This window comes from Anarhichas minor, unplaced genomic scaffold (assembly GCF_050575085.1).
Source record: "Anarhichas minor isolate MPS153535 unplaced genomic scaffold, ASM5057508v1 ptg000052l, whole genome shotgun sequence".
In the NCBI taxonomy this organism is placed as follows: Eukaryota; Metazoa; Chordata; class Actinopteri; order Perciformes; family Anarhichadidae; genus Anarhichas; species Anarhichas minor.
The window spans coordinates 3,819,677-3,890,526 of record NW_027466498.1 but is presented as its reverse complement, the minus strand read 5'-3'; the positions used below and the strand labels follow the sequence as shown (position 1 = coordinate 3,890,526).

General features: G+C 39.6%; 17 non-coding genes and 1 pseudogene across 17 annotated transcripts; all 18 read right to left on the bottom strand.

Annotated features, from left to right (window-relative positions):
• Window positions 1-37,130: 37,130 nt before the first annotated feature.
• LOC142931536 (5S ribosomal RNA) lies at window positions 37,131-37,249 on the bottom strand. Its single transcript, XR_012947365.1, has one exon. It is a non-coding gene; the product is annotated as a 5S ribosomal RNA (ribosomal RNA).
• A 254-nt stretch (window positions 37,250-37,503) lies between these two features.
• LOC142931535 (5S ribosomal RNA) lies at window positions 37,504-37,622 on the bottom strand. Its single transcript, XR_012947364.1, has one exon. It is a non-coding gene; the product is annotated as a 5S ribosomal RNA (ribosomal RNA).
• A 263-nt stretch (window positions 37,623-37,885) lies between these two features.
• Window positions 37,886-38,004, bottom strand: LOC142931546 (5S ribosomal RNA). Its single transcript, XR_012947375.1, has one exon. It is a non-coding gene; the product is annotated as a 5S ribosomal RNA (ribosomal RNA).
• Window positions 38,005-38,255: 251 nt separating this feature from the next.
• Window positions 38,256-38,374, bottom strand: LOC142931542 (5S ribosomal RNA). The gene has a single exon (XR_012947371.1). It is a non-coding gene; the product is annotated as a 5S ribosomal RNA (ribosomal RNA).
• Window positions 38,375-38,628: 254 nt separating this feature from the next.
• On the bottom strand, window positions 38,629-38,747 carry LOC142931553 (5S ribosomal RNA). Its single transcript, XR_012947380.1, has one exon. It is a non-coding gene; the product is annotated as a 5S ribosomal RNA (ribosomal RNA).
• A 263-nt stretch (window positions 38,748-39,010) lies between these two features.
• On the bottom strand, window positions 39,011-39,129 carry LOC142931544 (5S ribosomal RNA). The gene has a single exon (XR_012947373.1). It is a non-coding gene; the product is annotated as a 5S ribosomal RNA (ribosomal RNA).
• A 251-nt stretch (window positions 39,130-39,380) lies between these two features.
• Window positions 39,381-39,499, bottom strand: LOC142931541 (5S ribosomal RNA). Its single transcript, XR_012947370.1, has one exon. It is a non-coding gene; the product is annotated as a 5S ribosomal RNA (ribosomal RNA).
• Window positions 39,500-39,752: 253 nt separating this feature from the next.
• On the bottom strand, window positions 39,753-39,871 carry LOC142931552 (5S ribosomal RNA). Its single transcript, XR_012947379.1, has one exon. It is a non-coding gene; the product is annotated as a 5S ribosomal RNA (ribosomal RNA).
• A 251-nt stretch (window positions 39,872-40,122) lies between these two features.
• On the bottom strand, window positions 40,123-40,241 carry LOC142931551 (5S ribosomal RNA). The gene has a single exon (XR_012947378.1). It is a non-coding gene; the product is annotated as a 5S ribosomal RNA (ribosomal RNA).
• Window positions 40,242-40,504: 263 nt separating this feature from the next.
• On the bottom strand, window positions 40,505-40,623 carry LOC142931543 (5S ribosomal RNA). The gene has a single exon (XR_012947372.1). It is a non-coding gene; the product is annotated as a 5S ribosomal RNA (ribosomal RNA).
• A 251-nt stretch (window positions 40,624-40,874) lies between these two features.
• LOC142931540 (5S ribosomal RNA) lies at window positions 40,875-40,993 on the bottom strand. The gene has a single exon (XR_012947369.1). It is a non-coding gene; the product is annotated as a 5S ribosomal RNA (ribosomal RNA).
• Window positions 40,994-41,247: 254 nt separating this feature from the next.
• Window positions 41,248-41,366, bottom strand: LOC142931545 (5S ribosomal RNA). The gene has a single exon (XR_012947374.1). It is a non-coding gene; the product is annotated as a 5S ribosomal RNA (ribosomal RNA).
• Window positions 41,367-41,617: 251 nt separating this feature from the next.
• Window positions 41,618-41,736, bottom strand: LOC142931538 (5S ribosomal RNA). The gene has a single exon (XR_012947367.1). It is a non-coding gene; the product is annotated as a 5S ribosomal RNA (ribosomal RNA).
• A 6,838-nt stretch (window positions 41,737-48,574) lies between these two features.
• On the bottom strand, window positions 48,575-48,693 carry LOC142931537 (5S ribosomal RNA). The gene has a single exon (XR_012947366.1). It is a non-coding gene; the product is annotated as a 5S ribosomal RNA (ribosomal RNA).
• Window positions 48,694-48,944: 251 nt separating this feature from the next.
• On the bottom strand, window positions 48,945-49,063 carry LOC142931550 (5S ribosomal RNA; annotated as a pseudogene).
• Window positions 49,064-49,317: 254 nt separating this feature from the next.
• Window positions 49,318-49,436, bottom strand: LOC142931547 (5S ribosomal RNA). Its single transcript, XR_012947376.1, has one exon. It is a non-coding gene; the product is annotated as a 5S ribosomal RNA (ribosomal RNA).
• Window positions 49,437-49,699: 263 nt separating this feature from the next.
• On the bottom strand, window positions 49,700-49,818 carry LOC142931539 (5S ribosomal RNA). Its single transcript, XR_012947368.1, has one exon. It is a non-coding gene; the product is annotated as a 5S ribosomal RNA (ribosomal RNA).
• A 254-nt stretch (window positions 49,819-50,072) lies between these two features.
• On the bottom strand, window positions 50,073-50,191 carry LOC142931534 (5S ribosomal RNA). Its single transcript, XR_012947363.1, has one exon. It is a non-coding gene; the product is annotated as a 5S ribosomal RNA (ribosomal RNA).
• Window positions 50,192-70,850: the final 20,659 nt, after the last annotated feature.

The window sequence follows — 70,850 nt, the reverse complement described above, 5'->3', positions numbered from 1 at the left end:
TAAAGGTGGGTAATCATCAGGTTCTAATGAAAACATCATGAAACTGAACTGCCCTGAGCCAGTTTTTTGAAGAACACCTTTGAAACTATATTGACTGTCACAAAATCCACTTTTTTTCTTTTCTTCCAAGCCTGAAACGTATTTTAAGAGCATAAAAGGCTGATATTGTACCGTAAACCAGTAAAGGTGGGTAAGCAGGTTGTAACGAAAACATCATGAAACAGTGAAATCAACTGCCCTAAGCCAGTTTTTTGAAACTATGTTTACTTTCACAAAATCCACTTTTGGCCTCTTACAAGCCTGAAACGTATTTTAAGAACATAAAAGGCTACATTAAACCAGTAAAGGTGGGTACGCATCAGGTTCGAATGAAAACATCATGAAACAATGAAATCAACTGCCCTGAGCCAGTTTTTTGAAGAACATCCTTGAAACTATGTTGACTTTCAGAAAATCCACTTTTGGCCTCTTCCAAGCCTGAAACGTATTTTAAGAGCATAAAAGGCTGAGAATGTACCGTAAACCAGTAAAGGTGGGTAAGCAGGTTGTAACGAAAACATCATGAAACAGTGAAATCAACTGCCCTAAGCCAGTTTTTTGAAACTATGTTTACTTTCACAAAATCCACTTTTTTGAAGAAAATCTTTGAAACTGTGTTGACTTTCAGAAAATCCACTTTTGGCCTCTTCCAAGCCTGAAACGTATTTTAAGAGCATAAAAGGCTGAGAATGTACCGTAAACCAGTAAAGGTGGGTAAGCAGGTTGTAACGAAAACATCATGAAACAGTGAAATCAACTGCCCTAAGCCAGTTTTTTGAAACTATGTTTACTTTCACAAAATCCACTTTTTTGAAGAAAATCGTTGAAACTGTGTTGACTTTCAGAAAATCCACTTTTGGCCTCTTCCAAGCCTGAAACGTATTTTAAGAGCATAAAAGGCTGATATTGTACCGTAAACCAGTAAAGGTGGGTAAGCAGGTTGTAACGAAAACATCATGAAACAGTGAAATCAACTGCCCTAAGCCAGTTTTTTGAAACTGTTTACTTTCACAAAATCCACTTTTTTGAAGAAAATCGTTGAAACTGTGTTGACTTTCAGAAAATCCACTTTTGGCCTCTTCCAAGCCTGAAACGTATTTTAAGAGCATAAAAGGCTGATATTGTACCGTAAACCAGTAAAGATGGGTAAGCAGGTTGTAACGAAAACATCATGAAACAGTGAAATCAACTGCCCTAAGCCAGTTTTTTGAAACTATGTTTACTTTCACAAAATCCACTTTTGGCCTCTTACAAGCCTGAAACGTATTTTAAGAACATAAAAGGCTACATTAAACCAGTAAAGGTGGGTACGCATCAGGTTCTAATGAAAACATCATGAAACAATGAAATCAACTGCCCTGAGCCAGTTTTTTGAAGAACATCCTTGAAACTATGTTGACTTTCAGAAAATCCACTTTTGGCCTCTTCCAAGCCTGAAACGTATTTTAAGAGCATAAAAGGCTGATATTGTACCGTAAACCAGTAAAGGTGGGTAAGCAGGTTGTAACGAAAACATCATGAAACAGTGAAATCAACTGCCCTAAACCAGTTTTTTGAAACTATGTTTACTTTCACAAAATCCACTTTTTTGAAGAAAATCTTTGAAACTGTTGACTTTCAGAAAATCCACTTTTGGCCTCTTCCAAGCCTGAAACGTATTTTAAGAGCATAAAAGGCTGAGAATGTACCGTAAACCAGTAAAGGTGGGTAAGCAGGTTGTAACGAAAACATCATGAAACAGTGAAATCAACTGCCCTAAGCCAGTTTTTTGAAACTATGTTTACTTTCACAAAATCCACTTTTTTGAAGAAAATCGTTGAAACTGTGTTGACTTTCAGAAAATCCACTTTTGGCCTCTTCCAAGCCTGAAACGTATTTTAAGAGCATAAAAGGCTGATATTGTACCGTAAACCAGTAAAGATGGGTAAGCAGGTTGTAACGAAAACATCATGAAACAGTGAAATCAACTGCCCTAAGCCAGTTTTTTGAAACTATGTTTACTTTCACAAAATCCACTTTTGGCCTCTTACAAGCCTGAAACGTATTTTAAGAGCATAAAAGGCTGAGAATGTACCGTAAACCAGTAAAGGTGGGTAAGCAGGTTGTAACGAAAACATCATGAAACAGTGAAATCAACTGCCCTAAGCCAGTTTTTTGAAACTATGTTTACTTTCACAAAATCCACTTTTGGCCTCTTACAAGCCTGAAACGTATTTTAAGAACATAAAAGGCTACATTAAACCAGTAAAGGTGGGTACGCATCAGGTTCGAATGAAAACATCATGAAACAATGAAATCAACTGCCCTGAGCCAGTTTTTTGAAGAACATCCTTGAAACTATGTTGACTTTCAGAAAATCCACTTTTGGCCTCTTCCAAGCCTGAAACGTATTTTAAGGGCATAAAAGGCTGAGAATGTACCGTAAACCAGTAAAGGTGGGTAAGCAGGTTGTAACGAAAACATCATGAAACAGTGAAATCAACTGCCCTAAGCCAGTTTTTTGAAACTATGTTTACTTTCACAAAATCCACTTTTTTGAAGAAAATCTTGGAAACTGTGTTGACTTTCAGAAAATCCACTTTTGGCCTCTTCCAAGCCTGAAACGTATTTTAAGAGCATAAAAGGCTGAGAATGTACCGTAAACCAGTAAAGGTGGGTAAGCAGGTTGTAACGAAAACATCATGAAACAGTGAAATCAACTGCCCTAAGCCAGTTTTTTGAAACTATGTTTACTTTCACAAAATCCACTTTTTTGAAGAAAATCGTTGAAACTGTGTTGACTTTCAGAAAATCCACTTTTGGCCTCTTCCAAGCCTGAAACGTATTTTAAGAGCATAAAAGGCTGATATTGTACCGTAAACCAGTAAAGGTGGGTAAGCAGGTTGTAACGAAAACATCATGAAAAAGTGAAATCAACTGCCCTAAGCCAGTTTTTTGAAACTGTTTACTTTCACAAAATCCACTTTTTTGAAGAAAATCGTTGAAACTGTGTTGACTTTCAGAAAATCCACTTTTGGCCTCTTCCAAGCCTGAAACGTATTTTAAGAGCATAAAAGGCTGATATTGTACCGTAAACCAGTAAAGGTGGGTAAGCAGGTTGTAACGAAAACATCATGAAACAGTGAAATCAACTGCCCTAAGCCAGTTTTTTGAAACTGTTTACTTTCACAAAATCCACTTTTTTGAAGAAAATCGTTGAAACTGTGTTGACTTTCAGAAAATCCACTTTTGGCCTCTTCCAAGCCTGAAACGTATTTTAAGAGCATAAAAGGCTGATATTGTACCGTAAACCAGTAAAGGTGGGTAAGCAGGTTGTAACGAAAACATCATGAAACAGTGAAATCAACTGCCCTAAGCCAGTTTTTTGAAACTGTTTACTTTCACAAAATCCACTTTTTTGAAGAAAATCGTTGAAACTGTGTTGACTTTCAGAAAATCCACTTTTGGCCTCTTCCAAGCCTGAAACGTATTTTAAGAGCATAAAAGGCTGATATTGTACCGTAAACCAGTAAAGGTGGGTAAGCAGGTTGTAACGAAAACATCATGAAACGGTGAAATCAACTGCCCTAAGCCAGTTTTTTGAAACTGTTTACTTTCACAAAATCCACTTTTTTGAAGAAAATCGTTGAAACTGTGTTGACTTTCAGAAAATCCACTTTTGGCCTCTTCCAAGCCTGAAACGTATTTTAAGAGCATAAAAGGCTGATATTGTACCGTAAACCAGTAAAGATGGGTAAGCAGGTTGTAACGAAAACATCATGAAACAGTGAAATCAACTGCCCTAAGCCAGTTTTTTGAAACTATGTTTACTTTCACAAAATCCACTTTTGGCCTCTTACAAGCCTGAAACGTATTTTAAGAACATAAAAGGCTACATTAAACCAGTAAAGGTGGGTACGCATCAGGTTCTAATGAAAACATCATGAAACAATGAAATCAACTGCCCTGAGCCAGTTTTTTGAAGAACATCCTTGAAACTATGTTGACTTTCAGAAAATCCACTTTTGGCCTCTTCCAAGCCTGAAACGTATTTTAAGAGCATAAAAGGCTGATATTGTACCGTAAACCAGTAAAGGTGGGTAAGCAGGTTGTAACGAAAACATCATGAAACAGTGAAATCAACTGCCCTAAACCAGTTTTTTGAAACTATGTTTACTTTCACAAAATCCACTTTTTTGAAGAAAATCTTTGAAACTGTTGACTTTCAGAAAATCCACTTTTGGCCTCTTCCAAGCCTGAAACGTATTTTAAGAGCATAAAAGGCTGAGAATGTACCGTAAACCAGTAAAGGTGGGTAAGCAGGTTGTAACGAAAACATCATGAAACAGTGAAATCAACTGCCCTAAGCCAGTTTTTTGAAACTATGTTTACTTTCACAAAATCCACTTTTGGCCTCTTCCAAGCCTGAAACGTATTTTAAGAGCATAAAAGGCTGAGAATCCAGCGTTCTCTCCACAATAAATTGGTCGTCATACTGTGAAATATTTAATTATTAATTTTAATTATACTGTAATACCCACCTTTACCCACCAGTAAAGGTGGGTAAGCAGGTTGTAATGAAAACATCATGAAAAAGTGAAATCAACTGCCCTGAGCCAGTTTTCTGAAACTATGTTTACTTTCACAAAATCCACTTTTGGCCTCTTTAAAGCCTGAAATGTATTTTAAGAACATAAAAGGCTACCTTAAACCAGTAAAGGTGGGTAAGCAGGTTGTAACGAAAACATCATGAAACAGTGAAATCAACTGCCCTAAGCCAGTTTTTTGAAACTATGTTTACTTTCACAAAATCCACTTTTGGCCTCTTACAAGCCTGAAACGTATTTTAAGATAATAAAAGGCTACATTAAACCAGTAAAGGTGGGTACGCATCAGGTTCTAATGAAAACATCATGAAACAATGAAATCAACTGCCCTGAGCCAGTTTTTTGAAGAACATCCTTGAAACTATGTTGACTTTCAGAAAATCCACTTTTGGCCTCTTCCAAGCCTGAAACATATTTTAAGAGCATAAAAGGCTGATATTGTACCGTAAACCAGTAAAGGTGGGTAAGCAGGTTGTAACGAAAACATCATGAAACAGTGAAATCAACTGCCCTAAACCAGTTTTTTGAAACTATGTTTACTTTCACAAAATCCACTTTTGGCCTCTTCCAAGCCTGAAACGTATTTTAAGAGCATAAAAGGCTGAGAATGTACCGTAAACCAGTAAAGGTGGGTAAGCAGGTTGTAACGAAAACATCATGAAACAGTGAAATCAACTGCCCTAAGCCAGTTTTTTGAAACTATGTTTACTTTCACAAAATCCACTTTTGGCCTCTTCCAAGCCTGAAACGTATTTTAAGAGCATAAAAGGCTGAGAATCCAGCGTTCTCTCCACAATAAATTGGTCGTCATACTGTGAAATATTTAATTATTAATTTTAATTATACTGTAATACCCACCTTTACCCACCAGTAAAGGTGGGTAAGCAGGTTGTAATGAAAACATCATGAAAAAGTGAAATCAACTGCCCTGAGCCAGTTTTCTGAAACTATGTTTACTTTCACAAAATCCACTTTTGGCCTCTTTAAAGCCTGAAATGTATTTTAAGAACATAAAAGGCTACCTTAAACCAGTAAAGGTGGGTAAGCAGGTTGTAACGAAAACATCATGAAACAGTGAAATCAACTGCCCTAAGCCAGTTTTTTGAAACTATGTTTACTTTCACAAAATCCACTTTTGGCCTCTTACAAGCCTGAAACGTATTTTAAGATCATAAAAGGCTACATTAAACCAGTAAAGGTGGGTACGCATCAGGTTCTAATGAAAACATCATGAAACAATGAAATCAACTGCCCTGAGCCAGTTTTTTGAAGAACATCCTTGAAACTATGTTGACTTTCAGAAAATCCACTTTTGGCCTCTTCCAAGCCTGAAACATATTTTAAGAGCATAAAAGGCTGATATTGTACCGTAAACCAGTAAAGGTGGGTAAGCAGGTTGTAACGAAAACATCATGAAACAGTGAAATCAACTGCCCTAAACCAGTTTTTTGAAACTATGTTTACTTTCACAAAATCCACTTTTTTGAAGAAAATCTTTGAAACTGTGTTGACTTTCAGAAAATCCACTTTTGGCCTCTTCCAAGCCTGAAACGTATTTTAAGAGCATAAAAGGCTGAGAATGTACCGTAAACCAGTAAAGGTGGGTAATCATCAGGTTCTAATGAAAACATCATGAAACTGAACTGCCCTGAGCCAGTTTTTTGAAGAACACCTTTGAAACTATATTGACTGTCACAAAATCCACTTTTTTTCTTTTCTTCCAAGCCTGAAACGTATTTTAAGAGCATAAAAGGCTGATATTGTACCGTAAACCAGTAAAGGTGGGTAAGCAGGTTGTAACGAAAACATCATGAAACAGTGAAATCAACTGCCCTAAGCCAGTTTTTTGAAACTATGTTTACTTTCACAAAATCCACTTTTTTGAAGAAAATCGTTGAAACTGTGTTGACTTTCAGAAAATCCACTTTTGGCCTCTTCCAAGCCTGAAACGTATTTTAAGAGCATAAAAGGCTGAGAATGTACCGTAAACCAGTAAAGGTGGGTAAGCAGGTTGTAACGAAAACATCATGAAACAGTGAAATCAACTGCCCTAAACCAGTTTTTTGAAACTATGTTTACTTTCACAAAATCCACTTTTTTGAAGAAAATCTTTGAAACTGTGTTGACTTTCAGAAAATCCACTTTTGGCCTCTTCCAAGCCTGAAACGTATTTTAAGAGCATAAAAGGCTGAGAATGTACCGTAAACCAGTAAAGGTGGGTAAGCAGGTTGTAACGAAAACATCATGAAACAGTGAAATCAACTGCCCTAAGCCAGTTTTTTGAAACTATGTTTACTTTCACAAAATCCACTTTTTTGAAGAAAATCGTTGAAACTGTGTTGACTTTCAGAAAATCCACTTTTGGCCTCTTCCAAGCCTGAAACGTATTTTAAGAGCATAAAAGGCTGATATTGTACCGTAAACCAGTAAAGGTGGGTAAGCAGGTTGTAACGAAAACATCATGAAACAGTGAAATCAACTGCCCTAAGCCAGTTTTTTGAAACTATGTTTACTTTCACAAAATCCACTTTTTTGAAGAAAATCGTTGAAACTGTGTTGACTTTCAGAAAATCCACTTTTGGCCTCTTCCAAGCCTGAAACGTATTTTAAGAGCATAAAAGGCTGAGAATGTACCGTAAACCAGTAAAGGTGGGTAATCATCAGGTTCTAATGAAAACATCATGAAACTGAACTGCCCTGAGCCAGTTTTTTGAAGAACACCTTTGAAACTATATTGACTGTCACAAAATCCACTTTTTTTCTTTTCTTCCAAGCCTGAAACGTATTTTAAGAGCATAAAAGGCTGATATTGTACCGTAAACCAGTAAAGGTGGGTAAGCAGGTTGTAACGAAAACATCATGAAACAGTGAAATCAACTGCCCTAAGCCAGTTTTTTGAAACTATGTTTACTTTCACAAAATCCACTTTTTTGAAGAAAATCGTTGAAACTGTGTTGACTTTCAGAAAATCCACTTTTGGCCTCTTCCAAGCCTGAAACGTATTTTAAGAGCATAAAAGGCTGAGAATGTACCGTAAACCAGTAAAGGTGGGTAAGCAGGTTGTAACGAAAACATCATGAAACAGTGAAATCAACTGCCCTAAACCAGTTTTTTGAAACTATGTTTACTTTCACAAAATCCACTTTTTTGAAGAAAATCTTTGAAACTGTGTTGACTTTCAGAAAATCCACTTTTGGCCTCTTCCAAGCCTGAAACGTATTTTAAGAGCATAAAAGGCTGAGAATGTACCGTAAACCAGTAAAGGTGGGTAAGCAGGTTGTAACGAAAACATCATGAAACAGTGAAATCAACTGCCCTAAGCCAGTTTTTTGAAACTATGTTTACTTTCACAAAATCCACTTTTTTGAAGAAAATCGTTGAAACTGTGTTGACTTTCAGAAAATCCACTTTTGGCCTCTTCCAAGCCTGAAACGTATTTTAAGAGCATAAAAGGCTGATATTGTACCGTAAACCAGTAAAGGTGGGTAAGCAGGTTGTAACGAAAACATCATGAAACAGTGAAATCAACTGCCCTAAGCCAGTTTTTTGAAACTATGTTTACTTTCACAAAATCCACTTTTTTGAAGAAAATCGTTGAAACTGTGTTGACTTTCAGAAAATCCACTTTTGGCCTCTTCCAAGCCTGAAACGTATTTTAAGAGCATAAAAGGCTGAGAATGTACCGTAAACCAGTAAAGGTGGGTAATCATCAGGTTCTAATGAAAACATCATGAAACTGAACTGCCCTGAGCCAGTTTTTTGAAGAACACCTTTGAAACTATATTGACTGTCACAAAATCCACTTTTTTTCTTTTCTTCCAAGCCTGAAACGTATTTTAAGAGCATAAAAGGCTGATATTGTACCGTAAACCAGTAAAGGTGGGTAAGCAGGTTGTAACGAAAACATCATGAAACAGTGAAATCAACTGCCCTAAGCCAGTTTTTTGAAACTATGTTTACTTTCACAAAATCCACTTTTGGCCTCTTACAAGCCTGAAACGTATTTTAAGAACATAAAAGGCTACATTAAACCAGTAAAGGTGGGTACGCATCAGGTTCTAATGAAAACATCATGAAACAATGAAATCAACTGCCCTGAGCCAGTTTTTTGAAGAACATCCTTGAAACTATGTTGACTTTCAGAAAATCCACTTTTGGCCTCTTCCAAGCCTGAAACGTATTTTAAGAGCATAAAAGGCTGATATTGTACCGTAAACCAGTAAAGGTGGGTAAGCAGGTTGTAACGAAAACATCATGAAACAGTGAAATCAACTGCCCTAAACCAGTTTTTTGAAACTATGTTTACTTTCACAAAATCCACTTTTTTGAAGAAAATCTTTGAAACTGTTGACTTTCAGAAAATCCACTTTTGGCCTCTTCCAAGCCTGAAACGTATTTTAAGAGCATAAAAGGCTGAGAATGTACCGTAAACCAGTAAAGGTGGGTAAGCAGGTTGTAACGAAAACATCATGAAACAGTGAAATCAACTGCCCTAAGCCAGTTTTTTGAAACTATGTTTACTTTCACAAAATCCACTTTTGGCCTCTTCCAAGCCTGAAACGTATTTTAAGAGCATAAAAGGCTGAGAATCCAGCGTTCTCTCCACAATAAATTGGTCGTCATACTGTGAAATATTTAATTATTAATTTTAATTATACTGTAATACCCACCTTTACCCACCAGTAAAGGTGGGTAAGCAGGTTGTAATGAAAACATCATGAAAAAGTGAAATCAACTGCCCTGAGCCAGTTTTCTGAAACTATGTTTACTTTCACAAAATCCACTTTTGGCCTCTTTAAAGCCTGAAATGTATTTTAAGAACATAAAAGGCTACCTTAAACCAGTAAAGGTGGGTAAGCAGGTTGTAACGAAAACATCATGAAACAGTGAAATCAACTGCCCTAAGCCAGTTTTTTGAAACTATGTTTACTTTCACAAAATCCACTTTTGGCCTCTTACAAGCCTGAAACGTATTTTAAGATAATAAAAGGCTACATTAAACCAGTAAAGGTGGGTACGCATCAGGTTCTAATGAAAACATCATGAAACAATGAAATCAACTGCCCTGAGCCAGTTTTTTGAAGAACATCCTTGAAACTATGTTGACTTTCAGAAAATCCACTTTTGGCCTCTTCCAAGCCTGAAACATATTTTAAGAGCATAAAAGGCTGATATTGTACCGTAAACCAGTAAAGGTGGGTAAGCAGGTTGTAACGAAAACATCATGAAACAGTGAAATCAACTGCCCTAAACCAGTTTTTTGAAACTATGTTTACTTTCACAAAATCCACTTTTGGCCTCTTCCAAGCCTGAAACGTATTTTAAGAGCATAAAAGGCTGAGAATGTACCGTAAACCAGTAAAGGTGGGTAAGCAGGTTGTAACGAAAACATCATGAAACAGTGAAATCAACTGCCCTAAGCCAGTTTTTTGAAACTATGTTTACTTTCACAAAATCCACTTTTGGCCTCTTCCAAGCCTGAAACGTATTTTAAGAGCATAAAAGGCTGAGAATCCAGCGTTCTCTCCACAATAAATTGGTCGTCATACTGTGAAATATTTAATTATTAATTTTAATTATACTGTAATACCCACCTTTACCCACCAGTAAAGGTGGGTAAGCAGGTTGTAATGAAAACATCATGAAAAAGTGAAATCAACTGCCCTGAGCCAGTTTTCTGAAACTATGTTTACTTTCACAAAATCCACTTTTGGCCTCTTTAAAGCCTGAAATGTATTTTAAGAACATAAAAGGCTACCTTAAACCAGTAAAGGTGGGTAAGCAGGTTGTAACGAAAACATCATGAAACAGTGAAATCAACTGCCCTAAGCCAGTTTTTTGAAACTATGTTTACTTTCACAAAATCCACTTTTGGCCTCTTACAAGCCTGAAACGTATTTTAAGATCATAAAAGGCTACATTAAACCAGTAAAGGTGGGTACGCATCAGGTTCTAATGAAAACATCATGAAACAATGAAATCAACTGCCCTGAGCCAGTTTTTTGAAGAACATCCTTGAAACTATGTTGACTTTCAGAAAATCCACTTTTGGCCTCTTCCAAGCCTGAAACATATTTTAAGAGCATAAAAGGCTGATATTGTACCGTAAACCAGTAAAGGTGGGTAAGCAGGTTGTAACGAAAACATCATGAAACAGTGAAATCAACTGCCCTAAACCAGTTTTTTGAAACTATGTTTACTTTCACAAAATCCACTTTTTTGAAGAAAATCTTTGAAACTGTGTTGACTTTCAGAAAATCCACTTTTGGCCTCTTCCAAGCCTGAAACGTATTTTAAGAGCATAAAAGGCTGAGAATGTACCGTAAACCAGTAAAGGTGGGTAATCATCAGGTTCTAATGAAAACATCATGAAACTGAACTGCCCTGAGCCAGTTTTTTGAAGAACACCTTTGAAACTATATTGACTGTCACAAAATCCACTTTTTTTCTTTTCTTCCAAGCCTGAAACGTATTTTAAGAGCATAAAAGGCTGATATTGTACCGTAAACCAGTAAAGGTGGGTAAGCAGGTTGTAACGAAAACATCATGAAACAGTGAAATCAACTGCCCTAAGCCAGTTTTTTGAAACTATGTTTACTTTCACAAAATCCACTTTTTTGAAGAAAATCGTTGAAACTGTGTTGACTTTCAGAAAATCCACTTTTGGCCTCTTCCAAGCCTGAAACGTATTTTAAGAGCATAAAAGGCTGAGAATGTACCGTAAACCAGTAAAGGTGGGTAAGCAGGTTGTAACGAAAACATCATGAAACAGTGAAATCAACTGCCCTAAACCAGTTTTTTGAAACTATGTTTACTTTCACAAAATCCACTTTTTTGAAGAAAATCTTTGAAACTGTGTTGACTTTCAGAAAATCCACTTTTGGCCTCTTCCAAGCCTGAAACGTATTTTAAGAGCATAAAAGGCTGAGAATGTACCGTAAACCAGTAAAGGTGGGTAAGCAGGTTGTAACGAAAACATCATGAAACAGTGAAATCAACTGCCCTAAGCCAGTTTTTTGAAACTATGTTTACTTTCACAAAATCCACTTTTTTGAAGAAAATCGTTGAAACTGTGTTGACTTTCAGAAAATCCACTTTTGGCCTCTTCCAAGCCTGAAACGTATTTTAAGAGCATAAAAGGCTGATATTGTACCGTAAACCAGTAAAGGTGGGTAAGCAGGTTGTAACGAAAACATCATGAAACAGTGAAATCAACTGCCCTAAGCCAGTTTTTTGAAACTATGTTTACTTTCACAAAATCCACTTTTTTGAAGAAAATCGTTGAAACTGTGTTGACTTTCAGAAAATCCACTTTTGGCCTCTTCCAAGCCTGAAACGTATTTTAAGAGCATAAAAGGCTGAGAATGTACCGTAAACCAGTAAAGGTGGGTAATCATCAGGTTCTAATGAAAACATCATGAAACTGAACTGCCCTGAGCCAGTTTTTTGAAGAACACCTTTGAAACTATATTGACTGTCACAAAATCCACTTTTTTTCTTTTCTTCCAAGCCTGAAACGTATTTTAAGAGCATAAAAGGCTGATATTGTACCGTAAACCAGTAAAGGTGGGTAAGCAGGTTGTAACGAAAACATCATGAAACAGTGAAATCAACTGCCCTAAGCCAGTTTTTTGAAACTATGTTTACTTTCACAAAATCCACTTTTTTGAAGAAAATCGTTGAAACTGTGTTGACTTTCAGAAAATCCACTTTTGGCCTCTTCCAAGCCTGAAACGTATTTTAAGAGCATAAAAGGCTGAGAATGTACCGTAAACCAGTAAAGGTGGGTAAGCAGGTTGTAACGAAAACATCATGAAACAGTGAAATCAACTGCCCTAAACCAGTTTTTTGAAACTATGTTTACTTTCACAAAATCCACTTTTTTGAAGAAAATCTTTGAAACTGTGTTGACTTTCAGAAAATCCACTTTTGGCCTCTTCCAAGCCTGAAACGTATTTTAAGAGCATAAAAGGCTGAGAATGTACCGTAAACCAGTAAAGGTGGGTAAGCAGGTTGTAACGAAAACATCATGAAACAGTGAAATCAACTGCCCTAAGCCAGTTTTTTGAAACTATGTTTACTTTCACAAAATCCACTTTTTTGAAGAAAATCGTTGAAACTGTGTTGACTTTCAGAAAATCCACTTTTGGCCTCTTCCAAGCCTGAAACGTATTTTAAGAGCATAAAAGGCTGATATTGTACCGTAAACCAGTAAAGGTGGGTAAGCAGGTTGTAACGAAAACATCATGAAACAGTGAAATCAACTGCCCTAAGCCAGTTTTTTGAAACTATGTTTACTTTCACAAAATCCACTTTTTTGAAGAAAATCGTTGAAACTGTGTTGACTTTCAGAAAATCCACTTTTGGCCTCTTCCAAGCCTGAAACGTATTTTAAGAGCATAAAAGGCTGAGAATGTACCGTAAACCAGTAAAGGTGGGTAATCATCAGGTTCTAATGAAAACATCATGAAACTGAACTGCCCTGAGCCAGTTTTTTGAAGAACACCTTTGAAACTATATTGACTGTCACAAAATCCACTTTTTTTCTTTTCTTCCAAGCCTGAAACGTATTTTAAGAGCATAAAAGGCTGATATTGTACCGTAAACCAGTAAAGGTGGGTAAGCAGGTTGTAACGAAAACATCATGAAACAGTGAAATCAACTGCCCTAAGCCAGTTTTTTGAAACTATGTTTACTTTCACAAAATCCACTTTTTTGAAGAAAATCGTTGAAACTGTGTTGACTTTCAGAAAATCCACTTTTGGCCTCTTCCAAGCCTGAAACGTATTTTAAGAGCATAAAAGGCTGAGAATGTACCGTAAACCAGTAAAGGTGGGTAAGCAGGTTGTCACGAAAACATCATGAAACAGTGAAATCAACTGCCCTAAGCCAGTTTTTTGAAACTATGTTTACTTTCACAAAATCCACTTTTGGCCTCTTCCAAGCCTGAAACGTATTTTAAGAGCATAAAAGGCTGAGAATCCAGCGTTCTCTCCACAATAAATTGGTCGTCATACTGTGAAATATTTAATTATTAATTTTAATTATACTGTAATACCCACCTTTACCCACCAGTAAAGGTGGGTAAGCAGGTTGTAATGAAAACATCATGAAAAAGTGAAATCAACTGCCCTGAGCCAGTTTTCTGAAACTATGTTTACTTTCACAAAATCCACTTTTGGCCTCTTTAAAGCCTGAAATGTATTTTAAGAACATAAAAGGCTACCTTAAACCAGTAAAGGTGGGTAAGCAGGTTGTAACGAAAACATCATGAAACAGTGAAATCAACTGCCCTAAGCCAGTTTTTTGAAACTATGTTTACTTTCACAAAATCCACTTTTGGCCTCTTACAAGCCTGAAACGTATTTTAAGAACATAAAAGGCTACATTAAACCAGTAAAGGTGGGTACGCATCAGGTTCTAATGAAAACATCATGAAACAATGAAATCAACTGCCCTGAGCCAGTTTTTTGAAGAACATCCTTGAAACTATGTTGACTTTCAGAAAATCCACTTTTGGCCTCTTCCAAGCCTGAAACGTATTTTAAGAGCATAAAAGGCTGATATTGTACCGTAAACCAGTAAAGGTGGGTAAGCAGGTTGTAACGAAAACATCATGAAACAGTGAAATCAACTGCCCTAAACCAGTTTTTTGAAACTATGTTTACTTTCACAAAATCCACTTTTTTGAAGAAAATCGTTGAAACTGTGTTGACTTTCAGAAAATCCACTTTTGGCCTCTTCCAAGCCTGAAACGTATTTTAAGAGCATAAAAGGCTGATATTGTACCGTAAACCAGTAAAGGTGGGTAAGCAGGTTGTAACGAAAACATCATGAAACAGTGAAATCAACTGCCCTAAGCCAGTTTTTTGAAACTATGTTTACTTTCACAAAATCCACTTTTTTGAAGAAAATCGTTGAAACTGTGTTGACTTTCAGAAAATCCACTTTTGGCCTCTTCCAAGCCTGAAACGTATTTTAAGAGCATAAAAGGCTGATATTGTAGCGTAAACCAGTAAAGATGGGTAAGCAGGTTGTAACGAAAACATCATGAAACAGTGAAATCAACTGCCCTAAGCCAGTTTTTTGAAACTGTGTTGACTTTCAGAAAATCCACTTTTGGCCTCTTCCAAGCCTGAAACGTATTTTAAGAGCATAAAAGGCTGAGAATGTACCGTAAACCAGTAAAGGTGGGTAATCATCAGGTTCTAATGAAAACATCATGAAACTGAACTGCCCTGAGCCAGTTTTTTGAAGAACACCTTTGAAACTATATTGACTGTCACAAAATCCACTTTTTTTCTTTTCTTCCAAGCCTGAAACGTATTTTAAGAGCATAAAAGGCTGATATTGTACCGTAAACCAGTAAAGGTGGGTAAGCAGGTTGTAACGAAAACATCATGAAACAGTGAAATCAACTGCCCTAAGCCAGTTTTTTGAAACTATGTTTACTTTCACAAAATCCACTTTTTTGAAGAAAATCGTTGAAACTGTGTTGACTTTCAGAAAATCCACTTTTGGCCTCTTCCAAGCCTGAAACGTATTTTAAGAGCATAAAAGGCTGAGAATGTACCGTAAACCAGTAAAGGTGGGTAAGCAGGTTGTAACGAAAACATCATGAAACAGTGAAATCAACTGCCCTAAGCCAGTTTTTTGAAACTATGTTTACTTTCACAAAATCCACTTTTGGCCTCTTTAAAGCCTGAAATGTATTTTAAGAACATAAAAGGCTACCTTAAACCAGTAAAGGTGGGTAAGCAGGTTGTAACGAAAACATCATGAAACAGTGAAATCAACTGCCCTGAGCCAGTTTTCTGAAACTATGTTTACTTTCACAAAATCCACTTTTGGCCTCTTTAAAGCCTGAAATGTATTTTAAGAACATAAAAGGCTACCTTAAACCAGTAAAGGTGGGTAAGCAGGTTGTAACGAAAACATCATGAAACAGTGAAATCAACTGCCCTAAGCCAGTTTTTTGAAACTATGTTTACTTTCACAAAATCCACTTTTTTGAAGAAAATCGTTGAAACTGTGTTGACTTTCAGAAAATCCACTTTTGGCCTCTTCCAAGCCTGAAACGTATTTTAAGAGCATAAAAGGCTGATATTGTACCGTAAACCAGTAAAGATGGGTAAGCAGGTTGTAACGAAAACATCATGAAACAGTGAAATCAACTGCCCTAAGCCAGTTTTTTGAAACTATGTTTACTTTCACAAAATCCACTTTTTTGAAGAAAATCTTTGAAACTGTGTTGACTTTCAGAAAATCCACTTTTGGCCTCTTCCAAGCCTGAAACGTATTTTAAGAGCATAAAAGGCTGAGAATGTACCGTAAACCAGTAAAGGTGGGTAATCATCAGGTTCTAATGAAAACATCATGAAACTGAACTGCCCTGAGCCAGTTTTTTGAAGAACACCTTTGAAACTATATTGACTGTCACAAAATCCACTTTTTTTCTTTTCTTCCAAGCCTGAAACGTATTTTAAGTGTATAAAAGGCTAAGAATGTACCGTAAACCAATAAAGGTGTGTAAGAATCAGTTTCTATCGAAAACATCATGAAACAGTGAAATCAACTGACCTGAGCCAGTTTTTTGAAACTATGTTGACTTTCACAAAATCCACTTTTGGCCTCTTCCAAGCCTGAAACATATTTTAAGAGCATAAAAGGCTGATATTGTACCGTAAACCAGTAAAGGTGGGTATGCAGGTTGTAACGAAAACATCATGAAACAGTGAAATCAACTGCCCTAAGCCAGTTTTTTGAAACTATGTTTACTTTCACAAAATCCACTTTTGGCCTCTTACAAGCCTGAAACGTATTTTAAGAACATAAAAGGCTACATTAAACCAGTAAAGGTGGGTACGCATCAGGTTCTAATGAAAACATCATGAAACAATGAAATCAACTGCCCTGAGCCAGTTTTTTGAAGAACATCCTTGAAACTATGTTGACTTTCAGAAAATCCACTTTTGGCCTCTTCCAAGCCTGAAACGTATTTTAAGAGCATAAAAGGCTGAGAATGTACCGTAAACCAGTAAAGGTGGGTAAGCAGGTTGTAACATCATGAAACAGTGAAATCAACTGCCCTGAGCCAGTTTTCTGAAACTATGTTTACTTTCACAAAATCCACTTTTGGCCTCTTTAAAGCCTGAAATGTATTTTAAGAACATAAAAGGCTACCGTAAACCAGTAAAGGTGGGTAAGCAGGTTGTAACGAAAACATCATGAAACAGTGAAATCAACTGCCCTAAGCCAGTTTTTTGAAACTATGTTTACTTTCACAAAATCCACTTTTTTGAAGAAAATCGTTGAAACTGTGTTGACTTTCAGAAAATCCACTTTTGGCCTCTTCCAAGCCTGAAACGTATTTTAAGAGCATAAAAGGCTGAGAATGTACCGTAAACCAGTAAAGGTGGGTAATCATCAGGTTCTAATGAAAACATCATGAAACTGAACTGCCCTGAGCCAGTTTTTTGAAGAACACCTTTGAAACTATATTGACTGTCACAAAATCCACTTTTTTTCTTTTCTTCCAAGCCTGAAACGTATTTTAAGAGCATAAAAGGCTGATATTGTACCGTAAACCAGTAAAGGTGGGTAAGCAGGTTGTAACGAAAACATCATGAAACAGTGAAATCAACTGCCCTAAGCCAGTTTTTTGAAACTATGTTTACTTTCACAAAATCCACTTTTGGCCTCTTACAAGCCTGAAACGTATTTTAAGAACATAAAAGGCTACATTAAACCAGTAAAGGTGGGTACGCATCAGGTTCTAATGAAAACATCATGAAACAATGAAATCAACTGCCCTGAGCCAGTTTTTTGAAGAACATCCTTGAAACTATGTTGACTTTCAGAAAATCCACTTTTGGCCTCTTCCAAGCCTGAAACGTATTTTAAGAGCATAAAAGGCTGAGAATGTACCGTAAACCAGTAAAGGTGGGTAAGCAGGTTGTAACATCATGAAACAGTGAAATCAACTGACCTGAGCCAGTTTTTTGAAACTATGTTGACTTTCACAAAATCCACTTTTGGCCTCTTCCAAGCCTGAAACGTATTTTAAGAGCATAAAAGGCTGAGAATCCAGCGTTCTCTCCACCATAAATTGGTCGTCATACTGTGAAATATTTAATTATTAATTTTAATTATACTGTAATACCCACCTTTACCCACCAGTAAAGGTGGGTAAGCAGGTTGTAATGAAAACATCATGAAAAAGTGAAATCAACTGCCCTGAGCCAGTTTTCTGAAACTATGTTTACTTTCACAAAATCCACTTTTGGCCTCTTTAAAGCCTGAAATGTATTTTAAGAACATAAAAGGCTACCTTAAACCAGTAAAGGTGGGTAAGCAGGTTGTAACGAAAACATCATGAAACAGTGAAATCAACTGCCCTAAGCCAGTTTTTTGAAACTATGTTTACTTTCACAAAATCCACTTTTTTTGAAGAAAATCGTTGAAACTGTGTTGACTTTCAGAAAATCCACTTTTGGCCTCTTCCAAGCCTGAAACGTATTTTAAGAGCATAAAAGGCTGATATTGTACCGTAAACCAGTAAAGGTGGGTAAGCAGGTTGTAACGAAAACATCATGAAACGGTGAAATCAACTGCCCTAAGCCAGTTTTTTGAAACTGTTTACTTTCACAAAATCCACTTTTTTGAAGAAAATCGTTGAAACTGTGTTGACTTTCAGAAAATCCACTTTTGGCCTCTTCCAAGCCTGAAACGTATTTTAAGAGCATAAAAGGCTGATATTGTACCGTAAACCAGTAAAGATGGGTAAGCAGGTTGTAACGAAAACATCATGAAACAGTGAAATCAACTGCCCTAAGCCAGTTTTTTGAAACTATGTTTACTTTCACAAAATCCACTTTTGGCCTCTTACAAGCCTGAAACGTATTTTAAGAACATAAAAGGCTACATTAAACCAGTAAAGGTGGGTACGCATCAGGTTCTAATGAAAACATCATGAAACAATGAAATCAACTGCCCTGAGCCAGTTTTTTGAAGAACATCCTTGAAACTATGTTGACTTTCAGAAAATCCACTTTTGGCCTCTTCCAAGCCTGAAACGTATTTTAAGAGCATAAAAGGCTGATATTGTACCGTAAACCAGTAAAGGTGGGTAAGCAGGTTGTAACGAAAACATCATGAAACAGTGAAATCAACTGCCCTAAACCAGTTTTTTGAAACTATGTTTACTTTCACAAAATCCACTTTTTTGAAGAAAATCTTTGAAACTGTTGACTTTCAGAAAATCCACTTTTGGCCTCTTCCAAGCCTGAAACGTATTTTAAGAGCATAAAAGGCTGAGAATGTACCGTAAACCAGTAAAGGTGGGTAAGCAGGTTGTAACGAAAACATCATGAAACAGTGAAATCAACTGCCCTAAGCCAGTTTTTTGAAACTATGTTTACTTTCACAAAATCCACTTTTGGCCTCTTCCAAGCCTGAAACGTATTTTAAGAGCATAAAAGGCTGAGAATCCAGCGTTCTCTCCACAATAAATTGGTCGTCATACTGTGAAATATTTAATTATTAATTTTAATTATACTGTAATACCCACCTTTACCCACCAGTAAAGGTGGGTAAGCAGGTTGTAATGAAAACATCATGAAAAAGTGAAATCAACTGCCCTGAGCCAGTTTTCTGAAACTATGTTTACTTTCACAAAATCCACTTTTGGCCTCTTTAAAGCCTGAAATGTATTTTAAGAACATAAAAGGCTACCTTAAACCAGTAAAGGTGGGTAAGCAGGTTGTAACGAAAACATCATGAAACAGTGAAATCAACTGCCCTAAGCCAGTTTTTTGAAACTATGTTTACTTTCACAAAATCCACTTTTGGCCTCTTACAAGCCTGAAACGTATTTTAAGATAATAAAAGGCTACATTAAACCAGTAAAGGTGGGTACGCATCAGGTTCTAATGAAAACATCATGAAACAATGAAATCAACTGCCCTGAGCCAGTTTTTTGAAGAACATCCTTGAAACTATGTTGACTTTCAGAAAATCCACTTTTGGCCTCTTCCAAGCCTGAAACATATTTTAAGAGCATAAAAGGCTGATATTGTACCGTAAACCAGTAAAGGTGGGTAAGCAGGTTGTAACGAAAACATCATGAAACAGTGAAATCAACTGCCCTAAACCAGTTTTTTGAAACTATGTTTACTTTCACAAAATCCACTTTTGGCCTCTTCCAAGCCTGAAACGTATTTTAAGAGCATAAAAGGCTGAGAATGTACCGTAAACCAGTAAAGGTGGGTAAGCAGGTTGTAACGAAAACATCATGAAACAGTGAAATCAACTGCCCTAAGCCAGTTTTTTGAAACTATGTTTACTTTCACAAAATCCACTTTTGGCCTCTTCCAAGCCTGAAACGTATTTTAAGAGCATAAAAGGCTGAGAATCCAGCGTTCTCTCCACAATAAATTGGTCGTCATACTGTGAAATATTTAATTATTAATTTTAATTATACTGTAATACCCACCTTTACCCACCAGTAAAGGTGGGTAAGCAGGTTGTAATGAAAACATCATGAAAAAGTGAAATCAACTGCCCTGAGCCAGTTTTCTGAAACTATGTTTACTTTCACAAAATCCACTTTTGGCCTCTTTAAAGCCTGAAATGTATTTTAAGAACATAAAAGGCTACCTTAAACCAGTAAAGGTGGGTAAGCAGGTTGTAACGAAAACATCATGAAACAGTGAAATCAACTGCCCTAAGCCAGTTTTTTGAAACTATGTTTACTTTCACAAAATCCACTTTTGGCCTCTTACAAGCCTGAAACGTATTTTAAGATCATAAAAGGCTACATTAAACCAGTAAAGGTGGGTACGCATCAGGTTCTAATGAAAACATCATGAAACAATGAAATCAACTGCCCTGAGCCAGTTTTTTGAAGAACATCCTTGAAACTATGTTGACTTTCAGAAAATCCACTTTTGGCCTCTTCCAAGCCTGAAACATATTTTAAGAGCATAAAAGGCTGATATTGTACCGTAAACCAGTAAAGGTGGGTAAGCAGGTTGTAACGAAAACATCATGAAACAGTGAAATCAACTGCCCTAAACCAGTTTTTTGAAACTATGTTTACTTTCACAAAATCCACTTTTTTGAAGAAAATCTTTGAAACTGTGTTGACTTTCAGAAAATCCACTTTTGGCCTCTTCCAAGCCTGAAACGTATTTTAAGAGCATAAAAGGCTGAGAATGTACCGTAAACCAGTAAAGGTGGGTAATCATCAGGTTCTAATGAAAACATCATGAAACTGAACTGCCCTGAGCCAGTTTTTTGAAGAACACCTTTGAAACTATATTGACTGTCACAAAATCCACTTTTTTTCTTTTCTTCCAAGCCTGAAACGTATTTTAAGAGCATAAAAGGCTGATATTGTACCGTAAACCAGTAAAGGTGGGTAAGCAGGTTGTAACGAAAACATCATGAAACAGTGAAATCAACTGCCCTAAGCCAGTTTTTTGAAACTATGTTTACTTTCACAAAATCCACTTTTTTGAAGAAAATCGTTGAAACTGTGTTGACTTTCAGAAAATCCACTTTTGGCCTCTTCCAAGCCTGAAACGTATTTTAAGAGCATAAAAGGCTGAGAATGTACCGTAAACCAGTAAAGGTGGGTAAGCAGGTTGTAACGAAAACATCATGAAACAGTGAAATCAACTGCCCTAAACCAGTTTTTTGAAACTATGTTTACTTTCACAAAATCCACTTTTTTGAAGAAAATCTTTGAAACTGTGTTGACTTTCAGAAAATCCACTTTTGGCCTCTTCCAAGCCTGAAACGTATTTTAAGAGCATAAAAGGCTGAGAATGTACCGTAAACCAGTAAAGGTGGGTAAGCAGGTTGTAACGAAAACATCATGAAACAGTGAAATCAACTGCCCTAAGCCAGTTTTTTGAAACTATGTTTACTTTCACAAAATCCACTTTTTTGAAGAAAATCGTTGAAACTGTGTTGACTTTCAGAAAATCCACTTTTGGCCTCTTCCAAGCCTGAAACGTATTTTAAGAGCATAAAAGGCTGATATTGTACCGTAAACCAGTAAAGGTGGGTAAGCAGGTTGTAACGAAAACATCATGAAACAGTGAAATCAACTGCCCTAAGCCAGTTTTTTGAAACTATGTTTACTTTCACAAAATCCACTTTTTTGAAGAAAATCGTTGAAACTGTGTTGACTTTCAGAAAATCCACTTTTGGCCTCTTCCAAGCCTGAAACGTATTTTAAGAGCATAAAAGGCTGAGAATGTACCGTAAACCAGTAAAGGTGGGTAATCATCAGGTTCTAATGAAAACATCATGAAACTGAACTGCCCTGAGCCAGTTTTTTGAAGAACACCTTTGAAACTATATTGACTGTCACAAAATCCACTTTTTTTCTTTTCTTCCAAGCCTGAAACGTATTTTAAGAGCATAAAAGGCTGATATTGTACCGTAAACCAGTAAAGGTGGGTAAGCAGGTTGTAACGAAAACATCATGAAACAGTGAAATCAACTGCCCTAAGCCAGTTTTTTGAAACTATGTTTACTTTCACAAAATCCACTTTTTTGAAGAAAATCGTTGAAACTGTGTTGACTTTCAGAAAATCCACTTTTGGCCTCTTCCAAGCCTGAAACGTATTTTAAGAGCATAAAAGGCTGAGAATGTACCGTAAACCAGTAAAGGTGGGTAAGCAGGTTGTAACGAAAACATCATGAAACAGTGAAATCAACTGCCCTAAACCAGTTTTTTGAAACTATGTTTACTTTCACAAAATCCACTTTTTTGAAGAAAATCTTTGAAACTGTGTTGACTTTCAGAAAATCCACTTTTGGCCTCTTCCAAGCCTGAAACGTATTTTAAGAGCATAAAAGGCTGAGAATGTACCGTAAACCAGTAAAGGTGGGTAAGCAGGTTGTAACGAAAACATCATGAAACAGTGAAATCAACTGCCCTAAGCCAGTTTTTTGAAACTATGTTTACTTTCACAAAATCCACTTTTTTGAAGAAAATCGTTGAAACTGTGTTGACTTTCAGAAAATCCACTTTTGGCCTCTTCCAAGCCTGAAACGTATTTTAAGAGCATAAAAGGCTGATATTGTACCGTAAACCAGTAAAGGTGGGTAAGCAGGTTGTAACGAAAACATCATGAAACAGTGAAATCAACTGCCCTAAGCCAGTTTTTTGAAACTATGTTTACTTTCACAAAATCCACTTTTTTGAAGAAAATCGTTGAAACTGTGTTGACTTTCAGAAAATCCACTTTTGGCCTCTTCCAAGCCTGAAACGTATTTTAAGAGCATAAAAGGCTGAGAATGTACCGTAAACCAGTAAAGGTGGGTAATCATCAGGTTCTAATGAAAACATCATGAAACTGAACTGCCCTGAGCCAGTTTTTTGAAGAACACCTTTGAAACTATATTGACTGTCACAAAATCCACTTTTTTTCTTTTCTTCCAAGCCTGAAACGTATTTTAAGAGCATAAAAGGCTGATATTGTACCGTAAACCAGTAAAGGTGGGTAAGCAGGTTGTAACGAAAACATCATGAAACAGTGAAATCAACTGCCCTAAGCCAGTTTTTTGAAACTATGTTTACTTTCACAAAATCCACTTTTTTGAAGAAAATCGTTGAAACTGTGTTGACTTTCAGAAAATCCACTTTTGGCCTCTTCCAAGCCTGAAACGTATTTTAAGAGCATAAAAGGCTGAGAATGTACCGTAAACCAGTAAAGGTGGGTAAGCAGGTTGTCACGAAAACATCATGAAACAGTGAAATCAACTGCCCTAAGCCAGTTTTTTGAAACTATGTTTACTTTCACAAAATCCACTTTTGGCCTCTTCCAAGCCTGAAACGTATTTTAAGAGCATAAAAGGCTGAGAATCCAGCGTTCTCTCCACAATAAATTGGTCGTCATACTGTGAAATATTTAATTATTAATTTTAATTATACTGTAATACCCACCTTTACCCACCAGTAAAGGTGGGTAAGCAGGTTGTAATGAAAACATCATGAAAAAGTGAAATCAACTGCCCTGAGCCAGTTTTCTGAAACTATGTTTACTTTCACAAAATCCACTTTTGGCCTCTTTAAAGCCTGAAATGTATTTTAAGAACATAAAAGGCTACCTTAAACCAGTAAAGGTGGGTAAGCAGGTTGTAACGAAAACATCATGAAACAGTGAAATCAACTGCCCTAAGCCAGTTTTTTGAAACTATGTTTACTTTCACAAAATCCACTTTTGGCCTCTTACAAGCCTGAAACGTATTTTAAGAACATAAAAGGCTACATTAAACCAGTAAAGGTGGGTACGCATCAGGTTCTAATGAAAACATCATGAAACAATGAAATCAACTGCCCTGAGCCAGTTTTTTGAAGAACATCCTTGAAACTATGTTGACTTTCAGAAAATCCACTTTTGGCCTCTTCCAAGCCTGAAACGTATTTTAAGAGCATAAAAGGCTGATATTGTACCGTAAACCAGTAAAGGTGGGTAAGCAGGTTGTAACGAAAACATCATGAAACAGTGAAATCAACTGCCCTAAACCAGTTTTTTGAAACTATGTTTACTTTCACAAAATCCACTTTTTTGAAGAAAATCGTTGAAACTGTGTTGACTTTCAGAAAATCCACTTTTGGCCTCTTCCAAGCCTGAAACGTATTTTAAGAGCATAAAAGGCTGATATTGTACCGTAAACCAGTAAAGGTGGGTAAGCAGGTTGTAACGAAAACATCATGAAACAGTGAAATCAACTGCCCTAAGCCAGTTTTTTGAAACTATGTTTACTTTCACAAAATCCACTTTTTTGAAGAAAATCGTTGAAACTGTGTTGACTTTCAGAAAATCCACTTTTGGCCTCTTCCAAGCCTGAAACGTATTTTAAGAGCATAAAAGGCTGATATTGTAGCGTAAACCAGTAAAGATGGGTAAGCAGGTTGTAACGAAAACATCATGAAACAGTGAAATCAACTGCCCTAAGCCAGTTTTTTGAAACTGTGTTGACTTTCAGAAAATCCACTTTTGGCCTCTTCCAAGCCTGAAACGTATTTTAAGAGCATAAAAGGCTGAGAATGTACCGTAAACCAGTAAAGGTGGGTAATCATCAGGTTCTAATGAAAACATCATGAAACTGAACTGCCCTGAGCCAGTTTTTTGAAGAACACCTTTGAAACTATATTGACTGTCACAAAATCCACTTTTTTTCTTTTCTTCCAAGCCTGAAACGTATTTTAAGAGCATAAAAGGCTGATATTGTACCGTAAACCAGTAAAGGTGGGTAAGCAGGTTGTAACGAAAACATCATGAAACAGTGAAATCAACTGCCCTAAGCCAGTTTTTTGAAACTATGTTTACTTTCACAAAATCCACTTTTTTGAAGAAAATCGTTGAAACTGTGTTGACTTTCAGAAAATCCACTTTTGGCCTCTTCCAAGCCTGAAACGTATTTTAAGAGCATAAAAGGCTGAGAATGTACCGTAAACCAGTAAAGGTGGGTAAGCAGGTTGTAACGAAAACATCATGAAACAGTGAAATCAACTGCCCTAAGCCAGTTTTTTGAAACTATGTTTACTTTCACAAAATCCACTTTTGGCCTCTTTAAAGCCTGAAATGTATTTTAAGAACATAAAAGGCTACCTTAAACCAGTAAAGGTGGGTAAGCAGGTTGTAACGAAAACATCATGAAACAGTGAAATCAACTGCCCTGAGCCAGTTTTCTGAAACTATGTTTACTTTCACAAAATCCACTTTTGGCCTCTTTAAAGCCTGAAATGTATTTTAAGAACATAAAAGGCTACCTTAAACCAGTAAAGGTGGGTAAGCAGGTTGTAACGAAAACATCATGAAACAGTGAAATCAACTGCCCTAAGCCAGTTTTTTGAAACTATGTTTACTTTCACAAAATCCACTTTTTTGAAGAAAATCGTTGAAACTGTGTTGACTTTCAGAAAATCCACTTTTGGCCTCTTCCAAGCCTGAAACGTATTTTAAGAGCATAAAAGGCTGATATTGTACCGTAAACCAGTAAAGATGGGTAAGCAGGTTGTAACGAAAACATCATGAAACAGTGAAATCAACTGCCCTAAGCCAGTTTTTTGAAACTATGTTTACTTTCACAAAATCCACTTTTTTGAAGAAAATCTTTGAAACTGTGTTGACTTTCAGAAAATCCACTTTTGGCCTCTTCCAAGCCTGAAACGTATTTTAAGAGCATAAAAGGCTGAGAATGTACCGTAAACCAGTAAAGGTGGGTAATCATCAGGTTCTAATGAAAACATCATGAAACTGAACTGCCCTGAGCCAGTTTTTTGAAGAACACCTTTGAAACTATATTGACTGTCACAAAATCCACTTTTTTTCTTTTCTTCCAAGCCTGAAACGTATTTTAAGTGTATAAAAGGCTAAGAATGTACCGTAAACCAATAAAGGTGTGTAAGAATCAGTTTCTATCGAAAACATCATGAAACAGTGAAATCAACTGACCTGAGCCAGTTTTTTGAAACTATGTTGACTTTCACAAAATCCACTTTTGGCCTCTTCCAAGCCTGAAACATATTTTAAGAGCATAAAAGGCTGATATTGTACCGTAAACCAGTAAAGGTGGGTATGCAGGTTGTAACGAAAACATCATGAAACAGTGAAATCAACTGCCCTAAGCCAGTTTTTTGAAACTATGTTTACTTTCACAAAATCCACTTTTGGCCTCTTACAAGCCTGAAACGTATTTTAAGAACATAAAAGGCTACATTAAACCAGTAAAGGTGGGTACGCATCAGGTTCTAATGAAAACATCATGAAACAATGAAATCAACTGCCCTGAGCCAGTTTTTTGAAGAACATCCTTGAAACTATGTTGACTTTCAGAAAATCCACTTTTGGCCTCTTCCAAGCCTGAAACGTATTTTAAGAGCATAAAAGGCTGAGAATGTACCGTAAACCAGTAAAGGTGGGTAAGCAGGTTGTAACATCATGAAACAGTGAAATCAACTGCCCTGAGCCAGTTTTCTGAAACTATGTTTACTTTCACAAAATCCACTTTTGGCCTCTTTAAAGCCTGAAATGTATTTTAAGAACATAAAAGGCTACCGTAAACCAGTAAAGGTGGGTAAGCAGGTTGTAACGAAAACATCATGAAACAGTGAAATCAACTGCCCTAAGCCAGTTTTTTGAAACTATGTTTACTTTCACAAAATCCACTTTTTTGAAGAAAATCGTTGAAACTGTGTTGACTTTCAGAAAATCCACTTTTGGCCTCTTCCAAGCCTGAAACGTATTTTAAGAGCATAAAAGGCTGAGAATGTACCGTAAACCAGTAAAGGTGGGTAATCATCAGGTTCTAATGAAAACATCATGAAACTGAACTGCCCTGAGCCAGTTTTTTGAAGAACACCTTTGAAACTATATTGACTGTCACAAAATCCACTTTTTTTCTTTTCTTCCAAGCCTGAAACGTATTTTAAGAGCATAAAAGGCTGATATTGTACCGTAAACCAGTAAAGGTGGGTAAGCAGGTTGTAACGAAAACATCATGAAACAGTGAAATCAACTGCCCTAAGCCAGTTTTTTGAAACTATGTTTACTTTCACAAAATCCACTTTTGGCCTCTTACAAGCCTGAAACGTATTTTAAGAACATAAAAGGCTACATTAAACCAGTAAAGGTGGGTACGCATCAGGTTCTAATGAAAACATCATGAAACAATGAAATCAACTGCCCTGAGCCAGTTTTTTGAAGAACATCCTTGAAACTATGTTGACTTTCAGAAAATCCACTTTTGGCCTCTTCCAAGCCTGAAACGTATTTTAAGAGCATAAAAGGCTGAGAATGTACCGTAAACCAGTAAAGGTGGGTAAGCAGGTTGTAACATCATGAAACAGTGAAATCAACTGACCTGAGCCAGTTTTTTGAAACTATGTTGACTTTCACAAAATCCACTTTTGGCCTCTTCCAAGCCTGAAACGTATTTTAAGAGCATAAAAGGCTGAGAATCCAGCGTTCTCTCCACCATAAATTGGTCGTCATACTGTGAAATATTTAATTATTAATTTTAATTATACTGTAATACCCACCTTTACCCACCAGTAAAGGTGGGTAAGCAGGTTGTAATGAAAACATCATGAAAAAGTGAAATCAACTGCCCTGAGCCAGTTTTCTGAAACTATGTTTACTTTCACAAAATCCACTTTTGGCCTCTTTAAAGCCTGAAATGTATTTTAAGAACATAAAAGGCTACCTTAAACCAGTAAAGGTGGGTAAGCAGGTTGTAACGAAAACATCATGAAACAGTGAAATCAACTGCCCTAAGCCAGTTTTTTGAAACTATGTTTACTTTCACAAAATCCACTTTTTTTGAAGAAAATCGTTGAAACTGTGTTGACTTTCAGAAAATCCACTTTTGGCCTCTTCCAAGCCTGAAACGTATTTTAAGAGCATAAAAAGCTGATATTGTACCGTAAACCAGTAAAGGTGGGTAAGCAGGTTGTAACGAAAACATCATGAAACAGTGAAATCAACTGCCCTAAGCCAGTTTTTTGAAACTATGTTTACTTTCACAAAATCCACTTTTGGCCTCTTCCAAGCCTGAAACGTATTTTAAGAGCATAAAAGGCTGAGAATGTACCGTAAACCAGTAAAGGTGGGTAAGCAGGTTGTAACGAAAACATCATGAAACAGTGAAATCAACTGCCCTAAGCCAGTTTTTTGAAACTATGTTTACTTTCACAAAATCCACTTTTGGCCTCTTACAAGCCTGAAACGTATTTTAAGAACATAAAAGGCTACATTAAACCAGTAAAGGTGGGTACGCATCAGGTTCTAATGAAAACATCATGAAACAATGAAATCAACTGCCCTGAGCCAGTTTTTTGAAGAACATCCTTGAAACTATGGTGACTTTCAGAAAATGCACTTTTGGCCTCTTCCAAGCCTGAAACGTATTTTAAGAGCATAAAAGGCTGAGAATGTACCGTAAACCAGTAAAGGTGGGTAAGCAGGTTGTAACATCATGAAACAGTGAAATCAACTGACCTGAGCCAGTTTTTTGAAACTATGTTGACTTTCACAAAATCCACTTTTGGCCTCTTCCAAGCCTGAAACGTATTTTAAGAGCATAAAAGGCTGAGAATCCAGCGTTCTCTCCACAATAAATTGGTCGTCATACTGTGAAATATTTAATTATTAATTTTAATTATACTGTAATACCCACCTTTACCCACCAGTAAAGGTGGGTAAGCAGGTTGTAATGAAAACATCATGAAAAAGTGAAATCAACTGCCCTGAGCCAGTTTTCTGAAACTATGTTTACTTTCACAAAATCCACTTTTGGCCTCTTTAAAGCCTGAAATGTATTTTAAGAACATAAAAGGCTACCTTAAACCAGTAAAGGTGGGTAAGCAGGTTGTAACGAAAACATCATGAAACAGTGAAATCAACTGCCCTAAGCCAGTTTTTTGAAACTATGTTTACTTTCACAAAATCCACTTTTTTGAAGAAAATCGTTGAAACTGTGTTGACTTTCAGAAAATCCACTTTTGGCCTCTTCCAAGCCTGAAACGTATTTTAAGAGCATAAAAAGCTGATATTGTACCGTAAACCAGTAAAGGTGGGTAAGCAGGTTGTAACGAAAACATCATGAAACAGTGAAATCAACTGCCCTAAGCCAGTTTTTTGAAACTATGTTTACTTTCACAAAATCCACTTTTTTGAAGAAAATCTTTGAAACTGTGTTGACTTTCAGAAAATCCACTTTTGGCCTCTTCCAAGCCTGAAACGTATTTTAAGAGCATAAAAGGCTGAGAATGTACCGTAAACCAGTAAAGGTGGGTAATCATCAGGTTCTAATGAAAACATCATGAAACTGAACTGCCCTGAGCCAGTTTTTTGAAGAACACCTTTGAAACTATATTGACTGTCACAAAATCCACTTTTTTTCTTTTCTTCCAAGCCTGAAACGTATTTTAAGTGTATAAAAGGCTAAGAATGTACCGTAAACCAATAAAGGTGTGTAAGAATCAGTTTCTATCGAAAACATCATGAAACAGTGAAATCAACTGCCCTAAGCCAGTTTTTTGAAACTATGTTTACTTTCACAAAATCCACTTTTGGCCTCTTCCAAGCCTGAAACGTATTTTAAGAGCATAAAAGGCTGAGAATGTACCATAAACCAGTAAAGGTGGGTAAGCAGGTTGTAATGAAAACATCATGAAAATGTGAAATCAACTGCCCTAAGCCAGTGTTTTGAAACTATGTTTACTTTCACAAAATCCACTTTTGGCCTCTTTAAAGCCTGAAATGTATTTTAAGAACATAAAAGGCTACCTTAAACCAGTAAAGGTGGGTAAGCAGGTTGTAATGAAAACATCATGAAAAAGTGAAATCAACTGCCCTGAGCCAGTTTTCTGAAACTATGTTTACTTTCACAAAATCCACTTTTGGCCTCTTTAAAGCCTGAAATGTATTTTAAGAACATAAAAGGCTACCTTAAACCAGTAAAGGTGGGTAAGCAGGTTGTAACGAAAACATCATGAAACAGTGAAATCAACTGCCCTAAGCCAGTTTTTTGAAACTATGTTTACTTTCACAAAATCCACTTTTTTGAAGAAAATCGTTGAAACTGTGTTGACTTTCAGAAAATCCACTTTTGGCCTCTTCCAAGCCTGAAACGTATTTTAAGAGCATAAAAAGCTGATATTGTACCGTAAACCAGTAAAGGTGGGTAAGCAGGTTGTAACGAAAACATCATGAAACAGTGAAATCAACTGCCCTAAGCCAGTTTTTTGAAACTATGTTTACTTTCACAAAATCCACTTTTTTGAAGAAAATCTTTGAAACTGTGTTGACTTTCAGAAAATCCACTTTTGGCCTCTTCCAAGCCTGAAACGTATTTTAAGAGCATAAAAGGCTAAGAATGTACCGTAAACCAGTAAAGGTGGGTAATCATCAGGTTCTAATGAAAACATCATGAAACTGAACTGCCCTGAGCCAGTTTTTTGAAGAACACCTTTGAAACTATATTGACTGTCACAAAATCCACTTTTTTTCTTTTCTTCCAAGCCTGAAACGTATTTTAAGTGTATAAAAGGCTAAGAATGTACCGTAAACCAATAAAGGTGTGTAAGAATCAGTTTCTATCGAAAACATCATGAAACAGTGAAATCAACTGCCCTAAGCCAGTTTTTTGAAACTATGTTTACTTTCACAAAATCCACTTTTGGCCTCTTCCAAGCCTGAAACGTATTTTAAGAGCATAAAAGGCTGAGAATGTACCATAAACCAGTAAAGGTGGGTAAGCAGGTTGTAATGAAAACATCATGAAAATGTGAAATCAACTGCCCTTAGCCAGTGTTTTGAAACTATGTTTACTTTCACAAAATCCACTTTTGGCCTCTTTAAAGCCTGAAATGTATTTTAAGAACATAAAAGGCTACCTTAAACCAGTAAAGGTGGGTAAGCAGGTTGTAATGAAAACATCATGAAAAAGTGAAATCAACTGCCCTGAGCCAGTTTTCTGAAACTATGTTTACTTTCACAAAATCCACTTTTGGCCTCTTTAAAGCCTGAAATGTATTTTAAGAACATAAAAGGCTACCTTAAACCAGTAAAGGTGGGTAAGCAGGTTGTAACGAAAACATCATGAAACAGTGAAATCAACTGCCCTAAGCCAGTTTTTTGAAACTATGTTTACTTTCACAAAATCCACTTTTTTGAAGAAAATCGTTGAAACTGTGTTGACTTTCAGAAAATCCACTTTTGGCCTCTTCCAAGCCTGAAACGTATTTTAAGAGCATAAAAAGCTGATATTGTACCGTAAACCAGTAAAGGTGGGTAAGCAGGTTGTAACGAAAACATCATGAAACAGTGAAATCAACTGCCCTAAGCCAGTTTTTTGAAACTATGTTTACTTTCAGAAAATCCACTTTTTTGAAGAAAATCTTTGAAACTGTGTTGACTTTCAGAAAATCCACTTTTGGCCTCTTCCAAGCCTGAAACGTATTTTAAGAGCATAAAAGGCTGAGAATGTACCGTAAACCAGTAAAGGTGGGTAATCATCAGGTTCTAATGAAAACATCATGAAACTGAACTGCCCTGAGCCAGTTTTTTGAAGAACACCTTTGAAACTATATTGACTGTCACAAAATCCACTTTTTTTCTTTTCTTCCAAGCCTGAAACGTATTTTAAGTGTATAAAAGGCTAAGAATGTACCGTAAACCAATGAAGGTGTGTAAGAATCAGTTTCTATCGAAAACATCATGAAACAGTGAAATCAACTGCCCTAAGCCAGTTTTTTGAAACTATGTTTACTTTCACAAAATCCACTTTTGGCCTCTTCCAAGCCTGAAACGTATTTTAAGAGCATAAAAGGCTGAGAATGTACCATAAACCAGTAAAGGTGGGTAAGCAGGTTGTAATGAAAACATCATGAAAATGTGAAATCAACTGCCCTAAGCCAGTGTTTTGAAACTATGTTTACTTTCACAAAATCCACTTTTGGCCTCTTTAAAGCCTGAAATGTATTTTAAGAACATAAAAGGCTACCTTAAACCAGTAAAGGTGGGTAAGCAGGTTGTAATGAAAACATCATGAAAAAGTGAAATCAACTGCCCTGAGCCAGTTTTCTGAAACTATGTTTACTTTCACAAAATCCACTTTTGGCCTCTTTAAAGCCTGAAATGTATTTTAAGAACATAAAAGGCTACCTTAAACCAGTAAAGGTGGGTAAGCAGGTTGTAACGAAAACATCATGAAACAGTGAAATCAACTGCCCTAAGCCAGTTTTTTGAAACTATGTTTACTTTCACAAAATCCACTTTTTTGAAGAAAATCGTTGAAACTGTGTTGACTTTCAGAAAATCCACTTTTGGCCTCTTCCAAGCCTGAAACGTATTTTAAGAGCATAAAAAGCTGATATTGTACCGTAAACCAGTAAAGGTGGGTAAGCAGGTTGTAACGAAAACATCATGAAACAGTGAAATCAACTGCCCTAAGCCAGTTTTTTGAAACTATGTTTACTTTCACAAAATCCACTTTTTTGAAGAAAATCTTTGAAACTGTGTTGACTTTCAGAAAATCCACTTTTGGCCTCTTCCAAGCCTGAAACGTATTTTAAGAGCATAAAAGGCTGAGAATGTACCGTAAACCAGTAAAGGTGGGTAATCATCAGGTTCTAATGAAAACATCATGAAACTGAACTGCCCTGAGCCAGTTTTTTGAAGAACACCTTTGAAACTATATTGACTGTCACAAAATCCACTTTTTTTCTTTTCTTCCAAGCCTGAAACGTATTTTAAGTGTATAAAAGGCTAAGAATGTACCGTAAACCAATAAAGGTGTGTAAGAATCAGTTTCTATCGAAAACATCATGAAACAGTGAAATCAACTGCCCTAAGCCAGTGTTTTGAAACTATGTTTACTTTCACAAAATCCACTTTTTTGAAGAAAATCGTTGAAACTGTGTTGACTTTCAGAAAATCCACTTTTGGCCTCTTCCAAGCCTGAAACGTATTTTAAGAGCATAAAAGGCTGAGAATGTACCGTAAACCAGTAAAGGTGGGTAAGCAGGTTGAAATGAAAACATCATGAAAAAGTGAAATCAACTACCCTGAGCCAGTTTTCTGAAACTATGTTTACTTTCACAAAATCCACTTTTGGCCTCTTCCAAGCCTGAAATGTATTTTAAGAGCATAAAAGGCTGAGAATGTACCTTAAACCAGTAAAGGTGGGTAAGCAGGTTGTAATGAAAACATCATGAAAAAGTGAAATCAACTGCCCAAAGCCAGTTTTTTGAAAGTGTGTTTACTTTCACAAAATCCACTTTTGGCCTCTTCCAAACCTGAAACGTATTTTAAGAGCATTAAAGGCTACATTAAACCAGTAAAGGTGGGTAAGCAGGTTGTAATGAAAACATCATGAAAAAGTGAAATCAACTACCCTGAGCCAGTTTTCTGAAATTATGTTTACTTTCACAAAATCCACTTTTGGCCTCTTCCAAGCCTGAAATGTATTTTAAGAGCATAAAAGGCTGAGAATGTACCGTAAAACAGTAAAGGTGGGTAATCATCAGGTTCTAATGAAAACATCATGAAACTGAACTGCCCTGAGCCAGTTTTTTGAAGAACATCCTTGAAACTATGTTTACTTTCACAAAATCCACTTTTGGCCTTTTCCAAGCCTGAAACGTATTTTAAGAGCAGAAAAGGCTGAGAATGTACCGTAAACCAGTAAAGGTGGGTGAGCAGGTTGTAATGAAAACATCATTAAACAGTGAAATCAACTGCCCTGAGCCAGTTTTCTGAAACTATGTTGACTTTCACAAAATCCACTTTTGGCCTCTTTCATGCCTGAAACGTATTTTAACAACATAAAAGGCTACATTAAACCAGTAAAGGTGTGTACGCATCAGGTTCTAATGAAAACATCATGAAACAATGAAATCAACTGCCCTGAGCCAGTGTTTTGAAGAACATCCTTGAAACTATGTTGACTTTCACAAAATCCACTTTTGGCCTCTTCCAAGCCTGAAACGTATTTTAAGAGCAGAAAAGGCTGAGAATGTACCGTAAACCAGTAAAGGTGGGTAATCATCAGGTTCTAATGAAAACATCATAAACTGAACTGCCCTGAGCCAGTTTTTTGATGAAAACCTTTGAAAGTATTTTGACTGTCACAAAATCCACTTTTTTTTTTCTTCCAAGCCTGAAACGTATTTTAAGAGCATAACAGGCTAAGAATGTACCGTAAACCAATAAAGGTGTGTAAGAATCAGTTTCTATCGAAAACATCATGAAACAGTGAAATCAACTGCCCTAAGCCAGTTTTTTGAAACTATGTTGACTTTCACAAAATCCACTTTTGGCCTCTTCCAAGCCTGAAACGTATTTTAAGTGTATAAAAGGCTAAGAATGTACCGTAAACCAATAAAGGTGTGTAAGCAGGTTGTAATGAAAACATCATGAAACAGTGAAATCAACTGCCCTAAGCCAGTTTTTTGAAACTATGTTTACTTTCACAAAATCCACTTTTTTGAAGAACATCCTTGAAACTATGTTTACTTTCACAAAATCCACTTTTGGCCTTTTCCAAGCCTGAAACGTATTTTAACAACATAAAAGGCTACATTAAACCAGTAAAGGTGTGTACGCATCAGGTTCTAATGAAAACATCATGAAACAATGAAATCAACTGCCCTGAGCCAGTGTTTTGAAGAACATCCTTGAAACTATGTTGACTTTCACAAAATCCACTTTTGGCCTCTTCCAAGCCTGAAACGTATTTTAAGAGCAGAAAAGGCTGAGAATGTACCGTAAACCAGTAAAGGTGGGTAAGCAGGTTGTAATGAAAACATCATGAAACAGTGAAATCAACTGCCCTAAGCCAGTTTTTTGAAACTATGTTTACTTTCACAAAATCCACTTTTTTGAAGAACATCCTTGAAACTATGTTTACTTTCACAAAATCCACTTTTGGCCTTTTCCAAGCCTGAAACGTATTTTAACAACATAAAAGGCTACATTAAACCAGTAAAGGTGTGTACGCATCAGGTTCTAATGAAAACATCATGAAACAATGAAATCAACTGCCCTGAGCCAGTGTTTTGAAGAACATCCTTGAAACTATGTTGACTTTCACAAAATCCACTTTTGGCCTCTTCCAAGCCTGAAACGTATTTTAAGAGCAGAAAAGGCTGAGAATGTACCGTAAACCAGTAAAGGTGGGTAAGCAGGTTGTAATGAAAACATCATTAAACAGTGAAATGAACTGCCCTGAGCCAGTTTTCTGAAACTATGTTGACTTTCACAAAATCCACTTTTGGCCTCTTCCAAATCTGAAATGTATTTTAAGAGCAGAAAAGGCTGAGAATGTACCGTAAACCAGTAAAGGTGGGTAATCATCAGGTTCTAATGAAAACATCATAAACTGAACTGCCCTGAGCCAGTTTTTTGATGAAAACCTTTGAAAGTATTTTGACTGTCACAAAATCCACTTTTTTTTTTTCTTCCAAGCCTGAAACGTATTTTAAGAGCATAACAGGCTAAGAATGTACCGTAAACCAATAAAGGTGTGTAAGAATCAGTTTCTATCGAAAACATCATGAAACAGTGAAATCAACTGCCCTAAGCCAGTTTTTTGAAACTATGTTGACTTTCACAAAATCCACTTTTGGCCTCTTTCAAGCCTGAAACGTATTTTAACAACATAAAAGGCTACATTAAACCAGTAAAGGTGGGTACGCATCAGGTTCTAATGAAAACATCATGAAACAATGAAATCAACTGCCCTGAGCCAGTGTTTTGAAGAACATCCTTGAAACTGTTTACTTTCACGAAACCACTTTTGGCCTCTTCCAAGCCTGAAACGTATTTTAAGAGCAGAAAAGGCTGAGAATGTACCGTAAACCAGTAAAGGTGGGTGAGCAGGTTGTAATGAAAATATCATGAAACAGTGAAATCAACTGCCCTGAGCCAGTTTTCTGAAACTATGTTGACTTTCACAAAATCCACTTTTGGCCTCTTTCAAGCCTGAAACGTATTTTAACAACATAAAAGGCTACATTAAACCAGTAAAGGTGCCTGAAACGTATTTTAAGAGCATAAAAGGCTGAGAATGTACCGTAAACCAGTAGAGGTGGGTAATCATCAGGTTCTAATGAAAACATCATGAAACTGAACTGCCCTGAGCCAGTTTTTTGAAGAAAACCGTTGAATGTATTTTGACTGTCACTAAATCCACTTTTTTTCTTTTCTTCCAAGCCTGAAACGTATTTTAAGAGCATAAAAGGCTAAGAATGTACCGTGAACCAATAAAGGTGTGTAAGAATCAGTTTCTATCGAAAACATCATGAAACAGTGAAATCAACTGCCCTGAGCCAGTTTTCTGAAACTATGTTGACTTTCACAAAATCCACTTTTGGCCTCTTCCAAGCCTGAAACGTATTTTAAGAGCATAAAAGGCTGAGAATGTACCGTAAACCAGTGGAGGTGGGTAATCATCAGGTTCTAATGAAAACATCATGAAACTGAACTGCCCTGAGCCAGTTTTTTGAAGAAAACCTTTGAATGTATTTTGACTGTCACAACATCCACTTTTGTTTTTTCTTCCAAGCCTGAAACGTATTTTAAGAGCATAAAAGGCTGAGAATGTACCGTAAACCAGTAAAGGTGGGTAAGCAGGTTGTAATGAAAACATCATGAAACAGTAAAATCAACTGACCTGAGCCAGTTTTTTGAAACTATGTTGACTTTCACAAAATCCACTTTTGGCCTCTTCCAAGCCTGAAACGTATTTTAAAACCTACAACAGTAGGTCAATTTTAAAACGTTAACGAACCTAAACCAGTTCATTAATTAACATTCCAATAATAAGAAAATATTGATATATTGATTGATTCTGTTTCCCTTTTTACCGTTACCCACATCTTTGTATGCATCTCTTCTTCAATCTTGCCTTTTTCTCACATATTTCTCAAGTGAAAAAGCAGCAGTGTCCTCTGCCTTTTGGAGAGAAAAGTGAAGAAACTTACAGCACCTGGTATTCCCAGGCGGTCTCCCATCCAAGTACTAACCAGGACCGACTCTGCTTAGCTTCCGAGATCGGACGAGATCGGGCGCGAACAGAGAGGTATGGCCGTAAGCAAGTTTGTCTCCAACACATAGTTCTTTAAAACCTACAACAGTAGGTCAATTTTAAAACGTTAACGAACCTAAACCAGTTCATTAATTAACATTCCAATAATAAGAAAATATTGATATATTGATTGATTCTGTTTCCCTTTTTACCGTTACCCACATCTTTGTATGCATCTCTTCTTCAATCTTGCCTTTTTCTCACATATTTCTCAAGTGAAAAAGCAGCAGTGTCCTCTGCCTTTTGGAGAGAAAAGTGAAGAAACTTACAGCACCTGGTATTCCCAGGCGGTCTCCCATCCAAGTACTAACCAGGACCGACTCTGCTTAGCTTCCGAGATCGGACGAGATCGGGCGCGAACAGAGAGGTATGGCCGTAAGCAAGTTTGTCTCCAACACATAGTTCTTTAAAACCTACAACAGTAGGTCAATTTTAAAACGTTAACGAACCTAAACCAGTTCATTAATTAACATTCCAATAATAAGAAAATATTGATATATTGATTGATTCTGTTTCCCTTTTTACCGTTACCCACATCTTTGAATGCATCTTTGAATGCATCTCTTCTTTAATCTTGCCTTTTTCTCATATTTCTCAAGTGAAAAGCAGCAGTGTCCTCTGCCTTTTGGAGAGAGAAGTGAAAAAACTTACAGCACCTGGTATTCCCAGGCTGTCTCCCATCCAAGTACTAATCAGGACCGACTCTGCTTAGCTTCCGAGATCGGACGAGATCGGGCGCGAACAGAGAGGTATGGCCGTAAGCAAGTTTGTCTCCAACACATAGTTCTTTAAAACCTACAACAGTAGGTCAATTTTAAAACGTTAACGAACCTAAACCAGTTCATTAATTAACATTCCAATAATAAGAAAATATTGATATATTGATTGATTCTGTTTCCCTTTTTACCGTTACCCACATCTTTGAATGCATCTCTTCTTTAATCTTGCCTTTTTCTCATATTTCTCAAGTGAAAAGCAGCAGTGTCCTCTGCCTTTTGGAGAGAGAAGTGAAAAAACTTACAGCACCTGGTATTCCCAGGCTGTCTCCCATCCAAGTACTAACCAGGACCGACTCTGCTTAGCTTCCGAGATCGGACGAGATCGGGCGCTAACAGAGAGGTATGGCCATAAGCAAGTTTGTCTCCAACACATAGTTCTTTAAAACCTACAACAGTAGGTCAATTTTAAAACGTTAACGAACCTAAACCAGTTCATTAATTAACATTCCAATAATAAGAAAATATTGATATATTGATTGATTCTGTTTCCCTTTTTACCGTTACCCACATCTTTGTATGCATCTCTTCTTCAATCTTGCCTTTTTCTCACATATTTCTCAAGTGAAAAAGCAGCAGTGTCCTCTGCCTTTTGGAGAGAAAAGTGAAGAAACTTACAGCACCTGGTATTCCCAGGCGGTCTCCCATCCAAGTACTAACCAGGACCGACTCTGCTTAGCTTCCGAGATCGGACGAGATCGGGCGCGAACAGAGAGGTATGGCCGTAAGCAAGTTTGTCTCCAACACATAGTTCTTTAAAACCTACAACAGTAGGTCAATTTTAAAACGTTAACGAACCTAAACCAGTTCATTAATTAACATTCCAATAATAAGAAAATATTGATATATTGATTGATTCTGTTTCCCTTTTTACCGTTACCCACATCTTTGAATGCATCTTTGAATGCATCTCTTCTTTAATCTTGCCTTTTTCTCATATTTCTCAAGTGAAAAGCAGCAGTGTCCTCTGCCTTTTGGAGAGAGAAGTGAAAAAACTTACAGCACCTGGTATTCCCAGGCTGTCTCCCATCCAAGTACTAATCAGGACCGACTCTGCTTAGCTTCCGAGATCGGACGAGATCGGGCGCAAACAGAGAGGTATGGCCGTAAGCAAGTTTGTCTCCAACACATAGTTCTTTAAAACCTACAACAGTAGGTCAATTTTAAAACGTTAACGAACCTAAACCAGTTCATTAATTAACATTCCAATAATAAGAAAATATTGATATATTGATTGATTCTGTTTCCCTTTTTACCGTTACCCACATCTTTGAATGCATCTCTTCTTTAATCTTGCCTTTTTCTCATATTTCTCAAGTAAAAAGCAGCAGTGTCCTCTGCCTTTTGGAGAGAGAAGTGAAAAAACTTACAGCACCTGGTATTCCCAGGCTGTCTCCCATCCAAGTACTAACCAGGACCGACTCTGCTTAGCTTCCGAGATCGGACGAGATCGGGCGCTAACAGAGAGGTATGGCCATAAGCAAGTTTGTCTCCAACACATAGTTCTTTAAAACCTACAACAGTAGGTCAATTTTAAAACGTTAACGAACCTAAACCAGTTCATTAATTAACATTCCAATAATAAGAAAATATTGATATATTGATTGATTCTGTTTCCTTTTTACCGTTACCCACATCTTTGTATGCATCTCTTCTTCAATCTTGCCTTTTTCTCACATATTTCTCAAGTGAAAAAGCAGCAGTGTCCTCTGCCTTTTGGAGAGAAAAGTGAAGAAACTTACAGCACCTGGTATTCCCAGGCGGTCTCCCATCCAAGTACTAACCAGGACCGACTCTGCTTAGCTTCCGAGATCGGACGAGATCGGGCGCGAACAGAGAGGTATGGCCGTAAGCAAGTTTGTCTCCAACACATAGTTCTTTAAAACCTACAACAGTAGGTCAATTTTAAAACGTTAACGAACCTAAACCAGTTCATTAATTAACATTCCAATAATAAGAAAATATTGATATATTGATTGATTCTGTTTCCCTTTTTACCGTTACCCACATCTTTGAATGCATCTCTTCTTTAATCTTGCCTTTTTCTCATATTTCTCAAGTGAAAAGCAGCAGTGTCCTCTGCCTTTTGGAGAGAAAAGTGAAGAAACTTACAGCACCTGGTATTCCCAGGCGGTCTCCCATCCAAGTACTAACCAGGACCGACTCTGCTTAGCTTCCGAGATCGGACGAGATCGGGCGCGAACAGAGAGGTATGGCCGTAAGCAAGTTTGTCTCCAACACATAGTTCTTTAAAACCTACAACAGTAGGTCAATTTTAAAACGTTAACGAACCTAAACCAGTTCATTAATTAACATTCCAATAATAAGAAAATATTGATATATTGATTGATTCTGTTTCCCTTTTTACCGTTACCCACATCTTTGAATGCATCTTTGAATGCATCTCTTCTTTAATCTTGCCTTTTTCTCATATTTCTCAAGTGAAAAGCAGCAGTGTCCTCTGCCTTTTGGAGAGAGAAGTGAAAAAACTTACAGCACCTGGTATTCCCAGGCTGTCTCCCATCCAAGTACTAATCAGGACCGACTCTGCTTAGCTTCCGAGATCGGACGAGATCGGGCGCAAACAGAGAGGTATGGCCGTAAGCAAGTTTGTCTCCAACACATAGTTCTTTAAAACCTACAACAGTAGGTCAATTTTAAAACGTTAACGAACCTAAACCAGTTCATTAATTAACATTCCAATAATAAGAAAATATTGATATATTGATTGATTCTGTTTCCCTTTTTACCGTTACCCACATCTTTGAATGCATCTCTTCTTTAATCTTGCCTTTTTCTCATATTTCTCAAGTAAAAAGCAGCAGTGTCCTCTGCCTTTTGGAGAGAGAAGTGAAAAAACTTACAGCACCTGGTATTCCCAGGCTGTCTCCCATCCAAGTACTAACCAGGACCGACTCTGCTTAGCTTCCGAGATCGGACGAGATCGGGCGCTAACAGAGAGGTATGGCCATAAGCAAGTTTGTCTCCAACACATAGTTCTTTAAAACCTACAACAGTAGGTCAATTTTAAAACGTTAACGAACCTAAACCAGTTCATTAATTAACATTCCAATAATAAGAAAATATTGATATATTGATTGATTCTGTTTCCCTTTTTACCGTTACCCACATCTTTGTATGCATCTCTTCTTCAATCTTGCCTTTTTCTCACATATTTCTCAAGTGAAAAAGCAGCAGTGTCCTCTGCCTTTTGGAGAGAAAAGTGAAGAAACTTACAGCACCTGGTATTCCCAGGCGGTCTCCCATCCAAGTACTAACCAGGACCGACTCTGCTTAGCTTCCGAGATCGGACGAGATCGGGCGCGAACAGAGAGGTATGGCCGTAAGCAAGTTTGTCTCCAACACATAGTTCTTTAAAACCTACAACAGTAGGTCAATTTTAAAACGTTAACGAACCTAAACCAGTTCATTAATTAACATTCCAATAATAAGAAAATATTGATATATTGATTGATTCTGTTTCCCTTTTTACCGTTACCCACATCTTTGAATGCATCTCTTCTTTAATCTTGCCTTTTTCTCATATTTCTCAAGTGAAAAGCAGCAGTGTCCTCTGCCTTTTGGAGAGAGAAGTGAAAAAACTTACAGCACCTGGTATTCCCAGGCTGTCTCCCATCCAAGTACTAACCAGGACCTACTCTGCTTAGCTTCCGAGATCGGACGAGATCGGGCGCGAACAGAGAGGTATGGCCGTAAGCAAGTTTGTCTCCAACACATAGTTCTTTAAAACCTACAACAGTAGGTCAATTTTAAAACGTTAACGAACCTAAACCAGTTCATTAATTAACATTCCAATAATAAGAAAATATTGATATATTGATTGATTCTGTTTCCCTTTTTACCGTTACCCACATCTTTGAATGCATCTCTTCTTTAATCTTGCCTTTTTCTCATATTTCTCAAGTGAAAAGCAGCAGTGTCCTCTGCCTTTTGGAGAGAGAAGTGAAAAAACTTACAGCACCTGGTATTCCCAGGCGGTCTCCCATCCAAGTACTAACCAGGACCGACTCTGCTTAGCTTCCGAGATCGGACGAGATCGGGCGCGAACAGATTTTTTTTTTTTTTTTTTTTATTTATTTATTATCAAAAATACAAAATTTTTTACAATCAACATTTTACGACTTACTCTTCAATACAAGAACACATGACACTTGTACAAACATAATAACAAAAAATAACCCCTCCACGCTAATACTAACTATAAATTCAAACACTTAACACTTATCCCAACCCATAAGTCAAAAAACACCGAAAATAAACCTCCCCATAACTCAAAGAGACACATACCAATTTTTTACTCATACTCAGACATAATGTAACCAACAAAAATAATCCCCAATGATAATTAGCCATAACACAGATTCTAACCAAAATCTAACACAACCTCTCCACTCTCCCCAATCGCAACAAAGGTGCTACCCTCAATAAACCCCTCCTGAAACTCTTCCTCCTTGACATAGCTATGTAATATGTTTACATCTCTTTTCATAATATTTTTAAACACACTCCATACTTCTACTCTCCTTTTCTCGTAATGCGCTACATTCCTCCTTAGCTTGACTGCAAACCTTGCATGGCTTAGCGTGTAGTTCAACAAGTTGACATTACTTCCTTTCCTTTTAGCAACCGCACCAAACAACCACAGCTCCTTCCACCCTATTTTCTCCACAAATTCCCCTTTCCAACATCTGCTTATCAACTCTTTCACTTTCCCAAAGTACACAGCCAACTCCCCACATTCCACAAACTCATGCAGACATGTCTCCACTTCCACCTGACAGACATCACACTGCTTCCTCACATCCAGATTAAATTGACTTATTATTAGATTGTTAAACACCCTATTGTGACGCAGTAGGAAATCAAAATGCTCACATTCAACACTATTCCATTTCACTCTCAGGTTCAGCCACATCCTTTTTACATCCATATCGGTCATTACTTTTTCCCATACCTTCTCTGCAGCCGGTCTTCTTACCTCTTTCATTCTTAAACATCTGTACATTACTCTCGTTTTCACATTCGCCAGGCTTACTATCCTTTCTCCTTCCCCCACATACATTTCCACCCCTTCTCCTCCACTCCCCACCGCCTCACTCTCAATCATTCTCACCCATTCTCTCGGCATCCCCTTCTTTATCTTCTCCACCACATCCACCGCTGTGCCTAACCACATTTCATCACCCCTTTCTCTCACCTCATCTACCACTACCTGAGCCCTCATGAACCCTGGTACATACTCGTACACTAAATCCCTCACCTTCCTAAAACCTGCTCTCCACATCTCCAAGTTATAAATTGTGCTCCCCTCAAATGTGATTTTGGGATTTAGAAACAATGGTTGCTCCCACACCTGTTTTACATTTTTGCATTGAAACTGCACGTTTTACAAACTCTCCCCATGCTCCCAGCATCTCTTTATAGAACTCAGACACCTCACTCAACATACCTTTCTTCAGTTCCATAAATATTCCACTTTCTCCACAACCCCCACATTTATTAATTGCTTCTTTCAGAAACAGCTTCCATACATGATCTTTCTTGTCCTTTACATATCTTGTCATCATTTTCAACCGAAGTGCATTCTTTTTCTTTTCTAAATTAATCAGCTTCAACCCACCATCCTTGTATTCGTTTTCCATCACTTCCCTGGCTATTCTGACACCTCTCCCACCCCAGAGAAACTCACTCACCATTTTCTCTGTCTCCTTTAGCACTCGCTCAGGCACATCCAACACAGTCATTGCATACACAAGTTTGCTCATTATCAGGCCATTCACTACCACCACTTTCCCCTTCAACTTCAACTTCCTAAGTCTCCAAAACCTTAATGTCTTCTTTATGCTATTCATTATCCCTTCATACTGCATGTCTCTCCCTTCTCTGCCTTCAACCCCTAAATTCACCCCTAACACCCTAAAATAGTCCTTCCTCTCTTTCAATCCTATATCCTTCCTCCTTTCTCCATTGACTCCAACATACATAATTTCTGACTTTTCTATGTTTAGCTTTGCTCCTGATGCTCTACCATAAACTCCTACACTTTGTAAAACCTCAAGGACACTTTCACTGTCTTGTACTGTTACTGTTGTGTCATCCGCATACTGGTATAATAGACTCACTTGCCCTCCTGGTAAGTCTATGCCTCTGACCTTTTTATTTTGCTTCAGCAGTGCAGCTAGTGGCTCTGCCGACAGTGAGTACAGCAGGGCCGACAGTGGACACCCTTGTCTAACCGACCTCTCTAATCTGAAATTACCTGTGACTATCCCATTAATTTTGACGCAACTAACAGCTTTATCATACAATCTTTTGATCCATCCTACTAACTGCTGCCCAAACCCTACTTTTCCTAATACTCCATACAGGTATCCATGATCTACCCTATCAAATGCTTTGTTCAAATCTAAACTCATCACTATCCCCCCCTCCCCTCCCTTCATGTGTTCTATTGTGTCCCTAATGCTGCTGATTGTGTCTGCTATATCCCTCCCTGGTATACTGTAAGCCTGGGTGCTTCCCACTATTGTCCCTATCACCCTCTTAATCCTATTTGCTAGCACTCTTGCTAGTATTTTATAGTCACTGTTTAAACAGCTAAGCGGCCTATAGTTTTCAAGTCTATCCCTACTCCCTTTCTTATATATAATACTAACTAACCCTGTCGCCATACTAACCGGCATCTCGTCCTTCTCTTCTATCCATTTAAACAATCTGTCCAACAGTGGCGCTAGTTCCTCTTTAAACTCTATGTAAAACTCTCCCACTAACCCATCTAGCCCTGGACTCTTATTCCTGCCTAACCCTAATATGGCTGCCTCTATTTCACCTATCCTTATCTCTCCTTCGCACATCTCCTTCGCATCTTCGCTCATCTTAGTCTCCATTTTCTCCAGCACATGTTTCATGCACTCTTCATCAACCTCTTCTTTCCTAAATAGTTCACTATAAAATTCTTCTACTCTTCCAACTATCCCTACAAAATCCGTTATCTTTTCTCCATTTTTCATTTCCACCTGCTCCAAATAATTATTTTTCTGTTTCGCCCTCTCTAAACCTAAAAAGAATGCTGTACATTTCTCTCCCTCAACCACATATCTAGCCCTACTTCTAACTATTGCCCCCATGCATCTCTTCTGTTCTACCTCCTCCAGCTCATTTTTAATTTTATTATACCGTTCTAATGCGTGCCCTACCCCCTGGTCCACCCTCTCTGCTTCTCTAACTAACTCTTCCTTTAGTCTCCTTTCCCTCCCTCTTTCCCTTCTATTCCTATCCCTGCTGTAGCTCATGCTCAAATTCTTTAGCTCCTCCTTCATCTCCTCCCACCATCTCCCCATATCCTCCTCATACATACTCTCATTCTTTCTCACCATTATACATTCTCTCACCTTTTCCTTGTACCTTTCTTCTTTGAGCAACATCCCATTCAGGCACCACACACCTCCCCCCCTCCTCTCACACCCATGCCCTAATCTAAATTTTAGCACCACGTGGTCACTAAGAGTAGTTACCTTGTAATCAATTCCCCCCATTTTACTTGCTAGACTCTCCGTACTCAAAACTAAATCAATCCTACTCTGTTTTAATTCCCCTTTCACCATCTGTCTCCTTGTAAATACGCGCCCTCTTAGGTTCTTTTCCCTCCACACATCTACCAGTCCATTCGCTCTCATTACCTCCTTCAATACTCTTCTTGAGGAGTCGCTTTTGAAACACACACTTGCAGATGCATCCAGCCTTCCACACCACACATTAAAGTCACCCACAATTACACATTCTTTCCCGCACATTCCCGCCATCCTCTCAAAAAACTCCCTTCTCTCCTTTTCCTCATTTGGTGCATACACATTCAACATTTTCAATTTCTTACCCAGGTGTTCAAAAGTAATCCCTATCACTCTCCCATCACCATCATCCTCACATTTCCTCACATTCTCAACCTCTCCCCTTTTAACCAAAATAGCCACTCCCCTAGAATAAATGTCCCCATTGTTTACATACACATCTCCCATCCACTCTCTCTCTAACTCCTTCACACATTTTTCATCCCAGTGTGTCTCCTGCAAACATATAATGTCAGCCTCACACAACATCAAGGCTTGGTTTCGCCTATAACTAGTCCTAAGACTATTTGCATTAAAAGAAGCAACAGCCACCATTAATAACCAAAACATGTTGTTATTTTTTCAGTGCTTTCTTCCAATTATCAGACCCTTTTATAAGCTCTCCATCCCTTTTCCTCACCCTTTGGCCCTTCTCGATGTCCATGTCTGAGTCCGAGGGTTCACTTAATAGCAGCGGGGAGCCGCAGTTCCCGATGTCTTGAGGAACAAAGCTGTCCAGGGAAGACCCCATCGCCGCCTTTTCCTCAGCCCTCTTTCGCAGCTCGACCTCTGCGCCTTCCAATAGCACTGCCTTCGTTTTCCTCGCAGCCAGTCTCCCCACTCGGGCCTTGCCCGGCTTGGTCTGGACTTGCTCCTTCAGCCTGGCACTGGCTCGTGCCTCTCCCACCTTTAGCTCCGGCTGGCTGGGCACCGGCCTTGGCCCACTCAGATCAATCTGGCTGGACGCTGTCTCCGGCACCTCCACTATTTCAGTTCTCCTCCCTGCATCGGTCATACTCCGTGGCTTCATCACCACGCCTGCTGCTGTCACTGGCTCCACCGCTGCACCTGCCTTTGTCACTGGCTCCACAGCTGCACCTGCCCTTGTCACTGGCTCCACAACTGCACCTGCCTCTTTCGCTGGCGCCATAGCTGCACCTGGCGCTGTCACTGGCTCCACTGCTGCACCTGCCGTTGTCACTGGCTCCACAGTTGCACCTGCTTTCACCGCTGTAGTCTCTGCCATACAGGCTGCAGGCTTCGGCCTCATTACAGCCGTAGTCATTGCCGTTCCCTCTTTGTTCAGCTCGCTCACACAGGTCCCCGCAGCAGCCTCATCATCCTCCTCCTCGTCCACGTCCTCCTCCACGGTGCCAGTGCTCGACATACCGTCGTCGCTCTGCACCTCCTCCTCCTCCTCCTCCTCCTCCACAGTCCCCACCATCTCCTCTTCTGTCACCTCCACATGGCACACACAGCTGTCCGGTGCCCGCTTACATCCCTTGCATTTGTTAGTCTTTCGTGTGGAACACTCCCTAGAAAAATGCCCTTGCTCTCCGCAGGTGTAGCATGTGAACTCAGGGCATTCTCTTTGAACATGCCCAGGCTGCATGCAGAGCCTACATATTTTGGTCTGCCTGTCATGAATTACCCGGAAATACTCCGAGCCCAGCACCGTGTTAAATTTTGTAGAATATGGTAGCGAACGAACTCTTTCGTTAAATTTAACTCGTAGAAATCGAGTGCCGTCCGTCACCTTAGAGCCTGGCCACATTCTGCGTCTAATAGGTGACATAGGCGTTACCCCCCAGCTATCCAGTCTCAAAAAGATATCATTGTCTCTGATATAATAGGGCAGATTGAGAAAAGAGACGATGAGCTCGTCGTTAGTGATCTCTCTAGCATGAACCCTCGTTTCCCCAATCTTAAAACCCTCCATCAGTTTTTTCTTACCCGTTATGTTGCTCATTGTGAGTTCAAACTTCTTTTGGCCGAGCACTCTGCACGCCAGTAACTCACCGCACAACCTCTGCACATGTCTGATGAGCTCGATAGCACTCATAGTCTCTCCACCCTCCATCTCCACGTTCACAGTTAGGCTCCGTGAGGACCGTTCCTCCGTTCTTGTAACAGCATCGCTGCCGTCTCCATTCTTTGTCAGTTCTCCCGTTCTTTTAACAGCGTCACTGCTGTCACCATTCTTCGTCAGTTCTTCCACACCTTTGGCACCACCACTGCCCCCGTTCTCCGTCAGTTCTACTGTACCGTTGGCAACACCACGGCCCTCTCCGCCCACCACCAAGCCGCTGGGGTTATCCGTAAGAGTTAAAGTGAGTTCATTCCAGATCGGGTTTACCGGGTGGTCCGCCATCTTGGGAAAAAAAAAAAAAAGGACTAAAAGCGCCCCCCAAAAAAAAAACACGGGGGATAGCTCACAAAACACGGAAAAAAACGCTTCCCCCCGCTCAGTGAGACACTGACGGGGGTACTACTGACACAATCAGCTGAGCAAAACCAAAAAATAAACCTTCTCTTAGGGCATGTAAAACAAACAAAAGGAGAGAGAGATAAGAGGAGAAAACAAAGCACAGCCGTGTGCTTCCTCCAAGGAGGAAGTAGCTCTAACCCACAATGCACTCTGGTCTGAAACAGGACAGAGAGGTATGGCCGTAAGCAAGTTTGTCTCCAACACATAGTTCTTTAAAACCTACAACAGTAGGTCAATTTTAAAACGTTAACGAACCTAAACCAGTTCATTAATTAACATTCCAATAATAAGAAAATATTGATATATTGATTGATTCTGTTTCCCTTTTTACCGTTACCCACATCTTTGTATGCATCTCTTCTTCAATCTTGCCTTTTTCTCACATATTTCTCAAGTGAAAAAGCAGCAGTGTCCTCTGCCTTTTGGAGAGAAAAGTGAAGAAACTTACAGCACCTGGTATTCCCAAGCGGTCTCCCATCCAAGTACTAACCAGGACCGACTCTGCTTAGCTTCCGAGATCGGACGAGATCGGGCGCGAACAGAGAGGTATGGCCGTAAGCAAGTTTGTCTCCAACACATAGTTCTTTAAAACCTACAACAGTAGGTCAATTTTAAAACGTTAACGAACCTAAACCAGTTCATTAATTAACATTCCAATAATAAGAAAATATTGATATATTGATTGATTCTGTTTCCCTTTTTACCGTTACCCACATCTTTGAATGCATCTCTTCTTTAATCTTGCCTTTTTCTCATATTTCTCAAGTGAAAAGCAGCAGTGTCCTCTGCCTTTTGGAGAGAGAAGTGAAAAAACTTACAGCACCTGGTATTCCCAGGCTGTCTCCCATCCAAGTACTAACCAGGACCGACTCTGCTTAGCTTCCGAGATCGGACGAGATCGGGCGCGAACAGAGAGGTATGGCCGGAAGCAAGTTTGTCTCCAACACATAGTTCTTTAAAACCTACAACAGTAGGTCAATTTTAAAACGTTAACGAACCTAAACCAGTTCATTAATTAACATTCCAATAATAAGAAAATATTGATATATTGATTGATTCTGTTTCCCTTTTTACCGTTACCCACATCTTTGAATGCATCTCTTCTTCAATCTTGCCTTTTTCTCACATATTTCTCAAGTGAAAAAGCAGCAGTGTCCTCTGCCTTTTGGAGAGAAAAGTGAAGAAACTTACAGCACCTGGTATTCCCAGGCGTTCTCCCATCCAAGTACTAACCAGGACCGACTCTGCTTAGCTTCCGAGATCGGACGAGATCGGGCACGAACAGAGAGGTATGGCCGTAAGCAAGTTTGTCTCCAACACATAGTTCTTTAAAACCTACAACAGTAGGTCAATTTTAAAACGTTAACGAACCTAAACCAGTTCATTAATTAACATTCCAATAATAAGAAAATATTGCTATATTGATTGATTCTGTTTCCCTTTTTACCGTTACCCACATCTTTGAATGCATCTTTGAATGCATCTCTTCTTTAATCTTGCCTTTTTCTCATATTTCTCAAGTGAAAAGCAGCAGTGTCCTCTGCCTTTTGGAGAGAGAAGTGAAAAAACTTACAGCACCTGGTATTCCCAGGCTGTCTCCCATCCAAGTACTAACCAGGACCGACTCTGCTTAGCTTCCGAGATCGGACGAGATCGGGCGCGAACAGAGAGGTATGGCCGTAAGCAAGTTTGTCTCCAACACATAGTTCTTTAAAACCTGCAACAGTAGGTCAATTTTAAAACGTTAACGAACCTAAACCAGTTCATTAATTAACATTCCAATAATAAGAAAATATTGATATATTGATTGATTCTGTTTCCCTTTTTACCGTTACCCACATCTTTGTATGCATCTCTTCTTCAATCTTGCCTTTTTCTCACATATTTCTCAAGTGAAAAAGCAGCAGTGTCCTCTGCCTTTTGGAGAGAAAAGTGAAGAAACTTACAGCACCTGGTATTCCCAGGCGGTCTCCCATCCAAGTACTAACCAGGACCGACTCTGCTTAGCTTCCGAGATCGGACGAGATCGGGCGCGAACAGAGAGGTATGGCCGTAAGCAAGTTTGTCTCCAACACATAGTTCTTTAAAACCTAGGGTTAGGGTTAGGGTTAGGGTTAGGGTTGGGTTAGGTTTAGGTAAAAACGTGACCACCTGATGGAGGTCACGGGGGGCACGGGCACAAGGGGAATATTTATCAAAAAAGATGTCAGGTGTTCTTTTAAAACAGCATAAATATGCTTAAGAATCCCCCATAGCAAACAACCTTCTAAAAGAATCAGTTAAAAATGGGTAAAAGGTTTAAAAAGACATCAGAGTAGAGGCAAGACAGGCAACGGGAGTCGACCATTAAAAGAAACTCCAGGGTCTCCAAGGTCCGTCCCCCGGTGTGGGTTCCTATAAAATTCATAAAACGGCCAAACAAGGGGATAAAGGTATAAAAGCAAACCCGCACACAGTGTTTCCTTAATAAATATGTAAATAAACATAAAAAAGATATAAGGGTTAGGTTAGGGTTAGGGTTAGGTAAAGGGAAAATAGGTTTCTGCCTACCGAGAAGGCAGGCAGAGAGCACGGGCACACAAGGCTTGTCCTGTTTCCTCTACTGACTCCCAATAGGTGACTCCCTTGTTTTTTTGTGTGTTCCACTTTGTTTTTAGAACGCTGGACAGTATTTTAATTTTGGATTCCAGTTTCTATCTGTGGATCACCCCACCCCAAACTCCGGTCCTGAGATCAGGTGTTTTATGTTTCCCCGAAGGTGAGTATTTTTTTATATATTTTGCAGATATATACATTTGGTTTTTTATGTGAAAAAGTGTTCTGATTGTCCCATCCAACAGTCTAAAATCTCTAGGGCCGTCCTCTTTGTCCAGTACTCTGGGTCATCCGACCGTACCCTAAAGAGTCGTTCCTCCACACCCTCCAACACGCTAAAAGATTCTTCCAAGAAGATGTTTGTTTGTACTATTAGGTGTTTTGCTTGCGACGGGAGCTGTGATGAAAATTGGATCAGTGGTACACAGATTTTGGCCTGGGGAAAAGCTTAGGGTTAGGGTTAGGTTTAGGTAATAGCAAGGATACCAGACTTTTGGCGTGATGATCGTATATAGCTGCTGGCTACTTGGTGCTAGCCTCCTGAAACGTGGTGTGTGCATTCCTAGCACACCAGAGCACCTTTGTATTAAGTCTGGCATCTGTAGATGCTTCCTGTGGTATGGCTGCCATAGAGCCCCATTGGATTATTTTGGTGATGATCGTATATAGCTCTTGGCTACTTGGTGCTAGCCTCCTGAAACGTGCTGTGTGTGTTGGTATTAAGCCAGAGCACGTGTGTGTCAAGTTTGTGTGGCTCTAGCTTGTTCCTTTAGTATAGCTGTCATATACTCCCATTGCTTTGGGCTGGGGGCCTTAGAGGTCCTGGAGCCTGGCTCTTCTGGGATAAATTTTGATAGGAAGGTCCTAGAGCCTTGTAAGTGGGCTCTACCCCCACTAAGTGATTGATTGCGTTTCGATGGTTACCAAGTTTGAGGTTCTAGGCCCTTGGGAAGGGGTAATACATCCCCTTCACCATATATGGTGAAGAGGCTTAGATGGTGTACAGCTCTTGGCTGCTTGGAGCTAGCCTCCTGAAACTTGATGTGTGTATTGCTAGCATGCCCTAGCACCTTTGCAGTAAGTTTGGCGACTCTAGCTGCTTCCTAGGACCTAACCCTAAGCTATTCACACAGCCTGAGCTTTACGACACATGTATGACTGGTTGTGGTTAGTTAAACGTACTTGGGTAGGTCCTAGAGCCTTGCAAGTGGGCTCTACCCCCACTAAGTGGGTGATTGCGGTTGGATCTTCCTCTTCTCGCTCTTCCTGTTCACGCTCTCTTCTCGCTCTTCCTGTTCACGCTCTCTTCTCGCTCTTCCTGTTCACGCTCTCTTCACGCTCTTCCTGTTCACGCTCTCTTCACGCTCTTCCTGTTCACGCTCTCTTCACGCTCGCTCTTCCTGTTCACGTTCTCTTCACGCTCGCTCTTCCTGTTCACGCTCTCTTCTCGCTCTTCCTGTTCACGCTCTCTTCTCGCTCTTCCTGTTCACGCTCTCTTCACGCTCTTCCTGTTCACGCTCTCTTCACGCTCGCTCTTCCTGTTCACGCTCTCTTCTCGTTCTTCCTGTTCACGCTCTCTTCTCGCTCTTCCTGTTCACGCTCTCTTCTTGCTCGCTCTTCCTGTTCACTCTCTCTTCACGCGCGCTCTTCCTGTTCACGCTCTCTTCTCGCTCGCTCTTCCTGTTCACGCTCTCTTCACGCTCGCTCTTCCTGTTCACGCTCTCTTCTCGCTCGCTCTTCCTGTTCACGCTCTCTCTTCTCGCTCTTCGGGTTAGGGTTAGGTTTGGGTAAGGACGTGACCACCTGGTGGAGGTCACGGGGGGCACGGGCACAAGGGGAATATTTATCTAAAAAGATCTCAGGTGTTCTTTTAAAGCAGCATAGATATGCTAAAAAATCCCCCATAGCAAACAACCTTCTAAAAAAATCAGTTAAAAATGGGTAAAAGGTTTAAAAAGACATCAGAGCAGAGGCAAGACAGGCAACGGGAGTCTATAAATATATAAATAAACATAAAAAGATATAAATAACTAGAATATATAACAAATATAAAATGAGGATAAATAAACATACAGTACACACACACACACACCCCACATCTAAAACTTTAAAAAATAAATAAATAAGTGCTTTAAAAAGTAAAACCATCCAAAAGTGAGGCAAGGTAAGGAAACACTGGGTTAAAAGGATAAGTGCCATAAAAAGGTGTAAGACTTTGCCCAATGACCTCTTCCCCCATCAGCCGTTAAGACGAAGGGAGAAAAAAAGGGTGGGGGGGGAAAGGGGGGAAAAAAAGTTTTTTAGAAAAAGTCGGGAGTCCAAAGTGGGCCTCATCTGCCTGTAGAGTTAAAATAGGGTTAGGTTAGGTAAGGAGCGTGGCCCTCCTAAGAGGGCCAGGAGGGGCACTGGCACAAGGGGGCAGGGTAACATTTTTTAAATGAGCTGATGACAATAATAATAATAATAATAATACATTTTATCACTTTTCATAAAACTCAAAGACACTTTACATTAAAATCATCATATATAAAAGCAATAAAGACAGCAGATGGACCATCACCATCAAATCCCCGACATCTGTCCCGCTGAAGTGGATTTACTCCCACATTGGAGGCGTTTTATAAGCACAAACGTGCTTTACTCTCTCCATGCACCAGCTAAAATGGTAAAACAGCGCCACTAGCCCGATGACACTTTGTTGTGGCTGAAAACGGAACTGCATCTCATTTCCAAGTGATAGAAGTTCCGTTTTTATGAATATGTCATGTGAATTGTTAATACCCACTGTTACCATAGTTACCCACAATGCCAACGGGCATTGTGGGTCATTTTTTAGCGCATTAAAGCAATTTCAAATGTAAAAACAGTCTCTGTGAAGTGAGAATGAGCCAGAGACTTTGTCAGACATGGAAATAGCCAGAGAAAAAAAGATGGCACCGTCAGTGAGAATGGTTTGACTTTAGAGTACTATAAATAGCTTTGGAATTCCTAGTCATACTTGGTAGCGTGTGGTCCATCTTCTGTCTTAAACAGGGGTTGATAATGAGGGCATGAGTCTCCGCTGGCCAAGTGCTATGGACATAGCAGGCTAAGGGACGACCCAGCACCCATTGGCCACGGCAGGCTGATGGGGCAGGTCTAGAAGGTGAGTATGTAATGAGTGGCCCTTGTAGCCAGTCTAGGGACAAAGGTTGGAACACAAACTGCTTTTTTTCCATTGCTTCCAAGACTTTTCTAGTGTGTATAATATATACACACACTATAAATGTGTGTCTCTGTGTGTGTGTGTGTGTGTGTGTGTGTGTGTGTGTGTGTGTGTGTGAGTGTACTCATGTCAAAAACTGCATCTTTAGAACAAACATTTAATCCACCTTTGTTACTCCTTTGCTTGAAAACAAAACATTTGACCTGATTCTATTTCTTTAATTATGTCTAGATTTCCTTCATTTTTTATTCAGGGTCATTTCTGAGAAAGTACTTTGTGTGAGTTCAGACGAGTGTTTTTGACTTAGCATCATGGGGTCACTTACCTGTGGTGTGCACTGTAAATCAGATGCTCTCGTAAAGAGGAGGGTAATTGTCTTTCCTCTCAGTTAGCAAAGGCCAGATCAGTGTCTCTTTTAACCCCTTCGTAACTGTTTAACTTGTCTTGAGGTCCTTCCAAGGACCTGCAAAACATTTTCATCAAGCAGCCTTACTAACCTTTAACTAATATTAATGAATAAACTCATCAACATCTGTCACAAAAGAGACAAAATGTGAAAGACAAAAACACTTATTTCAGCAATTATTTATTCTGTTTTATTCATGTCTGTATTAATACATTTATTTATTCATTCCTGTATTGATTTAAACATTTATTATTGCATTTATTTATACTTAAAAACAATTTCGTCCTCCACACACCCTTGTCATCTCTTCTGTCTAATCAAAGGGATATACCTTTGTTTTCACGCTCTGAGCGAACGTTACTTTCCGTGGCCGAATGGTTAGCGTGACTGCACACAACGTAAACCTCCAATGTGCATGCGCAGATCATTGGGAAGCAGGGGTGGGAGGTTCGACTCCCGAGAGAACCTTTAATTGTGAAGGTCTCACCAGGTTCTGAGAAGGGAAGTAAATACAAAAGATTGCCTTTTGCTTCTTGTATGAATTAATAAAAGCGACAACTCGGGTCCTGTCCTGACTTCGTATCATACAATACACCCAAATATATGTAGCCACAAAACCCTGACCTGAAATAGGCAAATTGATGCATTTTTGCTCAGTTTTGCAACCACTTGCAAGAAAAACTCCTCTGTCTAACAAAAACCTTGAATGAAAACCGATAGAGTCAAACCTCATGACATGATCACATGTTTCCTCTTGACAGGGAGCAGAGAGGGGAGGGGCTCTGGAGGCTGTATACAGCCGTCCCCCGTGTGGCCTGTGCGCCGTCACGCTTCCTTTGATTCCCTTTACATCCGATTGTTTTCGGCCCATACATGTAGCTGTATTATATCTACCGTGCACCAGTGCACCGCCAGTCTTCATTATATTAATTTCCGTCCACACAGGTAACCGTTTTACATGCGCTGTGCGCCCCATGCAATGTCGTGCGCCGTGCATACTGTGCACAATTCAGTCTGGAGTTTATTTTGGTCTGCCCACACAGGTAAGTGTCGGGATGCAAACAGGGAGAGTGCAGAGCCTGAGACACCCATCCCCTCGAGGTTGGAGAGGAGGATCTGGTAGTTCACTGTGTCAAACGCCGCAGACAGGTCCAGGAGAATCAGGACAGAGGAGAGAGGGACGCTGTCACCGCAAGGAGGGCTGTCTCTGTCGAGTGACCCACCTTGAACGCGGACTGGTGGGGGTCCAAGAGGCTGTTCTGGTGGAGATAGGAAGACAGTTGGTTAAAGACAGCACGTTCCTGTGGTTTGGATAGAAAGGGTAGAAGAGAAACCGGTCTGACGTTCTTGACATGTGATGCTTCAGAGCTGTAGTGCTTTCAAAAAATACAAAAGTAAACTCACCGCAGACACAGGAGGTCAGGATGAAGAGCAGCAGGATCCTGCAGATCATCTTCTCCCTGTGAGAGGAGACAGAGGGGAAGAGTCACAAACACATCACCTGAAAACTCAGTTGTTAGATGAACATTTACGGTGAAATAAAAACTCACTTTATATCGGTATGCAAATCTATTGACTGTGCATGTGTGCCAGACCAGTCTTCTTCCTTTTATATCCGATCTGCTCCGGCCACACTTGTAGCTGTTTTATAAGCGCGTGTGCCGTGCGCCCCGTGACTCTTTATTTGATTCCTTTTATATCCGATTGTGTTATGCCCACAGAGGTAGCGGTTATATGTCGACCGTGCGCCGTGCGCCCCGTACGCCGTCTGGCCCGTGCGCCATCAGTCTTCATTTGATATCCGATTGTGTTCTGCCCTCTTGTTAAGACAAATTCCTCTGTCCAACTAAAAAGTTGCACGAAAAACTATGGAGTCAAACCCAGAAGAGCCAGGACCTCTAAGGCCCCCAGCCCAAAGCAATGGGAGTCTATGACAGCTATACTAAAGGAACAAGCTAGAGCCACACAAACTTGACACACACGTGCTCTGGCTTAATACCAACACACACAGCAAGTTTCAGGAGGCTAGCACCAAGTAGCCAAGAGCTATATACGATCATCACCAAAATAATCCAATGGGGCTCTATGGCAGCCATACCACAGGAAGCAGCTACAGATGCCAGACTTAATACAAAGGTGCTCTGGTGTGCAAGAAAGACCCAGCATCTAAACGGACTGTGGTGAGATAGCGTGGCTTCTACACATTACGGAACAGCGGCGTCTCACCACGCTTCCTTCCACCTGTTGATATTATTTTTCGCCTCGGGGATTTATTCATCGTCGGACTGTTGAAGTGGAATTAAGGAACTTTGGGACTGATGGGACAATGGGTTTGGGGTATACTTTGTGAATGTCACCCTTGTTTATTGTGTCGGAGTACAAGTGGGAGTCTCACGGCTTTTCTTTTTTGTTCTCTGTAAGTTATGCCGACCAGGTTGGACGTGAATGAATTTGATTTGCATTAATATATGGTGCTATATGCAATAAACTGTGTGTTTTCGTTGATATAGGATTTAATGTGACATTATAGTGAGGAAACGGGAGAGCCTTTCAGCGTGTTTTCGTAGCTTTCAAACATATTAGGCAGTCACATCGCAGTGTCTGTACACACCAGGTATCACATCTTTCCCTTAGCTGGAGCGTATGCACTTTCCCCCTTAGGTGTTCATAGTTCCAGCTGAGCATGCATTATAGTGAGTTTATTATTTGAATGTTAATTATCTCATAAAACTGATTGAAGCCTAATTTTGAGCGCAGGATTAAGAACAGTCTGCTATGAGCGCAGGGTTACGACCGGATTTTCTGCTATGAGCGCAGGGTTACGACCGGATTTTCTGCTATGAGCGCAGGGCCAAGACCATATAGTCTGCTATGAGCGCAGGGTTACGACCATACAGTCTGCTATGAGCGCAGGGCCAAGACCATATAGTCTGCCATGAGCGCAGGGTAAAGACCACACAGTCTGCTGTCGCTCTTCGGCCCAGCTTCCATTTTTTATCCAGTCCCTGGCCCTAGGCCCTAAGCGTAACCTTTATGGAGAAGCGGGTAATTTGGGTCAGTACTACAAGTATCCGGTCCCTGGACCTTTGCCCTAAACATAACCTCACTGTAGGACACGGCAATTAGGAACGGTGCGACATTTAAACGGTCACGAAAATTCACGAGAGGAAATTAAGCCACTTGCCTGAAGAAGGAGTGATGTCTCCGAAACGTTGCAACAGAGGCTTAATTTTGAGCGCAGGATTAAGAACAGATAGTCTGCTATGAGCGCAGGGTTACGACCGGATTTTCTGCTATGAGCGCAGGGTTACGACCATACAGTCTGCTATGAGCGCAGGACCAAGACCATATAGTCTGCTATGAGCGCAGGGTAAAGACCACACAGTCTGCTGTAATTTTTATGACCAATTTTTTCACATGTTCAAAACAGAACTGTCTGATGTGTTGGCGTGTGTGGGTGCTTGTGGAACATTGTATTTACCTCGGTGGGAGAATGGACAAGCCGATCTGGTTGAGGGTCCGTGGTGTGGTGGTGGTCTCACTGGCAGCTCAGAATTAGAGCTCAGCGATGGACAGTGCACCGTGGGACTATGTTGTTTTTACAGCATTTTTCCTCAAACCCTAAAACCCAAACCTGACCAGCGAGTGCCTCCTGGGCGCTGTTCTTGCTGTCGGTGGGGTCGCCGTCGCTCTTCGGCCCAGCTTCCATTTTTTATCCAGTCCCTGGCCCTAACCCTAACCTAACCCTAACCCCTAACCCTAACCCTGCCCCCTTGTGCCAGTGCCCCTCGTGGCCCTCTTAGGAGGGCCACGCTCCTTACCTAACCTAACCCTATTTTAACTCTACAGGCAGACGAGGCCCACTTTGGACTCCCGACTTTTTCTAAAAAACTTTTTTTCCCCCCTTTCCCCCCCCACCCTTTTTTTCTCCCTTCGTCTTAACGGCTGATGGGGGAAGAGGTCATTGGGCAAAGTCTTACACCTTTTTATGGCACTTATCCTTTTAACCCAGTGTTTCCTTACCTTGCCTCACTTTTGGATGGTTTTACTTTTTAAAGCACTTATTTATTTATTTTTTAAAGTTTTAGATGTGGGGTGTGTGTGTGTGTGTACTGTATGTTTATTTATCCTCATTTTATATTTGTTATATATTCTAGTTATTTATATCTTTTTATGTTTATTTATATATTTATTAAGGAAACACTGTGTGCGGGTTTGCTTTTATACCTTTATCCCCTTGTTTGGCCATTTTATGAATTTTACAGGAATCCACACCAGGGGACGGACCTTGGAGACCCTGGGGTTTCTTTTAATGGTCGACTCCCGTTGCCTGTCTTGCCTCTGCTCTGATGTCTTTTTAAACCTTTTACCCATTTTTAACTGATTTTTTTAGAAGGTTGTTTGCTATGGGGGATTTTTTAGCATATCTATGCTGCTTTAAAAGAACACCTGAGATCTTTTTAGATAAATATTCCCCTTGTGCCCGTGCCCCCCGTGACCTCCACCAGGTGGTCACATCCTTACCCAAACCTAACCCTAACCCGAAGAGCGAGAAGAGAGAGGGTGAACAGGAAGAGCGAGCGAGAAGAGAGCGTGAACAGGAAGAGTGAGCGTGAAGAGAGCGTGAACAGGAAGAGCAAGCGAGAAGAGAGCGTGAACAGGAAGAGCGAGCGTGAAGAGAGCGTGAACAGGAAGAGCGAGCAAGAAGAGAGCGTGAACAGGAAGAGCGAGAAGAGAGCATGAACAGGAAGAGCGAGAAGAGAGCGTGAACAGGAAGAGCGAGCGTGAAGAGAACGTGAACAGGAAGAGCGTGAAGAGAGCGTGAACAGGAAGAGCGTGAAGAGAGCGTGAACAGGAAGAGCGAGAAGAGAGCGTGAACAGGAAGAGCGAGAAGAGAGCGTGAACAGGAAGAGCGAGAAGAGAGCGTGAACAGGAAGAGCGAGAAGAGGAAGATCCAACTGCAATCACCCACTTAGTGGGGGTAGAGCCCACTTGCAAGGCTCTAGGACCTACCCAAGTACGTTTAACTAACCACAACCAGTCATACATGTGTCGTAAAGCTCAGGCTGTGTGAATAGCTTAGGGTTAGGTCCTAGGAAGCAGCTAGAGTCGCCAAACTTACTGCAAAGGTGCTAGGGCATGCTAGCAATACACACATCAAGTTTCAGGAGGCTAGCACCAAGCAGCCAAGAGCTGTACACCATCTAAGCCTCTTCACCATATATGGTGAAGGGGATGTATTACCCCTTCCCAAGGGCCTAGAACCTCAAACTTGGTAACCATCGAACCGCAATCAATCACTTAGTGGGGGTAGAGCCCACTTACAAGGCTCTAGGACCTTCCTATCAAAATTTATCCCAGAAGAGCCAGGCTCCAGGACCTCTAAGGCCCCCAGCCCAAAGCAATGGGAGTATATGACAGCTATACTAAAGGAACAAGCTAGAGCCACACAAACTTGACACACACGTGCTCTGGCTTAATACCAACACACACAACAAGTTTCAGGAGGCTAGCACCAAGTAGCCAACAGCTATATACGATCATCACCAAAATAATCCAATGGGGCTCTATGGCAGCCATACCACAGGAAGGAGCTACAGATGCCAGACTTAATACAAAGGTGCTCTGGTGTGCTATGAATGCACACACCAAGTTTCAGGAGGCTAGCACCACGTAGCCAACAGCTATATACGATCATCACGCCAAAAGTCTGGTATCCTTGCTATTACCTAACCCTAACCCTAACCCCTAACCCCTAACCCCTAACTCTAACCCTACTTTTGTATTTTTTGAAAGCACTACAGCTCTGAAGCATCACATGTCAATGTGTCAGCTACAAGTGTGGCCGGAGCAGATCGGATATGAAAGGAAGAAGACTGGTCTGGCACACATGCACAGTCAATAGATTTGCATACCGATATAAAGTGAGTTTTTATTTCACCGTAAATGTTCATCTAACAACTGAGTTTTCAGGTGATGTGTTTGTGACTCTTCCCCTCTGTCTCCTCTCACAGGGAGAAGATGATCTGCAGGATCCTGCTGCTCTTCATCCTGACCTCCTGTGTCTGCGGTGAGTTTACTTTTGTATTTTTTGAAAGCACTACAGCTCTGAAGCATCACATGTCAAGAACGTCAGACCGGTTTCTCTTCTACCCTTTCTATCCAAACCACAGGAACGTGCTGTCTTTAACCAACTGTCTTCCTATCTCCACCAGAACAGCCTCTTGGACCCCCACCAGTCCGGGTTCAAGGTGGGTCACTCGACAGAGACAGCCCTCCTTGCGGTGACAGCGTCCCTCTCTCCTCTGTCCTGATTCTCCTGGACCTGTCTGCGGCGTTTGACACAGTGAACCACCAGATCCTCCTCTCCAACCTCGAGGGGATGGGTGTCTCAGGCTCTGCACTCTCCCTGTTTGCATCCCGACACTTACCTGTGTGGGCAGACCAAAATAAACTCCAGACTGAATTGTGCACAGTATGCACGGCGCACGGCATTGCATGGGGCGCGCAGCGCATGTAAAACGGTTACCTGTGTGGACGGAAATTAATATAATGAAGACTGGCGGTGCACTGGTGCACGGCAGATATAATACAGCTACATGTATGGGCAGAAAACAATCGGATGTAAAGGGAATCAAAGGAAGCGTGACGGCGCACAGGCCACACGGGGGCCGGCTGTATACAGCCTTCAGAGCCCCTCCCCTCTCTGCTCCCTGTCAAGAAGAAACATGTGATCATGTCATAAGGTTTGACTCTATCGGTTTTCATTCAAGGTTTTTGTTAGACAGAGGAGTTTTTCTTGCAATTGGTTGCAAAATTGAGCAAAAATGCATCAATTTGCCTATTTCAGGTCAGGGTTTTGTGGCTACATATATTTGGGTGTATTGTATGATACGAAGTCAGGACAGGACCTGCTACTGGTACTTTTAGTTACTGCTACTGGTACTTTTGGTTACTGCTACTGGTACTTTTAGTTACTGCCACTGGTACTTTTAGTTACTGCTGCTGGTACTTTTGGTTACTGCCACTTTTAGTTACTGCTGCTGGTACATTTGGTTACTGCTACTGGTACTTTTAGTTACTGCAACTGGTACTTTTGGTTACTGCCACTTTTAGTTACTGCTACTGGTACTTTTGGTTACTGCCACTTTTAGTTACTGCTACTGGTACTTTTGGTTACTACTACTGGTACTTTTGGTTACTGCTGCTGGTACTTTTAGTTACTGCTGCTGGTACTTTTGGTTACTGCTGCTGGTACTTTGGTTACTGCTGCTGGTACTTTTCGTTACTGCTACTGGTACTTTTGGTTACTGCTACTGGTACTTTTAGTTACTGCTGCTGGTACTTTTAGTTCCTGCTGCTGGTACTTTTAGTTTCTGCTACTGGTACTTTTAGTTACTGCTACTGGTACTTTTGGTTACTGCTACTGGTACTTTTAGTTACTGCTACTGGTACTTTTGGTTACTGCCACTGGTACTTTTGGTTACTGCCACTGGTACTTTTGGTTACTGCCACTGGTACTTTTAGTTACTGCCACTTTTAGTTACTGCTGCTGGTACATTTGGTTACTGCTACTGGTACTTATGGTTACTGCTACTGGTACTTTTGGTTACTAATACTGGTACTTTTGGTTACTGCTACTGGTACTTTTGGTTACTAATACTGGTACTTTTGGTTACTGCTACTGGTACTTTTGGTAACTGCCACTTTTAGTTACTGTTACTGGTACATTTGGTTACTGCTACTGGTACTTTTGGTTAGTAATACTGGTACTTTTGGTTGCTACTACTGGTACTTTTGGTTTCTGCTACTGGTACTTTTAGTTACTGCTACTGGTACTTTTAGTTACTGCTACTGGTACTTTTGGTTACTGCTACTGGTACTTTTGGTTACTGCTGCTGGTACTTTTAGTTACTGCTGCTGGTACTTTTAGTTACTGCTTCTGGTACTTTTAGTTACTGCTTCTGGTACTTTTGGTTACTGCTACTGGTAATTTTGGTTACTGCTACTGGTACTTTTAGTTTCTGCTACTGGTACTTTTAGTTACTGCTGCTGGTACTTTTGGTTACTGCTACTGGTACTTTTGGTTACTGCTACTGGTACTTTTGGTTACTGCTACTGGTACTTTTGGTTACTGCTACTGGTACTTTTGGTTACTGCTACTGGTACTTTGGTTACTGCTACTGGTACTTTTAGTTACTACTACTGGTACTTTTAGTTACTACAACTGGTACTTTTGGTTACTGCTGCTGGTACTTTTAGTTACTGCTGCTGGTACTTTTGGTTACTGCTGCTGGTACTTTGGTTACTGCTGCTGGTACTTTTGGTTACTGCTACTGGTACTTTTGGTTACTGCTACTGGTACTTTTGGTTACTGCTACTGGTACTTTTAGTTACTGCTGCTGGTACTTTTGGTTACTGCCACTTTTAGTTACTGCTGCTGGTACATTTGGTTACTGCTACTGGTACTTTTGGTTACTGCTACTGGTACTTTTGGTTACTAATACTGGTACTTTTGGTTACTGCTACTGGTACTTTTGGTTACTGCCACTTTTAGTTACTGCTACTGGTACATTTGGTTTCTGCTACTGGTACTTTTGGTTGCTACTACTGGTACTTTTGGTTTCTGCTACTGGTACTTTTAGTTACTGCTACTGGTACTTTTGGTTACTGCTACTGGTACTTTTAGTTACTGCTGCTGGTACTTTTAGTTACTGCTTCTGGTACTTTTGGTTACTACTACTGGTACTTTTGGTTTCTGCTGCTGCTACTTTTAGTTACTGCTGCTGGTACTTTTAGTTACTGCTGCTGGTACTTTTAGTTACTGCTGCTGGTACTTTTGGTTACTGCTACTGGTACTTTTGGTTTCTGCTGCTGGTACTTTTAGTTACTGCTGCTGGTACTTTTAGTTACTGCTTCTGGTACTTTTGGTTACTACTACTGGTACTTTTGGTTACTGCTACTGGTACTTTTGGTTACTGCTACTGGTACTTTTTGTTACTGCTACTGGTACTTTAGGTTACTGCTGCTGGTACTTTTAGTTACTGCTGTTGGTACTTTTGGTTACTGCTACTGGTACTTTTGGTTACTGCTACTGGTACTTTTGTTACTGCCACTGGTACTTTTAGTTACTACTACTGGTACTTTTAGTTACTACAACTGGTACTTTTGGTTACTGCCACTGGTACTTTTAGTTACTACTGCTGGTACTTTTAGTTACTGCTACTCGTACTTTTAGTTACTGCTGCTGGTACTTTTAGTTACTGCTGCTGGTACTTTTAGTTACTGCTGCTGGTACTTTTAGTTACTGCCACTGGTACTTTTAGTTACTGCTGCTGGTACTTTTGGTTACTGCTACTGGTACTTTTAGTTACTACTACTGGTACTTTTGGTTACTGCTACTGGTACTTTTGGTTTCTGCTACTGGTACTTTTAGTTACTACTACTGGTACTTTTGGTTACTGCTACTGGTACTTTTGGTTACTGCTACTTTTAGTTCCTGCTTCTGGTACTTTTAGTTACTGCTACTGGTACTTTTAGTTACTGCTACTGTCACGGGGCATGATGAGGACTCAAACGCAGACAGTCAGGTGTAGTGAAAAAATAAGGTTTTTAATCAACCAAAAACAAAACAGGGAATCCAGGGACAAGACAAAAGAAGAGGGGGAAAATCCGGCAGGAAAAGGCAGAACAGGCAGACTGGAAAACCGGGAACAGGACGAGCAAAACGGGCGGGTTGGACGGAAAACAAACACAATGATCTGGCAGTGAGTGAGTGAAAGACAGGGGTTTAAATAGTGACTAGGCAGAGTGAACAGGTGAGAGTAATGAGCTGATGAGGTGAGTGTGACTGGCAGGTGCACTGAATGAACTGATTAGGTGAGTGAGGAGCTACAGAAAGAAACAGACACAGAACACACAGGGCAAAGCCTGATCGTGACAGCTACTGGTACTGTTGGTTACTGCTACTGTTAATTTTAGTTACTGCTGCTGGTACTTTTAGTTACTGCTACTGGTACTTTTAGTTACTGCTGCTGGTACTTTTAGTTACTGCTGCTGGTACTTTTGGTTACTACTACTGGTACTTTTAGTTCCTGCTTTTGGTACTTTTAGTTACTGCTACTGGTACTTTTGGTTACTGCAACTGGTACTTTTGGTTACTGCTACTGTTAATTTTAGTTACTGCTGCTGGTACTTTTAGTTACTGCTGCTGGTACTTTTCATTACTGCTTCTGGTACTTTTGGTTACTACTACTGGTACTTTTGGTTACTGCCACTTTTAGTTACTGCTACTGGTACATTTGGTTACTGCTACTGGTACTTTTGGTTACTGCTACTCGTACTTTTAGTACCTGCTGCTGGTACTTTTAGTTACTGCTGCTGGTACTTTTAGTTACTGCTGCTGGTACTTTTAGTTACTGTTGCTGGTACTTTTGGTTACTACTGCTGGTACTTTTAGTTACTGCCACTGGTACTTTTAGTTACTGCTACTGGTACTTTTGGTTACTGCTACTGGTACTTTTGGTTACTGCTACTGGTACTTTTAGTTACTACTACTGGTACTTTTGGTTACTGCTACTGGTACTTTTGGTTTCTGCTACTGGTACTTTTGGTTACTGCTACTGGTACATTTGGTTACTGCTACTGGTACATTTGGTTACTGCCACTTTTAGTTACTGCTACTGGTACTTTTGGTTACTAATACTGGTACTTTTGGTTGCTACTATTGGTACTTTTAGTTACTGCTGCTGGTACTTTTAGTTACTGCTGCTGGTACTTTTGGTTACTGCTGCTGGTACTTTTGGTTACTGCTGCTGGTATTTTGGTTACTGCTGCTGGTACTTTTCATTACTGCTACTGGTACTTTTGGTTCCTGCTACTGGTACTTTTAGTTACTGCTGCTGGTACTTTTAGTTACTGCTGCTGGTACTTTTAGTTACTGCTGCTGGTACTTTTAGTTACTGCTGCTGGTACTTTTAGTTACTACTACTGGTACTTTTGGTTACTGCAACTGGTACTTTTGGTTACTGCTACTGTTAATTTTAGTTACTGCTGCTGGTACTTTTAGTTACTGCTGCTGGTACTTTTCATTACTGCTTCTGGTACTTTTGGTTACTACTACTGGTACTTTTGGTTACTGCCACTTTTAGTTACTGCTACTGGTACATTTGGTTACTGCTACTGGTACTTTTGGTTACTGCTACTCGTACTTTTAGTTACTGCTGCTGGTACTTTTAGTTACTGCTGCTGGTACTTTTAGTTACTGCTGCTGGTACTTTTAGTTACTGTTGCTGGTACTTTTGGTTACTACTACTGGTACTTTTGGTTACTGCTACTGGTACTTTTGGTTTCTGCTACTGGTACTTTTGGTTACTGCTACTGGTACATTTGGTTACTGCTACTGGTACATTTGGTTACTGCCACTTTTAGTTACTGGTACATTTGGTTACTGCTACTGGTACTTTTGGTTACTAATACTGGTACTTTTGGTTGCTACTATTGGTACTTTTAGTTACTGCTGCTGGTACTTTTAGTTACTGCTGCTGGTACTTTTGGTTACTGCTGCTGGTACTTTTGGTTACTGCTGCTGGTATTTTGGTTACTGCTGCTGGTACTTTTCATTACTGCTACTGGTACTTTTGGTTCCTGCTACTGGTACTTTTAGTTACTGCTGCTGGTACTTTTAGTTACTGCTGCTGGTACTTTTAGTTACTGCTGCTGGTACTTTTAGTTACTACTACTGGTACTTTTGGTTACTGCCACTGGTACTTTTGGTTACTGCCACTGGTACTTTTAGTTACTGCTGCTGGTACTTTTGGTTACTACTGCTGGTACTTTTGGTTACTGCTACTGGTACTTTTGGTTACTGCTACTGGTACTTTTAGTTACTGCTGCTGGTACTTTTAGTTACTACTGCTGGTACTTTTGGTTACTGCTACTGGTACTTTTGGTTACTGCTACTGGTACTTTTGGTTACTGCTACTGGTACTTTTAGTTACTACTGCTGGTACTTTTGGTTACTGCTACTAGTACTTTTGGTTACTGGTACTTTTAGTTACTACTACTGGTACTTTTGGTTACTACTACTGGTACTTTTGGTTACTACTACTGGTACTTTTGGTTACTGCTACTGGTACTTTTGGTTACTGCTACTGGTACATTTGGTTACTGCTACTGGTACTTTTGGTTACTGCTGCTGGTACTTTTGGTTACTGCTGCTGGTACTTTTGGTTACTGCTGCTGGTACTTTTGGTTACTGCTGCTGGTACTTTTGGTTACTGCTGCTGGTACTTTTGGTTACTGCTGCTGGTACTTTTCGTTACTGCCACTGGTACTTTTAGTTACTGCCACTTTTAGTTACTGCTGCTGGTACATTTGGTTACTGCTACTGGTACTTATGGTTACTGCTACTGGTACTTTTGGTTACTAATACTGGTACTTTTGGTTACTGCTACTGGTACTTTTGGTAACTGCCACTTTTAGTTACTGCTACTGGTACATTTGGTTACTGCTACTGGTACTTTTGGTTAGTAATACTGGTACTTTTGGTTACTGCTACTGGTACTTTTGGTTACTGCTGCTGGTACTTTTAGTTACTGCTGCTGGTACTTTTAGTTACTGCTTCTGATACTTTTGGTTACTACTACTGGTACTTTTGGTTTCTGCTGCTGCTACTTTTAGTTACTGCTGCTGGTACTTTTAGTTACTGCTGCTGGTACTTTTGGTTACTGCTACTGGTACTTTTGGTTACTGCTACTGGTACTTTTAGTTTCTGCTACTGGTACTTTTAGTTACTGCTGCTGGTACTTTTGGTTACTGCTACTGGTACTTTTGGTTACTGCTACTTGTACTTTTGGTTACTGCTACTGGTACTTTTGGTTACTGCTACTGGTACTTTTGGTTACTGCTACTGGTACTTTGGTTACTGCTACTGGTACTTTTGGTTACTGCCACTGGTACTTTTGTTACTGCCACTGGTACTTTTAGTTACTACAACTGGTACTTTTGGTTAATGCTGCTGGTACTTTTAGTTACTGCTGCTGGTACTTTTGGTTACTGCTGCTGGTACTTTTGGTTACTGCTGCTGGTACTTTGGTTACTGCTGCTGGTACTTTTCGTTACTGCTACTGGTACTTTTGGTTACTGCTACTGGTACTTTTGGTTACTGCTACTGGTACTTTTAGTTACTGCTGCTGGTACTTTTGGTTACTGCCACTTTTAGTTACTGCTGCTGGTACATTTGGTTACTGCTACTGGTACTTTTGGTTACTGCTACTGGTACTTTTGGTTACTGCTACTGGTACTTTTGGTTACTGCTACTGGTACTTTTGGTTACTAATACTGGTACTTTTGGTTACTGCTACTGGTACTTTTGGTTACTGCCACTTTTAGTAACTGCTACTGGTACATTTGGTTTCTGCTACTGGTACTTTTGGTTGCTACTACTGGTACTTTTGGTTGCTACTACTGGTACTTTTGGTTTCTGCTACTGGTACTTTTAGTTACTGCTACTGGTACTTTTGGTTACTGCTACCGGTACTTTTAGTTACTGCTGCTGGTACTTTTGGTTACTACTACTGGTACTTTTGGTTTCTGCTGCTGCTACTTTTAGTTACTGCTGCTGGTACTTTTAGTTACTGCTGCTGGTACTTTTAGTTACTACTACTGGTACTTTTGGTTTCTGCTGCTGTTACTTTTAGTTACTGCTGCTGGTGCTTTTAGTTACTGCTTCTGGTACTTTTGGTTACTACTACTGGTACTTTTAGTTACTCCTGCTGGTACTTTTAGTTACTGCTGCTGGTACTTTTAGTTGCTGCTACTGGTACTTTTGGTTACTACTACTGGTACTTTTTGTTACTGCTACTGGTACTTTAGGTTACTGCTGCTGGTACTTTTAGTTACTGCTGTTGGTACTTTTGGTTACTGCTACTGGTACTTTTGGTTACTGCTACTGGTACTTTTGTTACTGCCACTGGTACTTTTGTTACTGCCACTGGTACTTTTAGTTACTACTACTGGTACTTTTAGTTACTACAACTGGTACTTTTGGTTACTGCCACTGGTACTTTTAGTTACTACTGCTGGTACTTTTAGTTACTGCTACTCGTACTTTTAGTTACTGCTGCTGGTACTTTTAGTTACTGCTGCTGGTACTTTTAGTTACTGTTGCTGGTACTTTTGGTTACTACTGCTGGTACTTTTAGTTACTGCCGCTGGTACTTTTAGTTACTGCTACTGGTACTTTTGGTTACTGCTACTGGTACTTTTAGTTACTACTACTGGTACTTTTGGTTACTACTACTGGTACTTTTGGTTACTGCTACTGGTACTTTTGGTTACTGCTACTGGTACATTTGGTTACTGCTACTGGTACTTTTGGTTACTGCTACTGGTACTTTTGGTTACTGCTACTGGTACTTTTGGTTGCTACTACTGGTACTTTTAGTTACTGCTGCTGGTACTTTTGGTTACTGCTGCTGGTACTTTTGGTTACTGCTGCTGGTACTTTTGGTTACTGCTGCTGGTACTTTTGGTTACTGCTGCTGGTACTTTTGGTTACTGCTGCTGGTACTTTTGGTTACTGCTGCTGGTACTTTTGGTTACTGCTGCTGGTACTTTGGTTACTGCTGCTGGTACTTTTTGTTACTGCTACTGGTACTTTTCGATACTGCTACTGGTACTTTTAGTTACTGCTGCTGGTACTTTTAGTTACTGCTGCTGGTACTTTTAGTTACTGCTGCTGGTACTTTTGGTTACTGCTACTGGTACATTTGGTTACTGCTACTGGTACTTTTGGTTAGTAATACTGGTACTTTTGGTTGCTACTACTGGTACTTTTGGTTTCTGCTACTGGTACTTTTGGTTTCTGCTACTGGTACTTTTGGTTACTGCTACTGGTACTTTTAGTTACTGCTACTGGTACTTTTAGTTACTGCTACTGGTACTTTTAGTTACTGCTACTGGTACTTTTAGTTACTGCTACTGGTACTTTTAGTTACTGCTACTGGTACTTTTGGTTTCTGCAACTGCTACTGGTACTTTTGGTTACTGCCACTTTTAGTTACTGCTACTGGTACATTTGGTTACTGCTACTGGTACTTTTAGTTACTGCCACTGGTACTTTTAGTTACTGCTACTGGTACTTTTGGTTACTGCTACTGGTACTTTTAGTTACTGCTACTGGTACTTTTAGTTACTGCTACTGGTACTTTTGGCTACTGCCACTGGTACTTTTGTTACTGCCACTGGTACTTTTAGTTACTACTACTGGTACTTTTAGTTAATACAACTGGTACTTTTGGTTACTGCTGCTGGTACTTTTAGTTACTGCTGCTGGTACTTTTGGTTACTGCTGCTGGTACTTTTGGTTACTGCTGCTGGTACTTTGGTTACTGCTGCTGGTACTTTTCGTTACTGCTACTGGTACTTTTGGTTACTGCTACTGGTACTTTTGGTTACTGCTACTGGTACTTTTAGTTACTGCTGCTGGTACTTTTGGTTACTGCCACTTTTAGTTACTGCTGCTGGTACATTTGGTTACTGCTACTGGTACTTTTGGTTACTGCTACTGGTACTTTTGGTTACTGCTACTGGTACTTTTGGTTACTGCTACTGGTACTTTTGGTTACTAATACTGGTACTTTTGGTTACTGCTACTGGTACTTTTGGTTACTGCCACTTTTAGTAACTGCTGTTGGTACATTTGGTTACTGCTACTGGTACTTTTGGTTACTGCTACTGGTACTTTTGGTTACTAATACTGGTACTTTTGGTTGCTACTACTGGTACTTTTGGTTTTTGCTACTGGTACTTTTAGTTACTGCTGCTGGTACTTTTAGTTACTGCTGCTGGTACTTTTGGTTACTACTGCTGGTACTTTTGGTTACTGCTGCTGGTACTTTGGTTACTGCTGCTGGTACTTTTCGTTACTGCCACTGGTACTTTTGGTTACTGCTACTGGTACTTTTAGTTACTGCTGCTGGTACTTTTGGTTACTGCTACTGGTACTTTTGGTTACTGCTACTGTTACATTTAGTTACTGCTGCTGGTACTTTTAGTTACTGCTACTGGTACTTTTGGTTACTGGTACTTTTAGTTACTGCTACTGGTACTTTTGGTTACTGCTACTGGTACTTTTAGTTACTGCTACTGGTACTTTTGGTTACTGCTACTGGTACTTTTGGTTACTGCTACTGGTACTTTTGGTTACTGCTACTGGTACTTTTAGTTACTGCTACTGGTACTTTTGGTTACTGCTACTGGTACTTTTGGTTACTGCTACTGGTACTTTTAGTTACTGCTACTGCTACTTTTGGTTACTACTGCTGGTACTTTTAGTTACTGCTGCTGGTACTTTTAGTTACTGCTGCTGGTACTTTTGGATACTGCTGCTGGTACTTTTAGTTGCTGCTACTGGTACTTTTAGTTGCTGCTACTGGTACTTTTAGTTACTGCTACTGGTACTTTTAGTTACTGCTACTGGTACTTTTGGTTACTGCTACTGGTACTTT